Genomic DNA, 70,678 nt, shown 5'->3' with positions numbered 1-70,678 from the left:
AGTATGGGATAGATGAGTGGACAGTGAAGTGGGTCGTGAACTGTCTGACTGGCAGAGTGCAGAGGGTTGTCGTTGGCGGTGCTGAGAGGGGATTTGATCCAGGTTTATAAATACCTGAGGTGTGGGGGCCATAGTGGCACGACTGGTCTCTTTTCAGTAGTGCGTGGGGACAGGACTAGGGGTAATGGGCTGAAACTTCTGCATAGGAAGTTCCGCACAAATGTGTGCAAGAACCTCTTTACGGTGAGGCTGACGGAGCACTGGAACAGGCTGCCCAGGGAGGTGGTGGAGTCTCCTTCTCTGGAGATATTCAAGACCCGCCTGAACACCTACCTGTGCAACGTGGTGTAGGGAACCTGCCATGGCAGGGGGGTTGGACTCAATGATCACTAGAGGTCCCTTCCAACCCCTACAATTCTGTGATTCTGTTGGAAGGTGGGAATGCAAGAGAGAATATTGCGAGCAAAAGCTGTGGAGCGAGATAAATGGCATGAGAAAGCAAAGCTGAGAACTAAGGAAAGCTCCAGAAGAGAAAACAAAGTCCAGTAGGGCATATTTAGAGACAGGTGAAGCATCCATGAGTGCACTGAGGAGTACTAGGGTGCTCTGGAATGTCTCTTGGGCTCCCTACAGCACACATACTTGCTCTGGGGCATGTCTGGATGTCTGTAGAGCTAATTGTGGGGCCCTGAGAAACGTCTGGGGCACATTAGGGGGCACTGGCTTCCATGTGAGTGTTCCCAGGTTCCCAGAAGTCAACAGGGAAGCCTTTGGAGACCCCTTGGGAAGACTCAGTGGGGCCCTAGAGTGATGTAGCAGCTTGTGTTGGTTGCATCTGCTTGGCAGGGAAGCGATTTCCCTGGTGAGAGCTGAGTGACTGGAAGGTGATTTCCTTGGTTTAATTAATTTAATTACCTGGATTATAATTAAATAACACTGTTCAGCGTTCATTAAAGATTTCTTTTTTTTCCAAAGTACTTCAGTTGTGCAGCTGTAGCAGCTTTGCTAAGATATATCGAGTTTATTCAAAATTCCAGTGATGCTCCTAAAGCACTTGAAGTGCATTTGAGGGGGGGAGTGACAAAACAGCTCTGAGAGACACATCATCAGATCAGAACATTGGAACGGTAACTAATAGCAGAGATTCTGATAAGAATATTGAAGTTTTCAAATTACCTTTTCTTAAAGTTGTATTTCACCAAGTTTCATCAATGTGCACACTGAAGAGCTGACTTGTTATCTTTCTTTTTATAAAAAATCATGTGTTACAATTGAGAGCAGAAGTTATAGGATGGAACATTCTCCAAGTAAAGTGCAAAAGACATTTCTTCATAGTTCCAATTAATGTCTTATGTTTTGTTCAGACTCACTAAATGATGTATTTCAGGGTACATCATGTGGGAATATAAGAAGACTATTCAGAGCAGGAGCTGCAGAGCAAGATGAACGACATGAGAAGGTAAGGCTGGGAACCAAGGACACAGCTTTTGTGTCACTCAGCCACCTGTGGCAGAGGTCAGGATTTCTGCAGGGATGGGAAATCATCCCATCACTTAGTGCCTTACAAGGAGCTGAGAAGCTTTTCTTGCTCAAGTCCTGCTTCCAAGCTTAACCACCTACAATGAAGTAGATGTCACTTTGCTGGTGTCCTTCAATTCCGTGTCTGCATTTTCCCAAAATCAGGAGGTAACCAGCTGCAGTGAAGTGAGCGATTTCAGTGCCTGTTTCTGATGGTGGCAATGAGTTCAGAGGTCACAATTAACTGACGATTCCTGTTTCCATTCTGACAAAGTCTGTAGTTGCAGCTGACTTCCTGAGGCTGCCATACGTGGTGGTGATGCAGCCTTGGGCTTCTTGGGGATTTGCATGACTCCCACCTTTCCTTTCTGTGTCTTGCAGGTCAGCTGGTGCTGGAAGCAGCCGGTATCTGAGTAGGAATGAAGGTGAGTGCAGGAGCAGCTGCTGAGGGGAGGAAGGAAGTCCATGCTAATGAGCTCTGGAGCATCTGCGGGTCTGGTACCAGAGGAGGCAGCAGTGATGCTGGAGGGCACGTGGTGAGTGCGTGGACAGGGTGGCACAAACGTGTGCGTGTGCTGAGGAGTTGGGTTGCACACAGGTGTACACAAAGGGGTGTTTGTGGAAGGTGTAGGCACGTACGTGTTCCCAGGGGTGGTTTGCACACGTCTGTGAATACAAAGGAGGGCACACGATGCGGTGTGTGCATGGAGGTGTGCAAAGCAGGCAGGGTGGCACATGGGTGTGCATGTGCACATGGATAGGGGAAGGCTGGGGTTACAGGTTGACCTGTGCTGAGGTGAGTGGGGGCTCACGGTGTTGCTCAGTGGTAGATTTGTTTACACTGAGTGCTAACAGGAAACTCGCACACCCTTTTTGTTTCAGCTGTGCCAGCGCTGTGATCCCTTGCTGCTGGGATGTGCTGTTGGAAGGATGGTGTGCATGCCGAGCTCCCATCACTTCCAAGCCCTACAATTCTGTGATTCTGTGAATCAAGTGTAGAGCAAAAGGGATGTTTGGGCCAGGTGACTGTAAGAAGGCTGGCTGCTTTGGATGGTGGCAGCTGATGGAAACAGGTGCTCTGGGGACCGTTCAGCTTTTAACAGAAGACAGGGGTCCTGCAGGAAGAACGACGAGGTTCTCAAAAGGCTTCAGACGTGCACACAGAGTACATCTGTCCTGCCGTGCCGTCTCTGCTTCTTTTTGATGAAAGCATTTTCATGACCACTTGTTGTGGCTGTTGCTTGTAGAACGAGGAATGTTAGGTGCAGTTCTCACTGAGAACTTCTGCTAGGATTTCTGTGTAATTTGAATCATGAGTGTTAGCACAGTGAGTTGAAGGAGGGCCCCGGAAGCAAATTTGTTGCTGTTGAAGCACTGTGTGATGAGCAGGTGCGTGGTAAGACGTGCTGGCAGATGTTGAAGCCACTTTAAGATTGAGGTGAGAAGGAAAGGCGATGAAGGAGCTGATGGCAAAGAGCTTCTTTAGGAGGCTTGGTGCTTGCATGGGATTGTATCCGATCAACTTCTTGTGTGCTGGTGTCCATCTGTGGTTTGTGGAGCAGTTTTCATTCCAGGGTCTGTCTGGTAGGACTGTGGCTTGGGCCAGGCCAGGGCGAATCCAGTGTGCTTTACTCTCGTTCTTAGTGCTTGTTTTTGCTCAGGTGTCAATCCTCACAGAGCAAGGCCTGAGGGTGGGGTTTGTGGAGAAAGAGGACATGCAGGCCTTGTGTGACACCCACGGAGCTGCAGCGAGGCTGCATTGGTGTAAAACAAGGGAAATGCACAGAGATCTGAAGGTGGGTTTTGGGCTCGACTTATGCCAGAGGGGATGTGCGTGCTCCTTTACAATGTGCGTTTTCTGCCTACTGTATGGCAGGTGGGCTTGGAAAGTTGTTTCCGTGTTTCTGTTGTTGGGAGAAGCAGATATCAACTCTTCTCTCTATTGAAAGATTTAACAAAAGAGCCTCTCCTTGCTTCTTAGTGTATGAATCACAGAATCATAGAATCACCAGGGTTGGGAAAGACCTAAAAGAACAGTCCAACCGTTCTCTTATTACCAATAGCTCCCAATAAACCACGTCCTTCAACACAACATCCAGTCATTCCTTGAACACCCCCAGGTGGGATGGCTCCACCACCTCCCTGGGCAGTCCATTCCAGTGCCTGGCCACCCTTTCTGAGAAGTAATATTTCCTAATGTCCAGCCTGAACCTCTCCTGCCGCAGCTTGAAACCATTCCCTCTAGTTCTATCAGTAATGACACGAGAGAAGAGGCCGACCCCCAGCTCACTGCAACCTCCCTTCAGGAAGTTTTAGAGAGAAATGAGGTCTCCCCTGAGCCACCTCTTCTCCAGGCTGGACATTCCCAGCTCCCGCAGCCTCTTCTCATATGGCTCCATTGTGCTCCAGACCCCTCACCAGCTTTGTTGCCCTTCTTTGAACACGTTCCAATGCCTCAGTGTCTTTTTTGCAGTGAGGGGCCACAAACTGGAAACAGAATTCGAGTTGTGGCATCACCAGTGCTGAGTACAGGGGGACAATCGCCTCTCTGCTCCTGCTGGCATCAGTGTTTCTGATACATACATTCTCATGTATGTAAGTGTCACATGTGTGACATCCTTTTTGATGGAGTTCCGTGACGGGAGTTCAGTGGATTTGAGAGCTGACTTGAAGCCTGTGGGCATCACCCAGGAGTTGGGGTGAGAGGATGAGGCGTAGAAACAGGAACCTCTTTGGTCGTTATTAACTCCCAACTTTTTGGTCAGGAATCTCTGTGTGTTTTTTTATCATGTAAAGAACAGAGTCATTGTGCAGCTTGTGAATGAATTGATTCACGCCTGCTGATTGGTGCTGTTCTCTACAGGGAGCTGCAGTGGAAATGGACACTTGTGGTCCACTGTCTGCCCCCCTCCCGCATGCCCAGATCAGCCAAGTTGTCAAGGCCTGGCTCTTGGTTGGTGAATTGTGCCAAGGTCAGAGAGTTGGATTTTCTGGGCTTTGAGACACGTCTTCCAGATGCACGTTGTGTTATTTCTGATGTGTTGACCTGTTGAGGTCCAGCCCCAAATGAGGATTCAAGTACTACCACCGCAGGAATGGTTTAGATTGGAATTGGAATGCAGAAGGCTGAAGCCAGCAGGAGCAGGGAATCCATCATCCAAGGGCTTGGTGCAGCTCTTCTTTGCTCAGTTGTGGAAGCATCGTAAAGTTGCTGGGCGGACAGGCATCACGTAGCCTGAGACTCAGCATGACTTGCAGCAAGTGGATGGGACGGTTGTGCTGTGTGTGTTATTCCATGACTGTCTTAGCCCTGCTCACTGACCTGCTCTTTCTCTCTCCTCTCCTCGCCCTCCACCCACTGCCTCGGTGCAGCTTTTGCTCTCATTTCATCCGAGCAAAGCGACAAGGAACTGCTGCAGATAGCTTGAGGTGATCTCACTGCCAGGTACGTGCCATGTTTTGTCCCCCCCGCATGGTTTTGCAGGCCGTGTGGCACTGTGTTTAGTAACACAGCCTCATGCAGCTTTGATGTGACCCTGGTCACGGGTGGGTTTCTCCACTGCCCTGCAGCTCAGCCCTCAGAAGGGCTGTCTCTCAGAATGGCCGCCCTAGACCCCTTCCCCATCTCTGCTGCCCTCCCCGTCCCTTCAGCTGTTCCCGGTTCGGGCCGGGCGACACCGGGCAGGTGGGTGAGCGGAGCGGGGCAAGATGGCGGCAGGGAGTGGGGTGTGAGGGGCAGGGCGGGGCCTAACGGGGGCGGGGGGCGGGGCTAAGGGGAGGGGAGAGCGGGGATTGGTGGGAGAGGGAGCCAATAGGAGGTAGAGAGGAGTTGGGCACAGGGTGATGTTAACACCCCTTTGTGACGTCATAATGCCCCTTTGTGACATCATAATGCTTCTTTGTTACATCATAATGCCCCTTTGTGACATCATAATGCCCCCTTTGTGACGTCATAATGTCCCTTTGTGACGTCATAATGTCCTTTTCTGATGTCATAATGCCGCTTTGTGATGTCATAATGCCGCTTTGTGATGTCATAATGCTCCATTGTGACGTCATAAAGCTCCTTTGTGACGTCGTAATGCCCCTTTGTGACATCATATAGCTCCTTTGTGATGTCATAAAGCTCCTTTGTGACGTCATAATGCCCCTTTGTGACATCATAATGTCCTTTTGTGATGTCATGAAGCTCCTTTGTGATGTCATAATGCTTCTTTGTGATGTCATAATGCTTCTCTGTGACGTCATACTGTCCCTTTGTGACGTCATAATGCCCTCTGTGACGTCATAATGCGCCTTTTGACGTCATGATGCCCTTTGTGACATCATGAAGCTCATTTATGACATCATAATGCCCCTTTGTGACGTCATAATGTCAGTTTCGGATGTCATAATGCCCCTTTGTGATGTCATAATACCCCTTTGTGACGTCATAAAGCTCCTTTGTGACGTCGTAAAGCCCCTTTGTGACGTCATAAAGCTCTTTTGTAATGTCATAAAGCTCCTTTGTGACATCATAATGCCCCTTTGTGACATCATAATGCCTTTTGTGACATCATAAAGCTCCTTTGTGACGTCATAATGCCCCTTTGTGACATCATAATGTCCTTTTCTGATATCATAATGCTCTTTGTGACGTCATAAAGCTCCTTTGTGACGTCATAATGCTCTTTGTGACGTCATAAAGCTCCTTTGTGATGTCATAAAGCTCCTTTGTGATGTCATAATGCCCCTTTGTGACATCATAATGTTCTTTTGTGATGTTATAATGCCCCTTTGTGATGTCATAATGCTTCTTTGTTACATCATAATGCCCCTTTGTGACGTCATAATGTCCTTTTCTGATATCATAATGCCCCCTTGTGACGTCATAATGCCCCTTTTTAAAGTCATAATGCCCCTTTGTGACGTCATAATGCTTATTTGTGACGTCATAATGCCCCTTTGTGACATCATATCACCCCTTTGTGATGTCATACTGCCCCATATGAAGTCCAGACAGAGTCAAAACTTATGGACCTGCACGAGGATCACTTTCAAGACAGTGGCTCTGTTGCTTCAAGCTTATTTGCTTCGTCCTGCCGCCACTCTATTACCAAGTATCAGCAACCTCTTGCATGATTCAACTTGCAAACGTTTGACACTAACCCTTGTGTTTCTGTGCCTTCCTAGATAATTCGAGCCCTTGTCAACCCCAATGATCCAAACCAAGTAGTGATGTGCAGTGTCTTTCCATCAATGGAGAGTTCTTATTAAGCACAAATCGCTGCAATTCGGATGACAGCCTTCCACATGGTAACAGTGATGGACACAAGGGGCTCATCCACGTTCATGCTCTCATATCTCCTGGCTCTGCTGAAGCTCCTGACCTGAGCCTGCCAGACACCACAGTCACCTGCCTGGATTGTGACCCAGCGCCTTTGCAGTGCTGCCCATCCCAAGCACAGCCCGAGTGCCCCAACAGCAGCACCACCATGCAGGAGCAGGGCAGCATCAGTGAGGTGAAGCTGAGCATCTTAGATGGGGACTTAGAGTCAGGCTGCCAGTCCCAGGCACCAGGAAGCAGCACCAGCTCTGAGCCACTCTCATCTTGACAAGAGGAGTCCCATCTTCACCCTTGACCTCTCAAGCCCTCCTGTCTTTTATTGAATAAAGTCACTCTCATGCTCAATCATCGCCTTGGCTGCATTCCGAGTCTTCAATCACAGGGATTGGGATGAATGCAACAAACAGCAAGGCAGCTCAGCTTGCAATGCTATGGCTGTGGGGTTCGTGCAGGCAGAGCTCTGGGTTCCCATTTTGCATGGCTTTGGGATGTCAGCAGCAAGATCTCTACCATTTTGTATGGCAGCAAATAATCTCTAGCATCCAGGTTGCTGCTCATGATAATCCCAGTCTTCCTGGCTGTCGCTTTGTGATACTTGTCAAAGCCTTTTGATACTCTTTGATGCCTTGGCTGCTCCCTAACACCTCTGTCCTCCTGCCATGTTGACTCATGTCTCCCACTTTTAAGCTGGCTTTGCAGATCGTCTCCAGCCCTGTCATCATCACGCTGCAGCAGGAGGTGCTCACCTGGCCAAGTGTCTGGCAGTACTGCTTGTTCTGCAGATGAGCAGCTGCCTCCTCATCTCTTCAGCTACAGTAGTTTTTCTCAGGGCAGTTAGATGCAGTCACGCTCCTCTGGATTTGGTGTGTTAAATCCATGCTGCATGGCAGCAGTCAGTGCAATACAAAGGTGTTCTGTGTGCCACAGCATTTCTCCAGGGGCTGCCAAAGGTAGAAGCACAACACAGCACCATCCTTCTGACAGTAATGTCTGTGAGTGTTAGACATGTGAGCACTGCATCATCCCCAGCGTGTCAGTGCTTTTCCACACCAACCTGACTCTCACACTCTGCACTGAATGTAACTCTGCTCTTGTGGAGACAAATGCTTTCTGTCACATCCTCCATCCCTGCAACCATTTGCCGGTAGGCAGCTCTTGCAGAAGAATCAAGCAGCAGAACCTTTTGCTCACCCTACAGCATGCAAATGCTATGAAAGCAGAAATAACCTGGCGTGCTCTGGGTCTGCAAGGCTGCACAGATGGGAGAGGTAGATTGTGTTTTTGCAGTGGAAGTTTCCAGTATTTTCAGTACATAGTGTAGGCCCTAACTGAATGTATAACCCTCTTGTAAAACAGCTGTATAAGTAGTTTTTCCACCAAGAAAGTTGCTGAACAGAGTTAAGTTCAGACTGGGGGCATTCTGACATGGGTAGAATTGAGACAAGCACAAGATAAATACAGGGTGGGTAGAGCCCAGCACAGCACAGAATGAATGTACTGACTGTTGGAAACATTGCCCTTCTCTGTCCGCAGAAAAGTACAAGGCAGACCTAAAAACAAGAGGTTGGTAATTGACCTTCTATGGAAATGAATCCTAGGAACAGTCTGGAGGAGTCTGTGAGCCTGAGATGCTCAACCAATGAGAGCCATGAGAGCATCACCTGCATTGGGTTTAGGGCACAGAACAGAACTGATTTCACTGACTGGTGTGCAGTTTCTCCCTTGCCAATAGGGGATGTGCGCGCAGTATTGCAGTAATGAATAAGCACTGCTGCTATCGCTGCCATCTTTGCCTAACTAGAAATCTTTGTCTTTGAGAGTTTCTCACACAAGGGGAGAGGGTAAGAAAGTAAAGAGGCACAGAAAACTAAGGGAAACTGCTCTTCTTTATCTTATCTATAAAAATTGATACAATTGATGCTGTCGTGCATTTTTTAATTATTTTTAATTTTTTGCCAGTGTCAGTTAGATTGTTTTAAAATATCCACACACCAAAATCTGACTACCAAGCAAATTTAATGAAAATGAAATGAAGGTGAGTTAGCGGAAAGCACAAGGCCATATTATATCAGGCTCTAGCAAATTTACAGGCAGTCACTGCACGAAGAGGTAGATTTGAGTTGCACATTATATGATTCCCACAAAGATTAATGAAATCTGAAGCTTTCAATATATTTCCCCTATAATCAAAAGAGAATGGATCCCCAGGGTCTGTCCCGCAGACGTTCTTTCCGTGGTCTCTGCTGCCACCTGCTGGCCAATGCACGGAACTGCCACTGTTGGGCGTTTGGTGCCGCAGGAAGCACAACGCAGATCTGAGTTCTGACCGGTCTACGCAGCAAATCCGCCAATCTTTATTGTGATAAGCCCTCCACATGGCATTGCACACGCACTCGAACACGCAACAGGCATAGATTTCTCCTAACTCCTCGAGGAGCAGGCAAGCAGAACAACTGAGCGCAGCACTGCTTGTGATTGGGCCACCCCCATCATAGAGATGTGTGTTAGATCTTTTACCCACCCCTGGCTTTTTTGGCTACAAGGGCACACTGCTGGCTCATGGTCAATCTGTCGTCCACCAGGACGCCCAGGTCCCTCTCAGCAGAGCTCCTCTCCAGCAGCTCTTCTTTCTGCTTACACAAGGAAGATAGTCTTGTCAATGCAGAGAAATGAATCACAGAATCACAGAATGACCCGGGTTGGAAGGGACCCCAAGGATCATGAAGCTCCAGCCCCCCTGCCTGGAAGGGCCACCAAACTTCCATGTTTACTAATGAAATAAATGAAATAAATGACAAAATTTCCTTTCAGAGAGTTGCATTCACACCTTGACTTAGGTTTGTACAGCTTGGGCATTTGGTCAGACGTGTACTGAAGTCAGGTTTTTCTTTGATTGAGAAAGCATTGAACTAGTTCCTCATTGATGTACAGTTCCTTAGAAATGGAGTAGTCCCCACTTCAGACCAGCTCCTACTGGATCCCATTTCCTGAGAGTCCCACAAGAAATTCTGGAGGAATCAGTTTGCTTTCTAATCTACCTACTGTCTGATACTTTCAACACCTTGAATAAATTGCCAGTTGCTGACTTGTTTCTTTTTGTAAATCTGTTGATGCACGCACAAAAAATGGATCAGAGCACGGGGTCTTATCTGGAGATGGGAAAACAATTGGATAAACAGAAAATTGTTATTTGCAAGTTTTGCAGATCTGTAAGTGGCTTTTCAAGAGATTGTACCACTTCTGCACATTGATTGTCTGACAGTTTCCCTATGATTTTACTTAAAAATGAAGAAGCAATGAAAAGCTCTGTGCTCTGTGGGTGTGCATGGCTGGCTCTGCCCTTCTCATAGAGGAGAAAATCAACATTTTCACCCCTGGTTCCTACACTTAGATAAAATCCCCTCCACTTACCTGCAATTTTCCTATGTGTGGAAACAGCCTGACCTCAGATGGGGTGAAGCAGCTTCTATTTGTCCTTTCCCATTATTGAGGGAATAATCTGTATTCTTTTATCGTAAGAAGAAAGGAAATTTTGGATGAGGGAAGTACCTACAACATGTAGAGACTCTTAGGAAACAGAAAAATAAAAATAATAAAAAAATAAAAACAGTATCACAAAGAAAATCTTGAAAAGAGCCAAATAATAAGGGAAAATAGCTGACTGCTGCAGGTGCACTTTGAAGACCCACAACAGAGGAAGCTGAGGTCTCTCCTTCTTGTCCCTTCACTGTTTCTCAGTGTGCCTCATTGTGCCCAGGCGATGGCTTTTTTTATTATTTTACTTCTGTTATTACAGCAATTCACCTGCCAAAGAATTTAATTTGCTATGGAACTATATAGAATATCAGAGGAAAGACAGTGACAGTGCATGGACCCCCTTCTCTCTCCTCCTGGTATCTACATGTGCTGGAGAACTTCGCTTTTACCATAATATGCCTTGAAAGTGTTTGCAGCCTCATGATCTTTCTGGCTCTGCACAAACCTGCCTTCTCCAAGAGATTTTACTTTGAGATGTTGATGGCAGCTTGTAGTTTCCCCTTTTGGGGACCCTACTTGTCCTGGGCATCCTGATGTCTGAGTGGAGTCAGTCCTTGCTCTACAGCATCTTTCAACACCAAATATGCTGACCCCACTGCCAAGAGAACATTTCCTTGTAAAAAGCAACACAAAGAATTGAAGTCAGGGGTCATATTTGATACGATCAATAAATCCATCCCTGGCTGACTTTCTTTATTAAGTTTCAGACATTTTTAATGAAAGAGCTATAATCCCTGTAATAAATTTTCTCTTGGTTTTCTATGTATTCAGATCTTAGTCTATGAAGAAGTAAAAGTGAATACAACTGAATTTACCATTGAATTGTAATATTTATTTCTTCTTCTGGTAGTATGTAGCAAATCATCTGTGCCTTACTGACTTCCCTTACTGACTGTGTTGCTAAATATCCTAATGGAAATCTCTTTTATTTGTATTTCTTTCTACTTTCCCCTGTTAAGGATTTCATGGCTGCTCTCAGGTCACCGTGGAGCCTTTTGTACTCCAGGCTGAACAGCCCCAGCTCTTTCAGCCTGTCCTCATAGGAGAGGTGTTCCAGCCCTTGAATCAGTTCTATGGCATGTATCAGTGACCTGTACATGCTCCAACAGGTCCATGTCTCTCCTGTACTGAGGACTCTGCATCTGGATGCAGTACTCCAGATGAGGCCTCATCAGCACAGAGTAGAGGGGCAGGATCACCTCCTTTGCCCTGCTGGCCGTGCTTCTTTTGATGCAGCCCAGGATATGGTTAACTTTCTGTGCTGTGAGAGCACACTGCTGGCTCATGTTCAGCTTCCCACCAACGGGAACCCCAGGTATTTTTCGCCAGGACTTTGCTCAATCCTTTCAGGCATTTCCCTTCCACTGAAAGCTTGATCCAGGATCTTGCCTTGTTCATGTGCACGGTGCTTTCTCACTTCATTGTGTGCACGGTGATTTCCCAAATAAGTCCAGATTTGCAGCATTTCCTTTCCAAAAAGAATTGAAGGTGGGGAATAAAGTGGGGAGGAGAGAGATAGATTCCAGCTGTATCTGCTGATCCATCTTTGCCTCATAGCAGGAAATAATCAAACACCTGTCTTAGTTCCTGGTGCTGTTCAAAGAGGAGCTCCTCATGAAAGATGAATTTCTTCCTCAAGTTCTATTGATCACAATACCGGTCTGTTTATCAGTGTTCTGTTTTGGACCCCTCACTATAAGAAAGATATTGAGGCCCTAAATCTTGTCCAGTGAAAGGCAACAAAGCAGTGAAGGATCTGGAGCAAAATTAAGCTGGGCAGTTTTTTTTTTTTTTTTGAGAACCAAAGCAATAATATTTTTATTTTATTTCTTTATTTATTGCTTACATCCCACTGAATGCAGCAAGAATATTCAGAAATATAAGTGTGAGGTGCCACTTCTCTCTTGCTGGTGCAAAAGCAGATCAAACCTCTGCACATCAGGAGCAAAAAGAGACAGATTTTGCAGAGCACTCCATAGCTGGGACTGCAGGAGGGCTCAGCCTGCTGTGCATAGCAAAGTTTCTCTTGTGTCCCTTGTCTCACTGCAGCTTTAAGGAATTCCCGAGGGGAGCTGCCTTAATAGCAAGTTGTACCACTTTTAAAGCTACATTTGTATCGCTCACACAGCAAGAGCTCTTGTCACATGGAAGCCATGGAATGAAAACACTGAGGTGGCAAGAGAATAAGGCGAGATAATGAGAAATTAAGAGCATGAAAAGTAAATACTCTAGAAAAGCTGACACTTCATAACACTTCAAGTGAACACTTGCCTGAATTTCAAAGTCGACCGATAAAAAATTATTTGCTTTTCTTATGTAACAGAAATAGATAAAGAATTCTGTTTGGATAGGAAAAGATTCCACTAGGCTGCAATTTACGTATGGATGCTCAATGTTTAAGGAAATTGATTCTTTTACTTTGTAAAAGTGCTGTGCGTCACAGGGCAACCATGGGTCCTGTGATCCATCCTGCCCAGCCCCACAGCACGGGGCTCAGCTGTGACCCAGGAGCAGCCACCATCCTGTCCATGGCAGGGTGACCCTGCGCATGCCATCGTGCCCTCCACCAGGCCATGGAAACTGCATTTTCTTCTTCCCCCCCCCATCCCCAGAATGATAAAAGACAGACTCCATCAAGTCAATAGAGATGCTCCTGTTTCAAGGTGTGCAGAAATTCCCACCCTGCAGTGGTTTGAACAAGGACTGGTGACACGAAACAAACGGGGCTGCAGAAAGCAGAAAGAAATTGGTCTGTGCTTTATGGGGCACATCCTGGAGCTCCTCTGAGATCCGAGTTCAGCACCAATGGGATCATGCAGAGAAATCCTTAAGTCCGAGTTCAAAAGTCGTTTCTTCAGTGACCAAAGGGAAGTGAGAGCGCATAAGGAGAGAATACCACTCCCAGGGCTCAACGCAGCCATTCCCCTGCAGCATTTGAAGCACGGACTCAGATGTGAATGATCCAAATCCTTTATTACAAGTTCTCACATCCATTATAAACCTTCACAAGTTTTTTTTTTTCTAACATATCCAATCAGAGCCGTGAGTCCCTTCTTCTCCTTCCAGAGGTGTCCTTGGTTCTCAGGCTGTTGATCTGGCTCCACAGCTGCTGCTCTGAACAGCTTTTCTTGTATTCCCACATTCCCCCACGAGCCCAGCGCGGGGCAGGGCAGGATGGAGCAGGGGATGCTCCAAGGGACCACAGGAGAGGTAGAAGAAAGCTCCAGTGTGAGACCAGGGCCTCGTCGGCCCCCTGAGCAGAGAAACATGAGCAGGGCAGCTGGAGAGGCTGCGTCCTCATTGACACTCCTGGGCTGAGCCTTCAGCCTTCTGAAGGGCTCCAGCCATGCACCATCGTTCTCTGTAGGATTGTCCTTCAGGTGTGCAGCCGTGGGGGAGTCGTGCAGGATCAGGGTCCAACCCGTCCACACTCCGCTCCTGGCACAACCATCTCCATCCTCACCCATCTGCAGCCCTTCCCCACCCCACTGCAGAGCAAAGTGGGTACCCAGGGAAGAGCAGAGGGTCAGCAGACGTTGCAGTTGGGATTCAGAGATCTCTGCAGGGAAGCTCAGGGTGAGCCAGGTCAGATGCGCAGCTCCGGCTGCTGCACAAACAAAAGAGAGTGGATTTCAGAGTCTTGCTGCCAAAATGCTCCCCAAGAACAGCAGGGGATGCCCAGCGCCAGGGAAGAGGGGACCCTGCATGGGGATATCCCAGAGAGCGGGCAGGGGACAGACTAAGACAGCAAGGTGAGAGGAAGGCACTGAGGGACCAGAAAGCTGCAAGATCCCCTCTGCCCTCTTCGCCCTCCAGGCTCCTGGCCCCACTCAGTGCAAACCCACCCAGGCCCAGGGATGACAAGTCAACACAGGGCACTCTCACCTCCTGCAGGATCTGGGGAGCACCAAGCCCGAGGCTCACCTGGAGGCAGTGAAGATGTGCTTGGAGTTGGTGCAGATGGCGTTGATGGGGCTGCCCTTTGATCTCCCCAACTGGGCCGAAGTTATCCATGTTCCAGACTTTGATCACGCCTCCTTGGTACGCACTCAACAACATGGGGCAGCCAGGGATGAAGGCCAGGGTACAGACCCAATCTTTGTGTGCTCTTGGGATTTGCTGTAGGTACATGGCAGAGCAGAGATCACAATCAGCCTCATGCACTCAGCTGCAGGGCTGCAGATCATCCACTGCTGCCCCAGAGTCAATCCAAATCACCAAGCTGGACGCAAGACTTGGGGCCTGAATCCTCTTCTCAGAGAGTAACATAGCAACTGATGCTCCAAGCCTATGTCCCAAGGGGAAGTGGCAGTTCTGGGTGCCCTTCAGTACACACCCATAGGCACACAGAGCCACTTGGCACACACACTGCCAGATCCCCAGGCTGCCTTTCCAGGATAGCAGGACCTAGACCAGGTCCCTCAGCCTTCCTCCTTCCACACTTCCACATACCCTCGATCACAATTCCACATACCCTCTATTACACTTCCACATACCCTCAGTTACACTTTCTTATACCATCAGAACAGTTTGTCCCATTCAAACACCTTTAATACCATATAACGTTCCCTTAGCAATCCGTATTGTTCAGTTATAAACAAAAAGTTACTTTCTCTTTAACCCTTTTTCCTTTGTACATGATTCCACTATTTATACCCTCAATTAATGATTCATACTGCATGTGATGTTATGATGTGGAATATGGACAGCAACAGCACAAAACCATGACACAGTGTTACCGACCCAACAGGCTCCGACCTTAGAGCCGCTCAGGGCTTTGCTAGCAGATCTCAGCAAGGAGGCTCCCACCTCCGTCTTCGGCACTCCATGGGAAGATTGTCGGGGTCACTGAGCTGCAGCAATACAACAGGGCTGGCAAAAATGTTCTTGGTTGGTGTGAGAGAACCTGAGCTGGGGCTCATCCAAGGAGATTCAGTGATCACAGCTTCTAGTCCTGCACTTCACACATAGCTCCAGGCAACAGCAAATTAACTGTCCCTAAACACTGCAAAAAGAGGATGGATCCAATTGGATGGCCCCTGAGATAGACAAAACTCAACACCCAACACAAAACACAGTCCTCTCACCTGCTGGTCAGCAAACAACAGAGCACAACACACACCAGCATCCAGGACTCGTGCAAAAAAAGAAAAAGAAATTGCTAGATGGTGTTTCTCAGAAACACAGAAGCACAAGCCAACTGGAAGATAGCTGCAATTATTCTTGAAAACAATGTCCTTTGTTATCTTGATGTGGCCAGTGTTGAGCGAAGCAAACAAAGTCAACCCGATTTTCTTACATTCAGATTAATCTGCAAGGCACAAAGTAATAAAGGTATGATTTTTATTAATAAACTGAGTGTTAGCAGCTGTCAGAAGAATGAATGTGTCACACACAGAGGTAAACTCCCACAGCAAAACTAGATGTAACATTTCCTATCTGTGTTTCATCCTCACAGGAAAAGCCTTTCTTCGCAAGATCTCCTGGAAGAGAGATGGTAAGAGACATGAAAACTGAAGGATCCGAGCACAGCTCTCCAGTAGCTCCCTCTGTACGTAGATGGTCGCAGAGACAAAAGGTCAAGTCCACTTTTGGAGGGAGCTTGGTGATGTTTACCACTAACGTTACACCACCTTCAGGTAAGTCTGCTCGCTTTCACATCCTTACAAAAGTGCATGAAATGGATCAGCATCCGCTTCTTTGGTTGACTGTTGCTTTTACTCTGAGGTCAAGTGATACAGGCTTTGCTGGTGATCTTCTCTACTCTATTGCTGTGGGTTTTTAAAATTACTATTTTTCTGCTTCAAAACATGCAACTTTGGCACTGTTTTCCCATTTCCAACAATGCAGTGAAATCCCGGTCTCATTTGGATGACAATAAGATGAACCACACTGCATTCTGAAGAGTACAAAACATGCTTGCTCTCTCCTTGGTTCTTGTGCACGGGGACACTAACACCAATTCAGTTCAAAGGAGAAATTTCCTCCAGTGACTCTTGTCCCCATGTCTTCCTTCATCTTCCATTATTTTGTTGTTGTGTTGCTGTTATTAGTAGTATTAGAAACAGTATTGTTGTTAATGAAGAGTCTAATGTCATCAAAGAAAGTTTGCAGAATCCTTTCTAATCCGGTTTTGAATTGCAAACTCAAAAGCAAAGATCTTGAATTCTGGATTCCTGGCTCTCCAAGACATAGGCAAAGAAAATGTGTTTCTTTGTCTTTTTCCACATGACACTTATGTCCAGGCACACAGCACTATAAGCAAGCAGGAGCTTTGCTGCCCAGCATTCCGGCTTTGCAAAAGCTAGAATAAACCACAACTTTTCTGCTTGCTTGTTTAAGTTCCAAGAACTCATATGAGGAGTTACAATTTAGTCAGTGTAATTATGATCAGTTCTGCATCTGTGTGCATACGTGCTGCTCTCTAGTGGTCATATTCTCCAGATCTTCCTTCCAAAGGCTTTCAATTGTGCTTTTCAATTTAATTAATCGCTAACTACAGACCCAGTTCTAACCAGCTTGGTTCCTGTTCTTTCTTCCAAGATGTCTGCCTCCAAGGCTCCCGCTGTTGTTCAGGGGGTCTGTCTTGCGTGACAGGAACACATGTCCCAGCAACGTTGCTGTACAGGTGTCCTAGCAACGTTAATGAACAAGAATTATCCCTCAGAAGGCTATGCAGGACCAGCGGAAAAGTGCTGGGAGCCTTCTCCGTGCTGGTGCCGCCTTCTGCCTTTGGTGTCTCAGCTTCTGGATGGTCTCAGATGCCATAGAACAGACTGTCAGATGGGGGTCATCTTCCAAAGGCTGAAGGGCTGCAACAGAAGGAAACAGAGCAGAGATGGGACCCCCAGTCTACAGAGAGCCACCAGCTTCCACTCTGGGCCTTGACAGCCCCACTCCTTGCTTTTCCTGGCCAGGAGGAGCACGGGAGACTGACGGGTCAGTGGAAGACACTGCTCAGGACTGCCATGAATGCTCCTCTGCCCCTGCAGCATTTCCTTGCAGCAGGGCAAAGCACAGCTGCATGCTGCCCAGCTCTGCCCCCAGCCCCAACACACACAGCACTGCCCTCACTCACCACTGCAGAGTTCATTCAGCATCTCCTCACTCTGCTCCCTGGCGTGCTTCCCAATCAGCCCTAGGGAAAGAGCTCTGTCAGACACCCACTCCCCAACATGCTGCCAGAAGCTCAGACCCCAACCCCGCCAGCCCAGCTGCTTCCCCTTCCATGCTGCAGGCAGGGACGGCACCTGAGGGGGGACCTGAGCAAGGCACCCACTGTGGCTACCGGCACGGGCAGGCTGTACCTGGGGGCTTCAGGGCTGTGCCTTCCTGCCAGGGCAGGGCCCAAAGAGGGACGCAGGGGTTGGGCTCACCAATGAATCTGACAGCCTCGCATCGCAAGGAGGCCTGAGAATCCTCCAGGTATGGCAGGCTCTGCTGCAGGTACCCTTCCACTCCCTTTCTGTCCTGCTGCAGCTGAAGAAGAGAACAAGAGCATGGGGCTTGCAGAGCAGCCACAGCTGCTGCTGCAACCCCTCCTCCAGCATCCCCTTTCCCCCAGCAAAAAGGTGGGGGCTGTGAGATTGTCCTCACCAAACACTTCATGATCCCCACTGCGTTCTTCTGCTGGGTCTGCTGCTTGAGCTCCTTCCACTTCAGGAACTTTGCACAGGACACAAGGGCTTCCCCAGATGCCTGCAGAACAACAGATGCAGGGACATGGCACCACACACACAGACACACATCCCAGTGTCTGAATGCTTGCTGAACTTGCTCTCAATTGCACATCACAGCTGAACTGTCAGCACACCACTGCCTGCACACTGCTCAGCTCTGAAATTCGTACCTGTGCTACGCTCAGGGTCTCGTCACTCATGTGAAAGAGCAGAGGGTGCAGGGCCCTGCGCACGATCTTCTTCATGCTTCCCTTCTGAGACCACAGCACAGCATCCATCACATCCATGAAGAGGCGGATGGAACCTTCTCGCACTTCAGATGATGCCTGAGGGAGAACAGGAGGACCTCAGACCTCAGCAGCACACTCTCACTGCCCATGGTGAGCATGAGTGTAGGCTGAGCCCCAGCACAGGGGCCTGACATCACCAAGAACAACCAAGCTGCACTAGCAGGGACACGGCCAGCAGTGCTACAGAGCCCACAGGACATGTCATTCCTGAGAGCCCAGAGAAGGAAAGAAAGGAGAAGACGCTCCTGTCAAGCACCCACCCGCAGAGCTCAGCCTCCCACAACAGACTTACGTGATTAAAAAGAGGCAGGATCTTCTCAGCCAGCTCCAGAGCAAACGGACTGGCATGCCTCTTCCCCAGATGGTGCATTGCATTCCTGAAGATATTCAGCACCTTCACAGTAATGGCTGTGTTGGCAAACAGCAGGTTCTCCATGACGCCTGGAAGCAGGGCCCGGATTTCAATTGCCTGTACAAAACACACAATTTCCTTTCCATCAGGAGGACAGATGCCAAGGCACAGTGTTGCCCATTGCCCCAGCGCCAGGCTGTCAACATGAGGCCTTCGTTTGACAAGGTCCTGCTCACCGTCTCAGGTCTATCAGACAGCAGCACGAGACGTCTGAGCACCAGCCAGAGCACTGGCAGGCTTTCCACATTCAGAAGCTTCTGGAGCAGTGCTGGCTTACACAGCTCCTTCACCAGCTCTTCAGTGGGAGGCATCGCCTGAAACCAACACAGCAGTGAGAGGCAGGCAGAGGCAGCAGGACATCCTGCACCCTGCAGCTCCTGGCTGCTCTGGCAGCTCAAGGCAGGGCACTAGGGAGACACAGCCCAGCCTGAGCTACCAGTGCTCTGTAGGAGAGCACGGTGCATTGTCCAGTAACTCACAGTCAAGCGAAGGAGGCCCAACTCCTCTGTGCTGATGCTCAATATCTCACACAGCTGTTGGTCCTGTAGAACACTGCTGAGCTCATCCCAGATCCGCTTGGATGCTTCCAGCAGGGTCAGCACACTCTTCAGTATGTCCAGGGTAGTGCTATAAACAGAGAGCAATGCTGCGTCAGCAGGGCTGCCTTAGCCACAGCACCATGGCTCAGGCAGGAGCCTGATGGGGGGCTCTGGGCTGCCATGGTTGGTATTGGCTGCTGCAGCCCTGAGCTGCCCACCAGCACTGGAAAGCACAGTGGGATGGAGGGCCTGCTCCTTGGGATGTCCTGCAGCTTTCCTTGGCTCTGGCAGCCAGACCATTTCTGAGCCCTGCTCTTCACATGGAACAAATGTGTGGGGCTGTCTGGGCTGATACCTGTCATTCTGTGGGAGGTCGGTCAACACACTCCTCAGCACATCCCTGGGAAACTGGACGGTCAGCATATCCAGCACTGAGAGCAGGATCTGCTGAACTGATGTGCTCTGGATCTTCAGGTTGGCATGGATGAATCCCAGAATCTCTGGCACCTGTTGTGAGAACACAGGGAGACTGCTGCTGCCACTGGACTGCAGCCATTTGCCTCCCAGGCTGTGTTATTACTGCCCTTCCCACAGCTCATTGCTGCCTTCAAATGGCTTCAGTTCCCAAGAGCTGTGGCGGGCAGGGTTGCCTCACTCTGCTTACATCCATCAGCCAGGTGCCAGGGTTTCTCCGAAGCACATCCAGCATAGTCTCAGCCCACTTCTTCTCATCAAAACCATAGTCCCCAATGATCTTCTCCAGGGTTACAAGGGCAATGTCTGTCCTCTGAGAAGGGGCAAGGTTTTTTCCAAGGGGCTGCAGTAAGAAGGAAAAAAGGAGGGAAGGCATGTTAAACAGAATGAGAGAATAGCATCTGGAGCAGGATGAGCACAGGCAAAAGGAAGGATAAAGACCCTCCCTTCATGTCAAAAGCATTCTGAGGGTTCACACCTGAGCCGCAGCTTTTCTCACAGGTACACAATTTTCATGTCTCCTTACCTGCTGCCAGAAACTGCTGGTCATGAAGCCACTAAGCTTCCAGATGCGCCCCAAAGCCCTCTCACACACAGCCTGTGTCTTGGAGATGCTGAAAGGCAGCAGCACCTGTGAGGAGAGGAGCTGCTGGTTAGCCTGGGAGCTGCTGATGCCCACTGCAGGTCTGCTGAGCTCCTAGCTGGAATCACAGCATCCATCCAGGCTTCCCCTGAGCTTAAGCCAAGCCCATCATGGGGCTACCGCCGCCAGGGTCCCTTGCTGGCTCCAACTACTGCCAGTGCCGTTTCCATGGAGTGGGATAAACTACTAGAAGGGAGCTGTGGGGGCAGAACTTCACAATAGACAGACCTCCAAGATTCCCTGCAGCCGACTCTTGACACTGGCAATGGGACAGACATCTAGCACAATCTGCAGCATGTCGTCCATAGCTTCCAGGGTCTGTAAAGAGAACAGTGGGTTGTGGAAGTCTTTCAGGGTTCCCTTTCATACCCAGTAGACTGCTGTGAACCCCTCTGGCTGCCAAGGAAGGATACCCACAGATCTGTGCACAGGGGCACCCTGCAAGGCTGCTGCACTCAGAGCAGGCTACAACACAGGGTGTTTGCCAAGCCCAAGGCAAGAGTGAGAGGGGTGAGGGCAAGCAAGGCTGCTACCTTGTCCCACAAACATCTTGATAGATCTCTGGACACAAGTAATGCAAGCGGCAGCCCAGAGGCATGGGGTCAACAGTAGACTGCCCAGTACATACCTGGTTGTAGAGGGAAATGTTCAAGGCCCTGGCTGGAGGAAGATAGAAGACGATGCTGCAGCACACCTTGAAGAGATGGAGTATTTCTTCCTCTGTAACTGCATTAACTGTGCTGCAATTAGAGAGACACTGACGCTAGGAGCGGTGCCTGGGTGCTGAGGCAGGGCTGGAACAGGTCCTCCCCTGGGCAAGGCTCCCTGAGAGGGATGGGGAGCCCTGCCAGGAGGTGCCTCCTCCCCTACGGGGCTGCTCTGTGTCAGAGGACAGTCCTGATGTCACCAGCTTTGGGGCGAGGGCCAAGACTTAGTGGGGAGCTGCATCAGGGCCACCAGGATGGTGCCTGGGGGATGTGCTGGCAAAAGCAGGGGCTGGGCAGGTACCTCAAGGCAGCAATGGTGTTCATGCAGCAGTATCTCAGGCCGGTGCTCAGCTGCTCCATGGGCTCCTCACGCAACAGAACCTGCAAAGCACAATCAGGATGGCACCTGGCAGCTGCCAGCACCCAGCAACAGCAAACCTGCCACCGGCCGCTAGGGCCTGAGTCGCCCCAGTGGCCCTTGACAAACACTGGCACACTGGTGCTGCTGTCCACCTCCACTGCTGAGCTCTCAGCAGCACCTGGAGTCCCATCTGGGGCACTTGGGTGTCTGTGCATCATTTCCCTGCCTCCCTCTCCCCCTGTCCTGTCCTTCTCACAGGGTGCAGCTACCTGGGTGCCATGTCCCCTCACCTCAATCTTCTTGCACTGATTTTTCAGCAAGCAGAAGATATCATGGCTCAGTGTGAGGCTCGTCTGTCCAGCCATGCTGCACAGTATACAAATGGAATTGAGGAACTGCAGCTTCTGCACCAGATCCTGGCAAGCACACAGAGACCGAGGAGTGTGAGTGGGGACAGCCATGGCCAGGGGGACCAGGCGTTGCGGGGTGTGGAGCAGCACAGGACAGCTGCAGGACAGCAGCAGCTCTGCCCGGCCATCAGCCCTCCTGCAGCCTGAAGGCAGAGCCAGAGGGACCGTCTGGAGATGCAGGTATAGCCACGATGGAGATGGCTGCTCTTACCATTTCCATGCTGATGGTGTTGGCTTGGATGAAGTCCACTGCCTCCTGTTCCACATCAGACAGAGGCAGCAATTCAGCATCTGAGCAAGGAGAGAGAGCAGTGCTATAGAGGGGCCAAAGGCAGGCGGGAGCAGAAGGAGCTCTGCCCTCTCCGGCCCTGGGCTCGCTCCCCTGGCACAGTCTGCCCGTGACAAGGGTTCCTGGTGTGGAGCAGGGGGCACTCGCTGCCCCAGCCCTGCCCACCCCGCTTTAGAACCTCACTCACCAGCATGCAGAGGCATCACCTCCGTAACATGGTAGGGCTCCGCTGGAGTTCTTCTGTCCTGGGGAGCCCCACTCTCCTCCCCGGCCATGCACGCGACGCCCATCACAGCAGCTGTGACGTGCTGGAACAGAACGGAAACACATTTCTGTTTTCTGTATTCACACAGCACAGTATGGGTACAATTCGTCAGAACTACCCTCGCATACCCTGCGGCAAAACCATGTGCGGGGACAAAACGTGGCACGTACCTGGCAATGAGATCACTTCAAGCTATCTGCAGCAGTTCCTTGTCGCTTTGCTCAGATGGAATGAGAGCAAAAGCTGCACTGAGGCAGTGGGCGGAGGGTGAGGAGAGGAGAGAGAAAGAGCAGGTCAGTGAGCAGGGCTAAGACATCCATGGAATAACACACACAGCACAACCGTCCCATCCACTTGCTGCAAGACATGCTGAGTCTCAGGCTACGTGATGCCTGTCCACCCAGCAACTTTACGATGCTTCCAAAATTGAGCAAAGAAGACAATGGAAGAAGCACGGGACAGGTGCCACCTTTACTGATACCCCCTTTGGAACGTGTGTACTGAGGGAAAATTACGTCTGATGGTCAAGAGTAAGCAATACGGTGCTGTGAGCTCCGACAGCCAGCAGTTCTCAACACCTCACTGCCCACCCATCCATCCCATGCTGGTTCAGCTTACCTACAAGCTGCTGCGCACGACGTTGTGAAGAAAAAGGCACAAAAGTCACTAACTAAAGTCACTAACTAACTAAAGTCACTAACTAACTAAAGTCACTAACTAACTAAAGTCACTAACTAACTAACGACTCTAAGTAATGACACTAACTAACGGCACTAACTAAAAGCACTAACTAACAGCACTAAAGGCACAAGAACAAGAAGACAACCAACCACTCCGACCACTAGCTCACCCACAAAGGAACACAGAACGCACCACTCCTCCCCTCATTCCAGACGCTTATGACATCACCAACGGCCAACAGCCTGGTCCACCATGACCCCCCACAAGGCGGGGAGCCAAGACCACGTGGTCACATCTGATTCCAACACGGCACCACAACATTCCAGGACTCAGTGTGGGCTTGGAATTCTATCCTGGTGTGGCAGCGCAATGGGAGGTGTTAGGGCACAGCTGAAGAGCTGACAGACAACGGACGTTTCCAAAGGAGGGTGCCAGATTAACTCTCAGCATTCTCTTGCGGGGCTCTTAGGAATGCTTCAAACCCATTTTCACTGCCTAGCTCATTTCTAGAAAGTCCAGTTGAGAAATGCTCACTTTGTCTGGGGAACGCCTCTATGCATCATGAATGAAAAATAAAATAAAATGGGCACGTGACCCTATGAAACTTACCTCTCTGCTCTTGCTGTCAGCCAGACACCTCAGATGAGCATGACGTGTCCCTGCTCATGAATGAAGATCCACCCAAGTCTGTGTTCCTCTCTGCTCCATCTCTGGGTCTAAAAGAAACACAGACAGAGATGATTGCAAGATCCTTTGTGCAGACGAAAGACACGGGTGCACACGAATTCTGATTAGCAAGAAATACTACAGTCCCAATGGACTGCTGTGGTAGTACTTGAATCCTCCTTTGGGGCTGGAGCTCAACAGGTCACACATCAGAAATAACACAAAGTGCATCTGGAAGATGTGTCTCAAAGCCCAGAAAATCCAACACGGGAGGGGGCTGGACAGTGGACCACAAGTGTCCATTTCCATTGCAGCTCCCTGTAGAGAACAGCACCAATCAGCAGGTGTGAGTCAATTCATTCACAAGCTGCACAATGATTCTGTTCTTTAAATGATAAAAATAACACACAAATCCTGACCAAAAAGTTGGGAGTTAATAACGACCAAAGAGGTTCCTGTTCCTACGCCTCATCCTCTCACCCCAACTCCTGGGTGATGCCCACAGGCTTCAAGACAGCTCTCAAATCCATTGAACTCCAGTCACAGAACTCCATCAAAAAGGATGTCACACATGTGACACTTACATACATTTTGCATCAGAAACAGTGACGCCAGCAGGGGCAGAGAGGTGACTGTCCCCCTGTACTCAGCACTGGTGAGGCCACAACTCGAATTCTCTGTCCAGTTTGTGGCCCCTCACTGCAAAAAAGACACTGAGGCATTGGAACGTGTTCAAAGAAGGGCAACAAAGCTGGTGAGGGGTCTGGAGCACAATGTGGCCATATGAGGAGAGGCTGCAGGAGATGGGAATGTCCAGCCTGGAGAAGAGATGGCTCAGGGGAGACCTCATTGCTCTCTATAACTTCCTGAAGGGAGGTTGCAGTGAGCTGGGGGTCGACCTCTTCTCTCGTGTCATTACTGATAGAACTAGAGGGAATGGTTTCAAGCTGCGGCAGGGGAGGTTCAGGCTGGACATTAGGAAATATTACTTCTCAGAAAGGGTGGCCAGGCACTGGAATGGACTGCCCAGGGAGGTGTTGGAGTCACCCACCCTGGGGGTGTTCAAGGAACGTCTGCAGAAATCCCTGCTGAAATCCTGACCTCTGCCACAGGTGGCTGAGTGACACAAAAGCTGTGTCCTTGGTTCCCAGCCTTACCTTCTCATGCCGTTCATCTTGCTCTGCAGCTCCTGTTCTGAATAGTCTTCTTATATTCCCATGTGATGTACCCTGAAATACATCATTTAGTGAGTCTGAACAAAACATAAGACATTAATTGGAACTGTGAAGAAATGTTTTTTGCACTTTACTTGGAGGATGTTACATGCTATACCTTCTTTTCTCAATTGTAACACATGATTTTTTATAAAAAGAAACATAGCAAGTCCGCTTTTCAGTGTTTTCACCAAGTGTTGATGAAACTTGGTGAAATACAACTTTAGAAAAAGGTAATTTGAAAATTTAAATATTCTTATCAGAATCTCTGCTGTTAGTTACCGTTCCAATGTTCTGATTTGATGATGATTCTCTCAGAGCTGTTTTGTCACTCCCACCCTCAAATGCACTTCAAGTGCTTTAGGAGCATCACTGGAATTTTGAATGAACTCGATATATTTTAGCAAAGCTGCTACAGATGCATGACTGAAGTACTTTGGAAAAATATAATCTTGATTGAATGCTGAACAGTGTTATTTAATTATAATCCAGGTAATTAAATTAATTAAACCAAGGAAATCACCTCCCAGTCAGTCAGCTCCCACCAGGGAAATCGCTTCCCTGCCAAGCAGATGCAACCAACACAAGCTGCTACATCACTCTAGGGCCCCACTGAGTCTTCCCAAGGGGTCTCCAAAGGCTTCCCTGTTGACTTCTGGGAACCTGAGAACACTCACATGGAAGCCAGTGCCCCCTAATGTGCCCCAGAGGTTTCTCAGGGCCCCGCAATTAGCTCTACAGACATCCAGACATGCCCCAGAGCAAGTATGTGTGCTGTAGGGAGCCCAAGAGACATTCCAGAGTATCCTAGTACTCCTCAGTGAGCTCAAGGGTTCTTCACCTGTCTCTAAATATGCCATACTTGACTTTGTTTTCTCTTCTGGAGCTTAGTTCTCAGCTTTGCTTTCTCATGCCATTTATCATTCAGTTTAGAGATTATTTTAACTAAAATATTTTAATCCACCATATTTTCTGAAAACTAAGAATTGATCCCGCTCAAGGAAACAGAAGAGAAAAACATCACCCACAGGCTGCAGATATTTACCTCGACTTCTCTACATGCCATCCCCAGTGTGCTTTTCAACTCACCTTGCACAGTGACCCTGGCTTTTGTTTCAGAGTCCTCTGTCTCACAGGTGTACTCCCCGCTGTCCTTGGCGGTAGAGTCATGGATGATCAGAATGGCCCCAGTTCCCTCCTGCTGCAAGTCGTACTTCTGGCTTTTTCTGATTGCTTTGCCATCCTTGTACCACCTGATGCTCACATCAGGTTTCGACAGCTCACAGCTCAGCCCTACTGCTGCTGTCTTATCCTCCAGCTGTTTTGTTACCTCAGTAGGTTTTTCTGAAAGAAAACATGCTTTTTGAGTAACATACACTTAGGGTAGGATGCCTCTCTCAAAATACACGCATCTACATGCTGGACATAAGTTAGAGAGGCACTTGCAACAGACGCCATCCTACAGCCAGCAGTAATCTGTAAAGTACAGACAATAGAATTCCAGGCACCATTAATTCTCTCTTAAATCTACCCCATTGAGGATGATGAACCATGTCTGAAAACTGCCTCTTCCTTCTCTCCACTGATCACACTGGGAGCCTCAGATGATGCTCTCAGATGCACATGTTCTAGATAGGAATTTGTTGTACAGCTAGATGATGTGAAGGCCATCCCTTCAGCTTATACTTAGAGGATATTTGCTCCCACAGTTGCCTCAACAGATCATTCCTGATTTACTGGTAATGGAACAAGCTGTAGTGAGATGCTCATTGCCAACACTACCCCAGTGCTTTGGGTAGTTCCCACATTTGTGTAAAATGGTTCCTCCTTTTACTTATTTTTAAGAGAAATTCTCAGTGCTTCAAGGTTCAAGTAGAAGGTTGCTATTCACTTTAACCATATTATCAGTTAGCTCTCACGACAGTCTTATCAGGAGACAGTTGAAGGACTCAGACCCCAGAATCTCTCCCATCTCATTACCTTTCACAGACATAAGACATTAATTGGAACTGTGAAGAAATGTTTTTTGCACTTTACTTGGAGGATGTTACATGCTATACCTTCTTTTCTCAATTGTAACACATGATTTTTTATAAAAAGAAACATAGCAAGTCAGCTTTTCAGTGTGCACATTTATGAAACTTGGTGAAATACAACTTCAGAAAAAGGTAATTTGAAAATTTGAATATTCTTTTCAGAATCTCTGCTATTAGTTACCGTTCCCATGTTCTGATTTGATGATGATTCTCTCAGAGCTGTTTTGTCACTCCCCACCTCAAATGCACTTCAAGTGCTTTAGGAGCATCACTGGAATTTTGAATAAACTCGATATATTTTAGCAAAGCTGCTACAGATGCATGACTGAAGTACTTTGGAAAAATATAATCTTGATTGAACGCTGAACAGTGTTATTTAATTATAATCCAGGTAATTAAATTAATTAAACCAAGGAAATCACCTCCCAGTCAGTCAGCTCCCACCAGGGAAATCGCTTCCCTGCCAAGCAGATGCAACCAACACAAGCTGCTACATCACTCTAGGGCCCCACTGAGTCTTCCCAAGGGGTCTCCAAAGGCTTCCCTGTTGACTTCTGGGAACCTGAGAACACTCACATGGAAGCCAGTTCCCCCTAATGTGCCCCAGAGGTTTCTCAGGGCCCGCAATTAGCTCTACAGACATCCAGACATGCCCCAGAGCAAGTATGTGTGCTGTAGGGAGCCCAAGAGACATTCCAGAGCACCCTAGTACTCCTCAGTGCGCTCAAGGGTTCTTCACCTGTCTCTAAATATGCCCTACTGGACTTCATTGGTTATCAGCCCTCCTTGGTTATCAGCTTTGCTTTCTCATGCCATTTATCTCACTCCACAGCTTTTGCTCAGAATATTCTTTCTTGCATTCCCACATTCCAACAGAATCACAGAATTGTAGGGGTTGGAAGGGACCTCTAGAGATCATCGAGTCCAACCCCCCTGCCAATGCAGGTTCCCTACACCACGTTGCACAGGTAGGTGTTCAGGCGGGTCTTGAATATCTCCAGAGAAGGAGACTCCACCACCTCCCTGGGCAGCCTGTTCCAGTGCTCCGTCACCCTCACCATAAAGAAGTTATAGTGCACATTCATGTGGAACTTCCTATGCACAAGTTTCAGCCCATTACCCCTAGTCCTGTCCCCACGCACTACTGAAAAGAGACCAGCCGTGCCACTATGGCCCCCACACCTCAGGTATTTATAAACCTGGATCAAATCCCCTCTCAGCACCGCCAATGACAACCCTCTGCACTCTGCCAGTCAGACAGTTCACGACCCACTTCACTGTCCACTCATCTATCCCATACTTCCTCAGCTTTGTTATAAGGATGTCATGGGGGACAGTATCAAAAACCTTTCTGAAATCAAGGTAGACTACATCTACCACTCTAGCCCCGTCCACCCAGCCAGTGACATCTTCATAAAAGGCCACCAGGTTGGTCAAGCACGACCTCCCCTTGGTGAACCCATGCTGAGTACTCCTGATAACCTCCTTATCACCCAGTTCTCTGGAGATGGCATCCAGCACAAGCTGTTCCATCACCTTCCCTGGGACAGAGGTGAGGCTGACTGGCCTATAATTACCAGGCTCTTCCTTCTTGCCCTTTTTGAAGACTGCAGTGACATTGGCCATCCTTCAGTCTTCAGGCACCTCCCCAGTTCTCCAAGACCTCTGAAAGATTACAGAGAGGGGCTCAGCAATGACCTCCACCAGTTCTCTCAGCACCCGTGGATGCACCCCATGCACCCATCCCATGTATTTATGGACATTAATGTTTCCTAGGCAATCACAGACCACCTCTTCCCTGACTAAAGAGAAATCTCCTATTGTCCAGACTCTCTCATTAACCTCCAGGGTCTGGGATTTCTGAGGGAGAGCCTTTTCACTAAAGACAGAAGCAAAGAAGGCATTCAGTGTTTCTGCCTTCTCAGCATCCTCTGTTATCAGAACGCCTTCCTCCCCCCCTTGTTTTTTGTTTATTAGCAAACTATTAATATACTACAAAATAATAGCACTAATTACCAAGTAACATCACCATGCCAGCATACCGACCACCTGCTTTAGAGATTTATCCTTCATTTTGTGTAACACTTCAAACACTGCAAAGAAACAAAGCAAGTGCAGAACCAGGACGCCACTTCCCTCAGGATTTTACAGCCTCATTCATGTCTGACAGATGGAGGCCCTGACAACAAGAGCTGTGTCTGTCCATAACAAGGACTCACCTCTGCAGGTGCAGGGGCAGCTCTCAGAGAAGCCTTCTTCATTTCTGCTTTCTTCTCTTTTTGTCTTTTGACTGGGAGCTGGTGTCAACCTGCCTGAGGGTAGGGAGGCCCCTTCAGAGGGATCTAGATAAGCCGGATCAACCTCACTGGCTGAGGTGAATGGGATGTGGTACACCCAGGCCAAGTGCCAGGTCCTGCACTTTGGCCACAATAACCCCATGCAGCGCTATAGGCTTGGGGCTGAGTGGCTGCAGGGCTGTGCAGAGGAAATAGACACCTGCAGTACATTGATGACATTGTTGTGTGGGGTGATACAGCAGAAGAGGTTTTCACAAAAGGAGAGCAGATCATCCAAATTCTTCTACAAGCCGGCTTTGCTATTAAGCGAAGCAAAGTAAAAGGACCTGCCCAGGAAATTCAGTTCTTAGGTATAAAGTGGCAGGATGGACGTCGTCACATCCCAACAGATGTGATCGACAAAATCACTGCCATGTCTCCACCAACTAGCAAGAAAGAGACACAATCTTTCCTGGGTGCAGTGGGCTTTTGGAGGATGCACATTCCAAACTACAGCCTCATTGTAAGCCCCCTTTATCAGGTGACGCGGAAGAAGAACGATTTTGCATGGGGCCCTGAGCAGCAGCAGGCTTTTGAACAGATTAAACAAGAGATAGCCCGAGCTGTAGCTCTGGGGCCAGTACGGACTGGACAGGATGTAAAGAACATCCTCTATACTGCTGCTGGAGAGAAAGGCCCCACTTGGAGTTTGTGGCAAAGAGCCTCAGGAGAGACCCGAGGCCGACCCCTGGGATTCTGGAGTCGATCATATAAGGGGTCTGAAGAGTGCTACACTCCAACTGAGAAGGAGATCTTAGCCGCGTATGAGGGGGTTCGGGCTGCTTCCGAAGTAGTCGGGACTGAAACACAGCTCCTTTTGGCACCTCGACTGCCAGTGCTGAACTGGATGTTCAAAGGACAGGTTCCCTCCACTCATCATGCTACCGATGTCACCTGGAGCAAGTGGATTACGCTGATTACACAGCGAGCGCGAATGGGAAACCTCAATCGTCCAGGAATCCTAGAGGTAATCATGGACTGGCCTGAAGATAAAAGGTTTGGAACATCACCAGCAGAAGAGGTATCACGTGCTAAAGAGGCCCCACCATACAACGAATTACCAGAAAATGAAAAGAAATATGCCCTATTCACAGACGGATCATGTCGCATTGTAGGGAAGCATCGCAAATGGAAAGCTGCTGTGTGGAGCCCCACACGACAGGTTGCAGAGGCCACCGAAGGTAAGGGAGAATCAAGTCAGTTTGCAGAGGTAAAAGCTGTCCAGCTGGCCTTAGATGCTGCTGAACGGGAGAGGTGGCCAATGCTGTATCTTTATACTGACTCATGGATGGTGGCAAATGCCTTATGGGGGTGGTTACAGAGGTGGGAACAAAACAACTGGCAACGGAAGGGTAAATCTGTTTGGGCCGCTGAATTATGGAAGGACATTGCTGCTCGAACAAAGAATATGGTTGTAAAGGTGCGTCATGTGGATGCACATGTGCCCAAAAGTCGGGCTACTGAAGAACAACAAAACAACCATCAGGTAGATAAAGCTGCCAAAATCGAGGTGGCTCAAATTGACTTGGACTGGCAGAATAAGGGTGAATTATTTCTAGCTCGATGGGCTCATGAGACCTCAGGTCATCAAGGAAGAGACGCGACATATAAGTGGGCCAGAGACCGAGGGGTGGACTTAACCATGGACGCTATTGCGCAGATTATTCATGATTGTGAAACATGTGCCATAATTAAACAAGCCAAAAGGATGAAACCTCTCTGGGAGGAAGGGCGGTGGCAAAAGTATAAATATGGGGAGGCGTGGCAGGTTGATTATATCACCTTGCCACGATCTCGCAGTGGTAAGTGTTATGTACTCACCATGGTAGAGGCAACCACTGGGTGGCTTGAAACATACGCAGTACCCCATGCTACTGCTCGAAACACCATATTAGGTCTTGAGAAACAAGTCCTGTGGCGACATGGCACCCCAGAAAGAATTGAATCTGATAATGGGACACATTTTAAAAATTCCCTTATAAATACTTGGGCCAAAGATCATGGCATTGAGTGGATTTATCATATTCCCTACCATGCACCAGCTTCTGGTAAAATTGAACGATATAATGGGTTGTTGAAAACTATGTTGAAAGCAATGGGTGGCGGAACATTTAAGCACTGGGAGAAGAATCTGGCAGAAGCCACTTGGTTGGTGAATACTAGAGGATCTGTCAATCGTGATGGTCCTAGTCAATCTAGCCCCCTACACACTGTAGAAGGAGATAAGGTCCCTGTTGTACATGTAAAGAACATGTTGGGAAAAGCTGTTTGGGTCCTTCCAGCTTCTGGAAAGGGCAAACCTATCCGTGGAACTGTCTTTGCCCAGGGACCTGGGTGCACTTGGTGGGTAATGCAGAAGGATGGGAATGTTCAATGTGTGCCACAAGGGAATTTGATGCTGGGGGAGTGCAGTCAATAATTTTATGTATTTATATGTATATATGTTTGCATGTGTAGTGTATTTTAGTTATTATAGTTGTACATTTAGTTATGTTACATGTAATTCTACTGTTTAGCTATCATAATTTTACATACGTGTATATATATGTATATATATATATTTACCATGATGTAATAATGTAGAATAAGGGGTGGAATGTCATGGTTTTGTAATTTTGCTATCAGTATCAGTATTCCACATCATAACATCATGTAAAGTATGGATACTTCTATTGAATGTGCAGTCCACAGAAGAAGACTACATATCCCAGAGAACAACAGGGTTAATGATAAGTCACGGGACCAGGACGCTGTATAATCTCGTTCCCAGGCTGGAGTGCCCTCCTTCTTCTCTCGAACTTCTCGGAGAGTGGGAAGCGTTCCAGCCGTGTCGCCTAAAGTTCACAGTAGGCCTCTCGGTTTTCGGGGACTCTCTCTCTCTGTTTCGTTCAATTTGTTAGCCTCAATTATATTATATTGTGTTATCTTGTATTTCGGTATCATATTTAGTAAAATAAGTTTTTCCTCCTTAGATTGTCGCTGTTTTATCCCACTCCCTTTTTCCCCCTCCTTTCCGGGCCCCGGGAGGGGGGCCCACGGGGTGGCTTCCCCTGTCACGGGCATAGGTAAATCTAAGTAACCCGTGACAGGGTGTTAGTCGATGCTCAGCTGAACATGAGCCAACAGTGTGCCCAGGTGGCCAAGAAGGCCAACGGCATCCTGGCCTGTCTAAGAAATAGTGTGGCCAGCAGGAGCAGAGAGGTAATCATCCCCTTGGACTCAACACTGGGGAGGCTGCGCCTCAAGTCTTATGTTCAGTTTGGGGTTCCTCGCTACAAGAAAGTCATTGAGGCACTGGAACTTGTACATGGAAGTCTGTCCCTCGAGCAGCTCCCATTCATCATCAGCTCCCATTATGAACCCCACTATGCAAAACAGCAAAACTTCTACTGCAGATGGCTGCAGTCACCAAAGCTCAGCCCACGATCCAGGTATCAGCCTTCTCCCTTCTGTTTTCCATCTTAGCCCATAGTTTTGCTTCCAGAAATGGAACTCCTCTTTAACAGCCAAAACACAAACTAATACATCACTTTCACTGCTCCTTCCCGCACCCCCATAGGAATGGTTACCTGACATCCCCTACAGCACAGCACCTGCTCACAACTATCATTCAAACTCTATTCTTTCATACTTCTTGAGAGAGGACGGTAAAAACTCCCTTCTGCATGGCGGTAAGGACAGTCTGTCCCCATCACATCACTCTGTGTGCTGAAAGCTGCCATTGGATCTCTTGCAGCCTGCTGGCTGCTGCTCACAAACACTGGGAACTGCACCACACTGATTCTAAAGAGAGAAAGGAAGAAACGCTGGTGGGAATGAGCACCCAATGTTTGCAGAGATGCTCCAGATTGTGCCAGAGATGGAATATCAGAGTGCTGGGACATGATTGATCACTAAGGAAAACACTTGGAAGCACATTCAATCTGCAGAAGCTGTAATTACTGGGCACAGTCAGCTTTCCTATGGCTCAGCTGGAGGAGGCGGGTGCTCTCAGACATCTGCTCAGGGGCTTCAGCTGAGACACTTGCACAATGCTGGGATCATTCTGATGGAAACTATGTCTTCAGATACCATGGTTAAATCCATCCAAAATGATCAAGCGGAGCCTTAGCTCTTGAGCAGCACTTCTTCCCCACCCTTCACTACTCCAAGCAGCTCCAACAAACTTCTCAGAAGAAATCCAGGCCAGCACAGACCTGGCAGACCAGAACCAAGTGCAGCCTGTGGGACGGCAGTGCCCACTCCTTGCTTCCACCCTGCTCCAGCAGGTTAAGGAGTCTGAGCCTCACTGGCCTTTGACAGCTCAAGACTTTCAGCACCTCATGCCTACATTTCTCACTAAGATACACCTCAGGCATTGAATTCTCTTCTCACTACCTCCTCCCAGTCCTCCCCTAGGAACAGAAACCATTCAGATTCTACAGCAAACTACAGCATCTGCACTGCAAGAGCACACTGAACCACCTGCAACAGTGAAACATGGTTTTGGAGAGTGGGTTTGAAAACACACCTTTAGACAGCTGTCTCCCTGTAGCCAAAAGGAAACCAAGCAGCAAAAGAAGAGTCCAGCCTGAAACATGCCCATCCTACTAGCCCAGGTTTTTCACAGTGAATGCAGAATCCATCCTGTTCTTGAGGTAACAAATGACCAGTGGGTCTCCCCTTGCTCCACCCCTTCTCCTTCAAAGCCAGAAAAAGAAAGAAAAAACAAGCAGAAGAAACCCAGACGTACCTTTCCACGCACAGAGCAGAAAGTGGAACAGCAGTTGTCTCCTTCCTGAGACATGGTGGGGAGCATGCCAGAGGAAGCCCAAGTTCTTTGCTTCTCTCCACAGGGACTTCAAGCACTCTTGGCAAGAGCTGCTTTGGTTCTTTCTTCAACTGCTTCCATCACCAGAATCTCCTTTGGAAAAGGAACCCGAAAGAAAGAATCAGCAAATGAAAAAGAATGAGCAATAACCACTTTCCCAGCTTTCTTCTGACATGCAATGTAGACTCTCGACTCGGGCAAGGTCTTAAAATCAGCTGGTTACAAGAACTGTCCCCAAATATATCCAGCTTCTGTACAGCTGCCGTTATTTCTGACAGCGAGTGTAATCATAGAATCATAGAATGGCCCGGGTTGGAAAGGACCTCAAGGATCATGAAGATCAATCACCTCCCTGTCCCTGCTGGCCATCCCCTCTTCTGATGGAGCCCAGGGGACCATTTGCTCTCTGAGCTGCAAGAGCACGCTGATGGCTCACGTTCTGTTTTTCATCCACCAGGACCCCCAGGTCCTTCTCTGGGGGTCTTCTCTTAAGGACTGCTCCTCCCAGGCTGTAGAAATGCCTGGGATTCCTCCAGCCCAAGTGCAAAATTTGCACTTTGCTGTGTTGAACCTCATTAGATTCACCTAGGCCAACCTCTCGGTTCAGCTCCCTCTGAATGGCATCCCTTCCTTCCACTGCATCAGCCGCACCACTCAGCAAACAGCAGAGGGTGCACTCCATTGCATCATTGGTGTCACTGATAACCATGTAAAAAAGCACTGGTCCCAAGAACTGGTCCTGAACACCTCCAGGGATCCCACCACCTCCCCGGGCAGCCTGTGCCAGTTAATTCTGTGGGCAGAACTGCCAGTATGAAATATTATGCTATCGTGACAAAGAAAGAGAAGAAAAGCAAAATTAAGACTAGCTGACAAGCCTTGGCAGGGTGTTTTGCTCTCCTTAAATTTATACCCATTATTCAATTCTCTTTGGAGCTGTCTCCATGCCTCTCTGGAGTTTGTACTTTGAGAAGAAGCAATTAAGTAAGCTCTCCAATGCCAAAGTGCATACACTACTCTAGGGCTTTCTCGTCTCTCCATGGATCAACAAGGGTGACAAGCCAGCAGAATATGATGAAGAGCCTCATGCATACTCAGTGTAAAAAAAAAAAGGCAATTATTGCTGGGAAGAAGGTGCATTTGCATTTGTGTCATCTGCAGAGGGTACTGCAGAAATGGAAAGTCTTCCACTGGAGCAAACAAAGGGTTCTCATTTATTGCAATCAAGGCCCAGCGTGTGGATCTCAGAGATCAGACCTACACCCTGCAGCAAAGCAGAGATCTTTTCTACATCTTTGCTCTTATTGGTAAATCTCACTGCAGCACCTGTCAGGAGCAAAGGCCTCGTTATTTCAATTTAGATCAGGCTAACGTGGTCAATGTTTCCTGCAACATCTCTGAAAAAGTATCACCTTATGTTCCTGCACTCATCATTGTGTCAGTGCTGAGCAATTCAAGATATTTCATTTGGTCTTCTTGCCGGATTTACTAAGTAAAAAACAACCAAACATCTCCTGCTACTGATTAAGAATGCTCTAAACATGCTTCTGCAGAGGTTTCCACCCAGTGACAAACAGCTCCTCCCATAATGAATGTTTATTTGTTCTATTTGGTCATGCAAAGCTGATTGATAGAGATACTATTGGAATGATTGCTCCCCTACTTCTAAACTATTCCAGTGCAATCAGAAAGGCTGTCTGAACCTGGAGCTGAAAGTTCTGCTCTATGGTGATGCAGTGGTAAACCTGCTGACTGAATGCACTGGCCAATAGCTGTGAACTGCAGACATTCATCAGCTGGCATGAAGCAATCTGGTTCAGATACCAAGCAGCTGGGTAGACTGGCTTACCCTACACTCTGTGCTATCATGTTTAGGGCAAAACCAGGACTCACGTCAGTCCATGGGATGCAATTTCATGTATTTGGTACAGTCAGTGAATGCCTGCAGCCCCAGTTCTAATCATCAGATCACAGCAACTATGCCTTGACTGGAAGAGGAAAGGAGAAGGATCAAAGCAAATACCTCTCACTCTCATCTTGGTGCTGACATCAACATTTTAGGCAACAAATTTCACTTCTGCTCCATCATCGTTCTTGGTGACGTTCTTTGTCATTAGGCTGTGAGTAGTTTGGGTTCTCTTGATGATGCAGGTCTCGCTTTCCTGTAAGACTTTACCACTGAGGTACCAAGTGCTGCAACACATTGTTGTAAGATCAGTAGTAAACATGGCATCCCCTCCAGGTACAGCTTCACCAGTTGTTAGGGGGGATTTCACAGCCAGGACTGGTTCTGAGGAAGAACAACATGGATGTCTTCATGCTCTTTAGATGCAAGTCTGGTATCTCATTTATGGATGGAAGATTTAATCATAGGCACATTTCTACTTCTCCTTTTGCATGAGTGCTGGAAGAAGCACTTCTATGCTTCAGATCTGTTACAGAAAGTTCTGCTTCTTGCACATGTGAGATATCAAAAGATAAGGATATTCATGTCTCTGTCACAGAAACAGAACTTTTATCACTTTAGTGGTAGGTGGACGTTGATAGGAGATAGGAGAACTAGGAATAAAGGAAAGCCTTTGGTGTGTTAATGCACTACTATCCTTAAAGTCAAAGGAAACATCTTTAGGGAACCAACACAGCTGCTCAGCACACACTGACCCATTTCCATTGGGGTTTTTGTGCTTACCAAGGTGCACGCTCCCTGGGAATTCCAGAGACGGGCTCTGTCCATGCGCATTGACTGCAGACACTCGGATCTGATCATCAGCCTCTTCAGACAGATTGCTCACCGTGAACTCTGGGATGGGGACATGAGACTTGTGGCACCTCACCCAGGTGAAGCCAGTTAGTTTATTGGGTTCCACAATGTAGCCATCGATTGGAATGGGGCGTTGCATCTTCGGAGGGGACCATGCCAGCATCACTGAGGTTTCTGTTTTATTTTTCACCACGGGGTCAGCTGGGGGCTGGGTGGGAGGTTTTCTGGGAGCTGAACAGAAATAAATACAGAAATATTAGCATAAGGTCATTTAAGCTGGAAAAGACCTTCAAGATCAGCAGACTCAACTTTCAGCATGACCTACTGAGTCCCACCATTAACTACTGTGGTACCTGAGGACATACATGACAAGCTTATTCCTGCAGGTATTTGCATAGGGAATATATTCACCCTCTGGTTGCTTCGGAACATTTTAGAGGTTAAAATCCCATCAGACCTTTTCACTGTTTGCAGCCACTGATACAAGCAGGAGGCTGGGAATTACCTGATGGGCTCTAGTTACAGACTACTGACACAGTAAAGGATTGATTTCATTTCATTTTGGCCATCAGAAAGTTTGGTGTCTGGTTTAAGTCACCCAATTATAATTTAAGACTCCAATTACAATCATATAGAGAACAGCGCATTTAGGAGAACTCATCTCATCTTAATAAACCTGAATGAAATCACAGAATCATAGGATCACGGGAGGGCTTGGGTTGGAAGAAACCATCAAGGTCATTAAGTTCTAAACACCCTGCCATGGGCTGGCTGCACACTAACAAGCTCAGGCTGCCCATCACCCATCCAACCTCGCCTTCAACACCAAGGACAGGCATCCACAGCTTCTCTGGGCAGCCTGAAATGGAAGCAATGAGCCACATGTTGAAGATACTCAAACATTCATGACTGTAGGGAGCCAAATACTCCATACATATTGCCTGCCTGGTCAATGGTATTAAAATGCCAACAACAGACTCATCCAGCTAATTGAAAATGGTGTGAACATGGCGTACAGGATTCTTCCAGCAGCTAGTTAGATCTGAAAAGAGTAAAAATAGGAATTCTCAATGCGATACAGTTTTCCCTCATAACATAAATAGACGCATAACTGTTTTGGGGTGCACTGTTACCAGCCTGTCAGTTGCTGTTGGTCAGTGCTAGATGCCAAAGGTCCCACTAACACAGCATGAAGCCGAAAGCTAGACGCTGGAATCAGATCTCCTGACCTTACCATCAGAAATTGAGATGTCATATTTTGCTCAGAGGTGCCTGCTTGTAGGAGGGACAGTTTCCGAGCTTTTTCTACTCCAGGATCCAGCTCAAGATTCAGGATTTAAACAGCAGTCAGAAATTATACTGAGCTTTGTCACCTCCATCAAATAGAAGGAGTGGTTGGGTTCTACAGCTTTCCAAATCACTTAGAAACTGGCACAACAATCAGATGCCTACCTTTTCTTTTTTAACTTGTTAATACATAGAGCTTAATAGCATCAGAATGCCCCAAGCACTTCAGATAACACGACAGCTGTAAACCCTTCTTTAAGGATTCCTTTGTTTAACCACTGAGTAACTGTAATTCAGTGGTGCTGCTGGGAGAAGGGAAGTCCTAATCTTCCCAGATGGTGAACAGAGTTGATGTTCACATGCAGACTGGTGCTGCAGCACAGCCAGAAACCACTCATTTGGGAAACACAGCACCAAGAAAATAATGGGAATAGCTTCATAAAATCAGGCAGCTTCACACAAATTTCCGTCTGATCATCACAGTGGCCCTCCTTTGGACCCACCCCAACAGCTCCACATCCTTCCCAGGCCTGGACACAGTGCTGCAAATAGGGCCTCACAAGAGCTGAGCAGGAGGGGACAATCACCTCCCTCTCCTGCTGGCCACCCCTTTTTCAGTGCAGCCCAGAATACACATGTATCTATCTTTTTCATACAGATATTCCCATAGATGTACATATATATACCACACCTACACCCCCACAATCTGCTACAACTCCATTCTCCTGCTCCTGGGATAATGCAGAAGGGCTGAGACCTTCCAGCTGCTTCCACCCAGGGTCACACAGCAAAGCCGACCCTGCAGGAGTCTGCATCATTCTTTGCATGGCATTGCTAAGAGGAAGATCCCCCCCCTACCCTTGGCTCTACACTCCAGCTGCTGTCTGCCATCTGTAAAGCCACCACAGCTCTCCTACTGGAGTTCCCATCTGCACAGTGACAGCTTGGTTTCTTCTTACTGTCAAAGCAGCCACAGCCTCAGTGCTTCTAAAATCTCCCCTTTTCAGCTGATTTCCTCTTTCTAGTGGCTGGGCAATTCCTCCCTCTCACAGTCATCCCTCTGCCCCACTCTGTGCCCACAGACCCACAGAGGGCACACAGAGCCAGCCCTTTCCCAGCAGCTGCTGCTTCACATCTGACAGTCTCAGGAGCTGAGATCCAGGCCGAGACAGCACTGCCCAGACATGGTTTGTAGGACGTTTGTGAGAGGAAATAGAGACTCCCTAGAGACCCCCACAGCCCCTGCACAGCTCTATAGAACAGTCTTACAGAACTACCTCTAGTAGAAGCAATCTCCACACAGAGATCCTTTCCCAGTGGCACTCAGCCCTTCAGTGGGGTCTAAGAGAGCTGCAGCCAGACTCAAACACAACTGCTCACACAGCTCAGCTGCCTTCACCTGTGCTCCTGACGCTGACACATTGCAGCCCCACATCCCCCTCTGCCCCCCCACACCCCCCTGTCCTCCCCGCACTCCCCATCAGCCCATCCCACCTCAGTGCTGCCTCTGTCTCTTCTCTCCTCTCCCCGTCCCAGCGCCGGCCTCCCCCGGCCTCCCATTGGGCAGCGGCAGCTCCGCCGGCTCCGATTGGCTGAGCCGCAGTGCGCGGGAGTGGCCGTTGTGGGGGGGGCAGAGGGGGATGTGGGGCTGCAATGTGTCAGCGTCAGGAGCACAGGTGAAGGCAGCTGAGCTGTGTGAGCAGTTGTGTTTGAGTCTGGCTGCAGCTCTCTTAGACCCCACTGAAGGGCTGAGTGCCACTGGGAAAGGATCTCTGTGTGGAGATTGCTTCTACTAGAGGTAGTTCTATCAGACTGTTCTATAGAGCTGTGCAGGGGCTGTAAAAGGAGCTGAGGGGGACTGTAGGGGGGATATGGGGCTGTGGTGGGCCATAGGAGGACTAGGGGCTCTAGGGGGCTGTGAGGGTGTGTAGGGGTTGTGGGGAGCTATTGGAGGATATGGGCAGGTATGGGGCTTTAAGGGGTGGTGTATGGAGAGATAGAGGGTTGTGGGGGCCTTAGGGTGATATGGGGCTACTGGGGGCTGTCGGGGGCAAATATGGGGAGGAATATGGAGTTGTAGCAGATTGTGGGGGTGTAGGTGTGGTATATATATGTACATCTATGGGAATATACATATGAAAAAGATAGATCCATGTGTGTTCTGGGCTGCACTGAAAAAGGGGTGGCCAGCAGGAGAGGGAGGTGATTGTCCCCTCCTGCTCAGCTCTTGTGAGGCCCTATTTGCAGCACTGTGTCCAGGCCTGGGAAGGATGTGGAGCTGTTGGGGTGGGTCCAAAGGAGGGCCACTGTGATGATCAGACGGAAATTTGTGTGAAGCTGCCTGATTTTATGAAGCTCTTCCTGTTATTTTCTTGGTGCTGTGTTTCCCAAATGAGTGGTTTCTGGCTGTGCTGCAGCACCAGTCTGCATGTGAAAATCAACTCTATTCACCATCTGGGAAGATCACGACTTCCCTTCTCCCACCAGCACCACTGAATTACAGTTACTCTAAGGAATCCTTAAAGAAGGGTTTATAGCTGTCATGTTATCTGAAGTGCTTGGGGCATTCTGATGCTATTAAGCTCTATGTATTAACAAGTTAAAAAAGAAAAGGTAGGCATCTGATTGTTGTGACAGTTTCTAAGTGATTTGGAAAGCTGTAGAACCCAACCACTCCTTCTATTTGATGGAGGTGACAAAGCTCAGTTTAATTTCTGACTGCTGTTTAAATTCTGGAGCTCAAGCTGGTTCCTGGAGCAGAAAAAGCTCGGTAGCTGTCCCTCCTAAAAGCAGGCACCTCTGAGCAAAATATGACATCTCAATTTCTGATGGTAAGGTCAGGAGATCTGATTCCAGCGTCTAGCTTTTGGCTTCATGCTATGTTAGTGGGACCTTTGGCATCCAGCACTGACTAACAGCAACTGACAGGCAGGTAACAGTGCACATCAAAGCAGTTATGTGTCAGGATGGGTCAGGAAAATTGTATGGCATTGAGATTTCCTGTCTTTGCTCTTTGCAGATCTAACTAGCTGCTGGAAGAATCCTGTACGCCATGTTCACACCATTTTCAATGAGCTGGATGAGTCTGTTGTTGGCATTTTAATGCAATTGACCAGGCAGGCAATATGTATGGAGTATTTGGCTCTCTCTACAGTAATGAATATTTCAGTGTCTTCAACGTGTGGCTCATTGCTTCCATTTCAGGCTGCCCAGAGAAGCTGTGGATGCCTGTCCTTGGTGTTGAAGGCAAGGTTGGATGGGTGATGGGCAGCCTGAGCTGGTTAGTGGGCAGCCAGCCCATGGCAGGGTGTTTAGAACTGGATGATCTTGAAGGTTTCTTCCAACCCAAGCCCTCCCGTGATCCTATGATTCTGTGATTTCATTCAGGTTTATTGAGATGAGATGAGTTCTCCTAAATGCGCTGTTCTCTATATGATTATAATTGGAGTCTTAAATTATAATTGGGTGACTTAAACCGGACACCATACCTTCTGATGGCCAAAATGAAATGAAATCAATCCTTTACTGTGTCAGTAGTCTGTAACTAGAGCCCATCAGGTAATTCCCAGCCTCCTGCCTGTATCAGTGGCTGCACACAGTGAAAACGTCTGATGGGAATTTAACCTCTAAAATGTTCAGAAGCAACCAGAGGGTGAATATATTCACTATGCAAATACCTGCAGGAATAAGCTTGTCATGTATGTCGTCAGGTACCACAGTAGTTAATGGTGGGACTCAGTAGGTCATGCTGAAAGTTGAGTCTGCTGATCTTGAAGGTCTTTTCCAGCCTACATGACCTTATGCTAATATTTCTGTATTTATTTCTGTTCAGCTCCCCGAAAACCTCCCACCCAGCCCCCAGCTGACCCCGTGGTGAAAAATAAAACAGAAACCTCAGTGACGCTGGCATGGTCCCCTCCGAAGATGCAACCCCCATTCCAATCGATGGCTACATTGTGGAACCCAATAAACTAACTGGCTTCACCTGGGTGAGGTGCCACGAGTCTCATGTCCCCGTCCCAGAGTTCATGGTGAGCAATCTGTCTGAAGAGGCTGATGATCAGTTCCGAGTGTCTGCAGTCAATGCGCATGGACAGAGCCCGTCTCTGGAATTCCCAGGGAGCGTGCACCTTGGTAAGCACAAAAGCCCCAATGGAAATGGGTCAGTGTGTGCTGAGCAGCTGTGTTGGTTCCCTAAAGTTGTTTTCTTTGACTTGAAGGATAGTAGTGCATTAACACACCAAAGGCTTTCCTTTATTCCTAGTTCTCCTATCTCCTATCAACCTCCAGCTACCACTAAAGTGATACAAGTTCTGTTTCTGTGACAGAGACATGAATATCCTTATCTTTTGATATCTCACATGTGCAAGAGGCAGAACTTTCTGTAACAGATCTGAAGCATAGAAGTGCTTCTTCCAGCACTCATGCAAAGGGTGAAGTAGAAATGTACCTATGATTTAATCTTCCATCTCTAAATGAGATACCAGACTTGCATCTAAAGAGCATTAAGACATCCATGTTGTTCTTCCTCAGAACCAGTCCTGGCTGTGAAATCCCCACTAACAACTGGTGAAGCTGTACCTGGAAGGAATGCCATGTTTACTATTGACATTACAACAACGTGTTGCGGCACTTGGTACATCAATGGTAAAGTCTTACAGGAAAGCGAGACCTGCATCATCAAGAGAACCCAAACTACTCACAGCCTAATGATAAAGAACGTCACCAAGAACGATGATGGAGCAGAAGTGAAATTTGTTGCCAAAAATGTTGATGTCAGCACCAAGATGAGACTGAGAGGTATTTGCTTTGATCCTTCTCCTTTCCTCTTCCAGTCAAGGCATAGTTGCTGTGATCTGATGATTAGAACTGGGGCTGCAGGCATTCACTGACTGTACCAAATACATGAAATTGCATCCCATGGACTGACGTGAGTCCTGTTTTGCCCTAAACATGATAGCACTGAGTGTAGGGTAAGCCAGTCTACCCAGCTGCTTGGTATCTGAACCAGATTGCTTCATGCCAGCTGATGAATGTCTGCAGTTCACAGCTATTGGCCAGTGCATTCAGTCAGCAGGTTTACCACTGCATCACCATAGAGCAGTACTTTCAGCTCCAGGTTCAGACAGCCTTTTTGATTGCACTGGAATAGTTTAGAAGTAGGGGAGCAATCATTCCAATAATATCTCTATCAATCAGCTTTGCATGACCAAATATAACAAATAAACATTCGTGATGGGAGGAGCTGTTTGTCACTGGGTGGAAACCTCTGCAGAAGCATGTTTAGAGCATTCTTAATCAGTAGAAGGAGATGTTTGGTTGATTTTTACTTAGTAAATCTGGCAAGAAGACCAAATTAAATATCTTGAATTGCTCAGCACTGACATGTAGAAGAGACCTGTGACGAGTCACAGGGATGTTTACTTAGCTGTCATTCCATGGTGGGCTTTTTCTTACACAGATGTAGGGAGAAACTGAACTTTCCCACGCAGGTCTCTGTTTTGCTGCAGGGTTTAGGTCTGATCTCTGAGATCCACACGCTGGGCCTTGATTGCAATAAATGAGAGCCCTTTGTTTGCTCCAGTGGAAGACTTTCCATTTCTGCAGTACCCTCTGCAGAAGACACAAATGCAAATGCACCTTCTTCCCAGCAACAATTGCCTTTTTCTTTTTTACACTGAGTATGCATGAGGCTCTTCATCATATTCTTCTGGCTTGTCACCCTTGTTGATCCATGGAGAAACAACAAAGCCCTAGAGTAGTGTATGCACTTTGGCATTGGAGAGCTTACTTAATTGCTTCTTCTCAATGAACAAACTCCAGAGAGGCATGGAGACAGCTCCAAACAGAATTGAATAACGGGACTAAACTTATGGAGAGCAGAACTTCCTGCCAAGGCTTGTCAGCTAGTCTTAATTTTGCTTTTCTTCTCTTTCTTTGTCACGTTAGCATAATATTTCATACTGGCAGGTCTGCCCTCAGAATTAACTGGCACAGGCTACCCAGGGAGGTGGTGGGATCCCTGGAGGTGTTCAGGAACTGTGGAGATGTGGCCCTGATGGATGTTATCAGGGGGCATGGTGGGGTGGGTTGGGGTTGGAATCAAAGGAGGACCCCCATGTATTTCAGCAGGAAGCACTACTGGTAATAAGACTTTTGGAGCAAATCCTGGTAGGGCCACGCTCAGCTGGTCCAGTCCGGAGGCTGTTCCTCCTTCCTGCAGTATCTGCAGTGAAAACCAGCAGCTGCTTTTGTGTGGCTGGGCTCACATCCAGCAGTGGTGAGGTGACTACAATTATTCCACTGTGTGTTAATAGAGGCCAGTTTCATCATCTAACTTTTGCACTCCAATTAACTTCCATAAAGGAATTCTGTTTTTCTTTTCAGTCCTAAGTGTTGTCTCCATCTTTTAGGCTCGATTTGTTTTCCAGGGGGTTACAATGCAGTAATAGAACACCCTCCATTTATTTCCTTCTAGTTTGCTTGTTCCAATTCTTTCCTCAGTTTTCCGAGTTTAGACATTTTCTTTAAGCCCTGGGCTTCTTCCTTTGGCTCTGTCCCCTGTACAGTGTATGTCTTTCAACTTGTGGAGATAAGGTAATCTGGTACGTGGTTTATAAAAGCTGCCAATTTGCCAGCTTCTGAATTAGAATCTAGCAATTAGAACTAGGATTAAACGTGTATGTTTGGCCTTATGATAAATGAATGCCTCATGGTCAGCAATGTCCCTGCAGTTCTTTACCATCGTACATATTTTTTGTGCCCATATTTTGTTTCAGCACTGGCAAACTTCATAAACAGACAACTGGAGTCACGACTTGAGCCCTGACATCTGGGCTTCATTCTTCTAGTTCATGAATTGCCTCAGCACTTACATCATCTTTAAACCTATGACTGAAACGGTCCTAAGTTCTTAGCATGGGAATCCAGTCTCCTCTTTTGACAAATTAAACTCCACATTTGGAGAGTTGAGTGTCTCCTGCTGTACCCGAAGGACGTTGTGATCTCTGAGGTGTCTCCCTGAGGTGCTGTAAGCACAGCCATTAGCTCATAGTGCAAGTAAAGCACTGTCAGGTCAAGCCTGGAGGAGTAATGCTTGTCACTGACATGTTCCTGTTCAGGGTGGAGCTGGAGGGTAAAATAACACAAGAAATTGTCATTGAAAGTCAATATCTGTGAAATTCAACTGGCTGCATTCACAGAACCTGGCGTTAAGATCTGGTTTCTGGTTTCTATCTTGAACCTCTTTTCCATAACCCAGTCCTCATTTATGAACTGAAGCTCTACTGAAAGCCTTTTGCTGTGTATGCTCATGCTGCAGTGCAGCGCTTGTGACCTTTAACAGCACATTCACATTCCTCTGATCACAGGCTCCTTAAGGTTGATTAATACCCTCTAGTCCAACTGCTCACCCATCACCACCATTATGCTCACCATCAGCAGGCTAAAAACTCAGCAGAGATGATAGATCAAGCACAACACTGGATTTGGGATGGCTAGAGATTCCTAAGATATTGAAGGATTGCTTGCAGGTGGTGTTGGCTCAGGTATTCACCCTGCATCCCACCTCCCGTTCTGTTTGGTTGAGAATCATGCATTCTGCAATTTCACTTTGTAATTCAAAGCCCCTTTCTTTATCTGTTGAAAAACTGATCTAAAACTAGCCAAGAAGACTCCGTTGGAACTGGTGGATGCAGAACAAAGGCATCCCCAAAGGACAAGTTGCACTGTTTGATGAACATTATTGGATGAGAGTTAAGCTAAGATTTAAAAAGTTCTGGGGCTGTCTCTGAGCATCAAATCCAGAGGAAGCCTGCATGATTCCCTGAGAATGGATACCTCCTACTTTGGTGTAGGGTGAAGGGAACACTAGCAGTAACTCCTATCACAAAATGTCACATGGCTCAGACAAAAATGCCATCAAGAGGGCTTAATTAGGAGCAACAAATGGTCACAAGATGGTCTTAGGGCAGGGAAGTAATCTACCTATGTGATACTGATTGATGCTATTAGTTCTTAACAGCTTGACTCTAGAGGGGCTGTTCTTCTTTGGTGACCTAGTTTTAAAAGAATAGATGGCTCCTGTCTATTACAATTTTTAATGCATTATTTGTTCACTGATGCCATAAATGTGCCTGGCATAGCAATTGGCCTTGGTATATCCAGTGACTGAAAGCAACAGTTGTTGCTGTAAGAAATGCAATACTAAGCTTGGTCTGCCTGTAGCTGACAGCCATCAGCTTGCTCCTCAGGCAGGTTCTGTCTGGATGGAATGAAGGGCATGAAATACTGATGTGCTCATCAAACGCTGCTTGTTAGCTTAGAGACAAGGTGTTGAATAGGTTTGTTCATGCATTGAAAACACGTTACTTAGCTGCCTTCATTTTAGCTTCAGAAGAACACGTGCAGAATACAGAATTGATTAAAAGAAATAAGAACTGTCTGCATAGAACTTACTCTTTCCTTACACAGGAGAATCAAGCACACGTTTGTATGTGAGTATCTCCAGAGGTGAAACTCGATCACCCAAATGTAATGAGCAGAGACATTACAATCAGTTCTAACTGTATCTTCATGCTGTGCTGAATAAGCCTGAGTCAGGATGTAAACCACTTTCTCTTTTTTTCTTCAGATGAAGCCATTAATGTTGTCAACAAGCCCAAAATGACTCCAGAAATATCAGTCAGTCCTTCTGAAGACCTGGAGCTGGTGTGTGAGGTGTCAGCTGCAAGCGGAGCTGTCGTATGGAAGAAAGATCAAACAGAGGTGAAGCAGGACCAGAAGACAACCATCATCTCCCAGGGGACGCACCGCAAGCTCATGGTCAAAAATGTGACCCTGAAAGACCAAGGGAGCTACAGCTGTGAAACAAAAGATGACAAAGCAACATTCCAAGTGAAAGTCAGAGGTGAGAAAATGCTTGGAATCCCAGAGATAAAGGAACGCTTCATTTGGTGTGTCTTGCATTTGGAGGATCAACTGACAGCCTCTCTGGTGCAAAACATTTTGGCTCTAGGACTTTCTTTGTCATCTAGTCTCATAGCAACACTTTTCTACATGTGCTTTTCCATCCAGGAATGAATTACTGCAACAAACCATAGGCAAGGAGGGTAACTTGTGCAGCTCTTGTAGTCAGCTGGTGTCTGCAGGGTTACAGTGCAAGAGCACACCAGGCATGCAAGGAGTGAGAAAAGGGGAGGTGTTTGAAGAGATCTGGTTACAAAATTTGAGTGACACAATTAGGTGGAAAATGCCACTAATCAGACTCATAAATGGCCTGGGTTGCAAAGGCCCACAGTGCTCATCCAGTTCCAACCCCCTTCTTTCTATGTGCAGGGTTGCCAACCAGCAGCCCAGGCTACCCAGAACCACATCCAGCCTGGCCTTGAATGCCTGCAGGGATGGAGCATCCACAGTCTCCTTGGGCAACCTGTTCTAGAGGGCCGTTCCCTTCTGATTTACTGGAAATGTAGAGAGACATCAGAAGAAAAAAAGATAAGATAGGAGGTTCAGCAGTGCATGCAGGTGTTCTAAATCTCATGTCCAAATCTGCTATCAGACTGCAAAATGTTTAGCTTTGTGATATGATGTGATATGATATGATATGATATGTAATATGATATGATATGACATGAAATGATATGTCTATCATTTCCGAAGGCAAAATAGAGGGGAAAGTATTTTCCTGTCTTAGTGAGGCATCACGATGCTCCCTGTGAAGTGCAAGTATAATGAAAACGGGCAACTGGAGTAAGCTCTGCAGCAGACTACAGCAAAACTGTGTGACTCTTGTGATGTCCCTGCAGAGAAAGAAGACGTGTTTACAGAGAAGGACAAGATACAAAAGGAGATGAAGGCTGCACTAACAGAAAATGCCACGCTGAGCTGCGAGGTGGCCCAGGAGAAGATGGAGGTGAAGTGGTACAAGGAGGGGAAACTGATCACCTGGAGCAAGAAGTTCAAGGTGGAGTCAGAGGGCAAACAGCGTCGGCTGGTGGTGAGCCAGGTGGAGAAGAAAGATGCAGGGGAGTACAGCTGCGAGGCTGCTGGCCAGAAACTCACCTTCAAGATTCATGTCACAGGTGAGACAGGTGTTGTCTGAAATACAGCAGAGAACAGTAAAGTAAAATCTAGTTTCTATTATACAGTGATCCAGTTGCAGTAGTCTGTGCTGAGGTTTTTTCCCTAGACTTGATTGCCTGGGTTTGTAGAAAGTATTTGGTTTTAGTATGGCACAAAGACCTGTTTCAGTCTGTCTGTAGAATAATAATTACTGATATATGTACAATGGAAGCAATATTCAAGATATTATTCAAATCTCTCCTGTGCCTGAGATCCCAAACTGTAATTCTTGTTCACCGAAACATTTGACTAAGATAAGTATGTGCAGAGAGGCTGGAGTGCATGTTGTACGTGCAGGCTTTCATGGTAGGAGAAGCAGGAACTTCTCCTAGTAGTACACTGCCTTTTTCCTATGCCTTTATGTTGGAGGCTGCATCTGGATAGGTGAGTCTGCTACTCACAGTAAGAGACCTGGTAGAGCTGACTATTCCCAGAGCTCAAAGTAAAATAGATATCTGCAAATCACACACAAAGAACAAAGGACTGCATTGGTGAGCATATTTCCTTTGTGTCTTTGACAGTCACAGTTGTGGCAATGGTAGATGCCATGAGGAGTCTGTTCAGGAAGCCAGGAGTACTGTTCTGGGTCATGAAAAGGCAGCCAGTGGTTTGACTATCACACGTTTATGTGTTTTGATGTTTCACAGTGGGTCTGAAGTAAAAGGAACTCAGGTTTTGGTTGCCTGCAGGACAGATGTTCTTTTGGGTTCAATATGTTTGCATAGTGACTTGCAACCATGGGACTGGTGTTCAAGGACCCTCTTGGTTCCTTCAGTTCCTAGGTTCTTTCTTGCCTAGATTTGACACTTAGTTTCAACAGAAGAGCTGATATTCTCTAGTGAAGGCTATTAGTTTGGGCACAAGTGGTAACCTAAACCTGTTCCAAGCTGTACATACAAACCTGCAAGATGGTCTCATTTCAGTCCCTCAGTCAATACTTTTTCTTTTCTTCCCTCAGAGCCAAAACCTGTGTTTATAAACCAGGAGAAGGTGCAGAAAGAGCTGAGTGCTGCCCTGGCAGCATGTGCCTCCCTCAGCTGTGAAGTAGCACAGGATCCAATCTAAGTAAAATGATCCAAGGATGGAAGACTGCTTGCCTCCTCCAGAAAGTTCAGAATGGAATCTGTGGGCAAAACACGGCGTCTGGTTGTGGAGCAGCTGGAGAAGAAAGATGCTGGAGAATACATCTGCGAGGCTGCTGGCCAGAAGATGACCTTCAAGTTGGAAACAACTGGTGAGCATTTGCTTTGGGAACACTAAGCAGCTTTGGTGGGATGTGGATGTGGGGGAATGGCTGGTTTCATTGACATGAGAGAACAGGCAGTGATGCTGTGAAACCAGATGGATGATGCTCAGCCTGGCCATGTGCCTCAGAGCTGTTTGCTCAAGGAAGCCAAGTGTAGTTGTGGGTTTGCTCTCAAGAGCACAGTTTGGTAGGGATGAGTTGGCGGTTGGACTAGATGACCTTAGTGGTCTTTTCCAGCCTTAGTGACTCTGTGGTTCTCTGCTTCAGGAAAGACCTACTCGCTGACTTACACACGTGTCCAAGTCAAGGATGCCGCAGAAATAAAATCTGTAGCAGAAAAGGCAGAATCTCGTGCCCATCTTACAGTGAAAGGTAGTTATGCTTCTGATGATGATTTTGCTTAAATTATCTTATGTTATAAACCAGCTAACATCCTTTGCTTTAATGTCAAGGAAGTTAAACACCACCATGACCTTTCACAGAAATAAAAGCTCCAACCTACCTGCCTTTCTGCCCACAAAATATCCAGCTTGTCTTTTGGGATTTACTTTGCTAAGTAAAACAGGCGATTTTCTTAGGAAGTTGATTTTCTACCTTTAGACTTCAGATTTGTGTTTGAACGTTGAGGGATAAAAACATAGCTTGAATTTTTCTTCTTCTTCTCTGTATGTTTGAAATGAGCACAGGTTGTGTTTTTTTTTTAATATATACAATGTTAGGGTATATATATGATGTTAAGTGTGGTAAAGAAAAGGGAGACATTTGAGTTAGCACAGTACTCAAGAGTTCAGTCCCCAGCTTTGCCACTGTTACAATTATAAGGGCAAGAACATCCTGGAAAATGAATTTCTCCTAAGTAGAGTCATTACATTTGAGCTACAGAGACCTTTACTAGGAGAAAACTTGTTGTTCAGAGCTACGTTGCTGTATTTAACCAAAGTAATTATCAATGTCTGTGTTTCACTGATCCTCTATTCCATTTCGTAATGCGAGGAGTTTGATATCGAGATGGGAAGGTCATGATTTGATTTGGATGTTGGACTGGGAATCAGAAGATCTGGGCTCTCTTCAGGTTGTCAGTCTTATTGTCTGACTTCTTAACAACTTTCCTTTCTTTCTACTACTTTTTTAATGATGTTTTAAGGCATTTTGAGCTGATAGGTGTAGTGTTCATGTGCAGTAATGCTGACATGAGTAAGTAGGGTGATAATGTATGGGTTTTTTATATTCCTTCTAAATCTCTGCTTTCTCTTGTTCCATCCTTCTTAAAGAGCAATCCATTAATCTAGTAAAGGAGCTGTGTGATGAGGATGTGACTGAGCCTGAAGAAGCCAAATTTGAATGCGAGATATCCATTCCTTCTATGAAACCTCCCAAGTGGTATCTGCGTGAAGAAATCTTACAGGCTGGCAGAAACTTGATTATGCAGCAAGAAGGCACCATCCACCGGCTGACCATACCGAAAACCACCACTGATATGACAGGCACCATTCAGTTCTCAAGTGGCAAATCCAAATCCACAGCCAATCTGCTCATCAGAGGTAACGTATCCTGGCTTGATTTACATCATGAAGATGAAGAATTAATTAACGTACAGTCTTCCTTCACTAGAGTCTTTGAAATATTGTGTGTTTTCTGGAGGGTCTGCTCCATTTCCTTTTAAAAGTCGTTGGACACTAAATAAGACAGCTGCATCTCAGTAAAAGATCTCTTTGAATAGTTGTGATGTGCTTACTATTCAGACCTACAGAGCTGAGATTTTGTCCTTGGCTATACCAAAGAAGTCATATCAGGTGGAATTAATTGTATTTCTGAACTAGACAAGTTTAAGTTTGGTAGCACCTAAATTTGATGCAGTTTGTCATTGATTTCATCTGAAGGAAACTTCCAGGCTTCTTATCTGCTGTTGTCCCCAGCGTAAGAGTCTCCATTCACATCCTAAAGTACTTGTTATATTTTCAACTCACTCTTATTTGAAAAAAAGCCTCAACTGGGAGCAATTTAATAAGCACAGAACAAGAGCTGGACCTTGCATTTAGTAGATAATATACAGTATTACTTTATAGAAATGTAGTCAATGGCATTCCCTATAGGCAATCGTTTGTTTTATCTTTAGAGTGGTTCAAAGAACAATTGTGAACATGGAATTAATTGGAATGGAATACACGCAAGAGACTTTCCTCTTCTTCCAATTGTCCTCATCCTTTCTTCTCTTCCACCCCTGTTTTGCAGATTACCATTTACAAATCACCAGGAAGTTGGAGGACAAGACAGCTTTGGAACGTCATTCTGTCATCCTGTCCTGTGACTTCAGGCCTTCTCCAAAGGTTGTGAAATGGTTCAAGGGCCACCCACCCATCGAGCCCTCTGAGAAGTACAAGATCAAGAGGGATAAGCATTCAGCAGAGCTCAAGATTCTGAAGCTGAAGCCCGATGATGCTGGTGTGTACAAGTGCAAGGCAGAAATTGCAGAGACTTAGGCCACGCTGACAGCTGAAGGTATGAGCATGGAGGGTGGCCTCTTCCATGTCCTATTTCACCTCAGATTTCTCTTCTTAAGGTTCTTATTTTTGTAACAGTTCACCTTGTTTCCCCACAGCTCGCAATGTAGAAGTGACGAAGCACCTGCATGATGTGGAAACTGAAGAAGAGAGCTCTGCTGTCTTCTCCTGCGAGCTGTCCCATGATGATGAGGACGTGGAATGGTTCCTGAATGGCAACCTCCTTTACACCAACAATTACAATGACATCAAGAACGTTGGCAGTTGCTGCACACTGACAATGAGTCAGGTTAAGCCTGAAGATGCTGGCACAGTGACAGTGAAGTCAGACAAGGTGTCAGAAAGCGCGCGCCTGAAGGTGATAGGTGGGTCTGGTCACAACCCTCCTGGATGTAAGAGATGCTAAGGAGCTCCAGTTCATTCTATTGTGAAGCAATCCTGCTTCTAAAGCTCACCTCTCTGGGGTGACAAGTTATCAGGGGCTTTCTTCCAGTGGAAGGTTCCATTGCAGCAGATATCAACGAAGGAGGATGGTTTTGGTGTCCTGCCAAAGCATTCCATTGCTTTTTATCATCATTTTACTTAACACAAGAAGAGTTACAGGAGCTATTTTTTTACTGCTTCAGTGCCATGCAGTGTCAATGCTGTTGTCTCCAAGGATTTATGACTGCAGGGAGAGATCAGCTTATCCTCTTAATCCTGTGGCCTGCTGTATGAGCTCTGCTCCATGTGAGGGCAATGCCAGCTCTCCAGCTTTAGAAGAGCTGCATCCCAATAACTTCATATGATATCAGTCCCACCCACAGCAATGCAGGCTGTCCCTCCTGTTCCCTGTATTCTCCTACTGATTAGTTCAGAATTCCTTAAAGCGCATTCTGTCAAGAGACATGAAACCGCTTTAGGTTCTATATTGGTGTTGTCAGTACTGGTAAAGATTTATTGATCTCTCCTTAAAAAGCTGAAAGCAACTGGAAATGTCTCAACTTCTGTATCACGTTGTTCTGTTTTGCCTGTTTAATTGCAGAGAAGCCTGCTGTCTTCATGAAGTCCTTGGATGATGTTTTTGGTGAGGAGCGGGGTGTGATTAAATTGGAATGTGAAGTCTCTAAAGAGAAGGTCAAACCAGTGAGGAAAAAGGACGGTGATGTGCTCACTTCTGGCAACAAGTATGAGCTGGTACAGTCTGGGAAGACCCTATGTCTCCTTCTCCATGACCTCGAGAAGCCAGATGCAGGTTTCTATACCTGTGATATTGGCACTGATGTTGCCAAGTCAAATGTCGGCGTTCAGGGTAAGTACTGTGGAAAGTGAAGGAGTGCTAAAAGCACATTCAGTGTTGTCACTATGTCTTACACCTATTCCCCCACGAGCCTTAATAGTTTCTACAATAGAACTGTATTTCTGCAATTTAGCGCAGTGATGTCTGGAAAATTCCCATTGCTTTTGAAGTAAATGTATCTCCTTTTGCCATGAAAATCACAAAAAACGTCAAGAATGTCCTGGAAATGTTTCCTTTCTAAACATCCCTAAAATGGAGAAATGGTTTGAACACCAGTAGGGGTAGGATGGTAACAAATTAGCTAATAGAAACATTTAATGTCTTGTCGTAGGCAAAACCCTTTTTCTCACGCAGCATCCTAGAGTTGTCCTCTCTGTTAGGTTTTTCCCTCTGTAGCTCATTGAATCTTCATTGTGCTCCATGGACTGAGCTGCTCTCCTTGTAGTTCTTCCAGAGCAAAGCCAAGAGATTCACGTCTCTTTTTTTTTATAGCTTTCTGGTAATTCTGAGAGGAGAATGTCTTAGAGAATACATCAGTGAGGAACGCAGCCATGATCTGCAAATCCTGAGTTCAAACACCAGTACTGCTACTCACATTGGTCACGAATGCCTTTTCTCCATCTAAACCTCATACTAACCTATCTCTTATCTTCCAGAGCTGAATATTGGCATTAGCAAACGGCTGAAAAACACTGAAATCCAGGAGGGAGAAGATTGTACTTTTGAATGCATTCTGTCCCATGAAAGCATTGATGAGTTCAAGTGGACACTGAATGGAAGCAGAGTGGAAAGTGGTGGGCGATTTAAAGCTTCTAACGTGGGTTGGTAAGAGACTCTCCTTATCAAAAGTGTGACTCCTACTGACTCTGGGGAAGTCGTTTTTATTGCCCGTGGTCTAACCTCCAAAGCCTCTCTGTCTGTGAAAGGTAATGAGATGGGAGAGATTCTGGGGTCTGATTCCTTCAACTGTCTTCTGATAAGATTGTCATGAGAGCTAACTCATAATATGGTTAAAGTGAATAGCAACCTTCTACTTGAACCTTGAAGCACTGAGAATTTCTCTTAAAAATATGTAAAAGGAGGAACCATTTTACACAAATGTGAGAACTACCCAAAGCACTGGGGTAGTGTTGGCAATGAGCATCTCACTACAGCTTGTTCCATTACCAGTAAATCAGGAATGATCTGTTGAGGGAACTGTGGGAGCAAATATCCTCTAAGTATAAGCTGAAGGGATGGCCTTCACATCATCTAGCTGTACAACAAATTCCTATCTAGAACATGTGCATCTGAGAGCATCATCTGAGGCTCCCAGTGTGATCAGTGGAGAGAAGGAAGAGGCAGTTTTCAGACATGGTTCATCATCCTCAATGGGGTAGATTTAAGAGAGAATTAATGGTGCCTGGAATTCTATTGTCTGTACTTTACAGATTACTGCTGGCTGTAGGATGGCATCTGTTGCAAGTGCCTCTCTAACTTATGTCCAGCATGTAGATGCGTGTATTTTGAGAGAGGCATCCTACCCTAAGTGTATGTTACTCAAAAAGCATGTTTTCTTTCAGAAAAACCTACGGAGGTAACAAAACAGCTGGAGGATAAGACAGCAGCAGCAGGGCAGGACATCAGCCTGAGCCGTGAGCTGTCGAAACCAGATGTGAACATCAGGTGGTACAAGGATGGCAAAGCAATCAGAAAAAGCCAGAAGTACGACTTGCAGCAGGAGGGAACTGGGGCCATTCTGATCATCCATGACTCTACCGCCAAGGACAGCGGGGAGTACACCTGTGAGACAGAGGACTCTGAAACAAAAGCCAGGGTCACTGTGCAAGGTGAGTTGAAAAGCACACTGGGGATGGCAAGTAGAGAAGTCGAGGTAAATATCTGCAGCCTGTGGGTGATGTTTTTCTCTTCTGTTTCCTTGAGCGGGATCAATTCTTAGTTTTCAGAAAATATGGTGGATTAAAATATTTTAGTTAAAATAATCTCTAAACTGAATGATAAATGGCATGAGAAAGCAAAGCTGAGAACTAAGCTCCAGAAGAGAAAACAAAGTCCAGTATGGCATATTTAGAGACAGGTGAAGAACCCTTGAGCGCACTGAGGAGTACTAGCATACTCTGGAATGTCTCTTGGGCTCCCTACAGCACACATACTTGCTCTGGGGCATGTCTGGATGTCTGTAGAGCTAATTGCAGGGCCCTGAGAAACCTCTGGGGCACATTAGGGGGCACTGGCTTCCATGTGAGTGTTCCCAGGTTCCCAGAAGTCAACAGGGAAGCCTTTGGAGACCCCTTGGGAAGACTCAGTGGGGCCCTAGAGTGATGTAGCAGCTTGTGTTGGTTGCATCTGCTTGGCAGGGAAGCGAGTTCCCTGGTGGGAGCTGACTGACTGGGAGGTGATTCCCTTGGTTTAATTAATTTAATTACCTGGATTATAATTAAATAACACTGTTCAGCGTTCAATCAAGATTATATTTTTCCAAAGTACTGCAGTCGTGCATCTGTAGCAGCTTTCCTAAAATATATCGAGTTTATTCAAAATTCCAGTGATGCTCCTAAAGCACTTGAAGTGCATTTGAGGTGGCGAGTGACAAAACAGCTCTGAGAGAATCATCATCAAATCAGAACATTGGAACGGTAACTAATAGCAGAGATTCTGATAAGAATATTTAAATTTTCAAATTGCCTTTTTCTATAGTTGTATTTCACCAAGTTTCATCAATATGCACACTGAAGAGCTGACTTGCTATGTTTCTTTTTATAAAAAATCATGTGTTACAATTGAGAAAAGAAGGTATAGCATGTAACATCCTCCAAGTAAAGTGCAAAAAACATTTCTTCACAGTTCCAATTAATGTCTTAAGTTTTGTTCAGACTCACTAAATGATGTATTTCAGGGTACATCACATGGGAATATAAGAAGATTATTCAGAACAGGAGCTGCAGAGCAAGATGAACAGCATGTGAAGGTAAGGCCAGGAACCAAGGACACAGCTTTTGTGTCACTCAGCCACCTGTGGCAGAGGTCAGGATTTCAGCAGGGATTTCTGCAGACGTTCCTTGAACACCCCCAGGGTGGGTGACTCCACCACCTCCCTGGGCAGTCCATTCCAGTGCCTGGCCACCCTTTCTGAGAAGTAATATTTCCTAATGTCCAGCATGAACCTCTCCTGCCGCAGCTTGAAAACATTCCCTCTAGTTCTATCAGTAATGACACGAGAGAAGAGGCCGACCCCCAGCTCACTGCAACCTCCCTTCAGGAAGTTATAGAGAGCAATGAGGTTTCCCCTGAGCCACCTCTTCTCCAGGCTGGACATTCCCATCTCCTGCAGCCTCTCCTCATATGGCCCCATTGTGCTTCAGACCCCTCACCAGCTTTGTTGCCCTTCTTTGAACACGTTCCAATGCCTCAGTGTCTTTTTCTCAGTGAGGGGCCACAAACTGGACACAGAATTCGAGTTGTGGCCTCACCAGTGCTGAGTACAGGGGGACAGTCACCTCTCTGCTCCTGCTGGCGTCACTGTTTCTGATGCAAAATGTATGTAAGTGTCACATGTGTGACATCCTTCTTGATGGAGGTCTGTGACTGGAGTTCAATGGATTTGAGAGCTGACTTGAAGCCTGTGGGCATCACCCAGGAGTTGGGGTGAGAGGATGAGGCGTAGGAACAGGAACCTCTTTGGTCGTTATTAACTCCCAACTTTTTGGTCAGGAATCTCTGTGTGTTTCTTTATCATGTAAAGAACAGAGTCATTGTGCAGCTTGTGAATGAATTGATTCATGCCTGCTGATTGGTGCTGTTCTCTACAGGGAGCTGTAATGGAAATGGACACTTGTGGTCCACTGTCCAGCCCCCTCCCGTGTTGGATTTTCTGGGCTTTGAGACACGTCTTCCAGATGCACTTTGTGTTATTTCTGATGTGTTGACCTGTTGAGCTCCAGCCCCAAATGAGGATTCAAGTACTACCATTGGGAATGTAGTATTTCTTGCTAAACAGAATTCGTGTGCACCCTTGTCTTTCGTCTGCACAAAGGATCTTGTAATCATCTCTGTCTGTGTTTCTTTTAGACCCAGAGATGGAGCAGAGAGGAACACAGACTTGGGTGAATCTTCATTCAGGAGCAGGGACACGTCATGCTCATCTGAGGTGTCTGGCTGACAGCAAGAGCAGAGAGGTAAGTTTCATAGGGTCGTGTGCCCATTTTATTTTATTTTTCATTCATGATGCATAGAGGCGTTCCCCAGACAAAGTGAGCATTTCTCAACTGGACTTTCTAGAAATGAGCTAGGCAGTGAAAATGGGTTTGAAGCATTCCTAAGAGCCCCGCAAGAGAATGCTGAGAGTTAATCTGGCACCCTCCTTTGGAAACGTCCGTTGTCTGTCAGCTCTTCAGCTGTGCCCTAACACCTCCCATTGCGCTGCCACACCAGGATAGAATTCCAAGCCCACACTGAGTCCTGGAATGTTGTGGTGCCGTGTTGGAATCAGATGTGACCACGTGGTCTTGGCTCCCCGCCTTGTGGGGGGTCATGGTGGACCAGGCTGTTGGCCGTTGGTGATGTCATAAGCGGCTGGAATGAGGGGAGGAGCGGTGCGTTCTGTGTTCCTTTGTGGGTGAGCTAGTGGTCGGAGTGGTTGGTTGTCTTGTTGTTCTTGTGCCTTTTGTGCCGTTAGTTAGTTAGTTTTGTTAGTTAGTTAGTGTTGTTAGTTAGCGTTGTTAGTTAGTTAGCGTTGTTAGTTAGTTACTGTTGTTAGTTAGTGCCGTTAGTTAGTTAGTTCCGTTAGTTAGTTAGTGCCTTTAGTTAGTTAGTGCCGTTAGTTAGTTAGTGCCTTTAGTTAGTGGCTTTAGTTAGTATCTTTAGTGTTTTTTCTTCTCACCGTCGTGTGCAGCAGCTTGTAGGTAAGCTGAGCTGACGTGGGATGGATGGGTGGGCAGTGAGGTGTTGAGAACTGCTGGCTGTTTGAGCTCACAGCACCGTATTGCTTACTCTTGACCATCAGACGTAATTTTCCCAGGTACACACGTTCCAAAGGGGGTATCAGTAAAGTTGGCACCTGTCCCGTGCTTCTTCCATTGTCTTTGCTCAGTAGTGGAAGCATTGTAAAGTTGCTGGGCGGACAGGCATCACGTAGCCTGAGACTCAGCATGTCTTGCAGCAAGTGGGTGGGACAGTTGTGCTGTGTGTGTTATTCCATGACTGTCTTAGCCCTGCTCACTGACCTGCTCTTTCTCTCTCCTCTCCTCACCCTCCGCCCACTGCCTCGGTGCAGCTTTTGCTCTCATTTCATCCGAGCAAAGCGACAAGGAACTGCTGCAGATAGCTTGAGGTGATCTCACTGCCAGGTACGTGCCATGTTTTGTCCCCCCGCATGGTTTTGCCGCAGTGTATGCGCGGGTAGCTCTGAAGAAGTCTGTCCATACTGTGCTGTGTGAATAGAGAAAACAGAAGTGTGTTTCTGCTCTGTTCCAGCTGTTCACACTTGCTGTGATGGGTGCTGCGTGCAGTGGGATCAGCCGTGAGCCTGAGTTGGCGGCGACGGAGGTACAGTATGAAGCTCTGGCCGGTCTTTTTTCCCTGTGATGAGCCATTAGAAGGAGCTGCAGGTGTACTCTCCTGCAGGAAAGAATGGGCCAAAAAGGGCCTGGCCACTTGTCTGTGCCAGTGCCATTGCTGATTAGTCTGGGTAGAGAGAGATGCATCTTTGCATGGCCTGGCAATGCACGCCAGAAAGGGAAATAACTGTGATGAGACGTGCAGCTCCTTCTGAAGTGCTCCTGATAAGGACGGAGCGCATTTGCTGCAGCTTTCTTTGCAGATGTGCTCCTCACCTTGAAATCCTCCTGGTTTGTCCTCATCTCCTGACCACGGCCTGTGCTCTGTTTTGCAGGCTGATAACATGCGGGAGCCGCAGCTGGTGCGTGCTATGTCATCTTTAAACGTACCAGCAATTGCGGCAGCCCATGTTATTAGGAGCCACGTCACCCAGGGGCCGAATGAGCTCTCTCTGGAGGTAAGCAGTTCCAGGCGTTCCTTGTTGTTGTGCACAGAATTAGTATAGAGTGTGAACGCCTCGGGAATACTCTCATATTTTGTGTCATAGAAGAAGGCTTTTGTTTTAGCTGTGCTGAAGCTGGGATTGATGTTTCAATCTTTTGCAGGTTGGAGACATCGTGTGCATTGTTGATATGCCACCAAAGGAGATGAGCCCCTTTTGGAGAGGCAAGCGTGGCTTTGAGGTAGGCACACATTTTTGACTAGAGAGCACAGCTTCAGTAGAGTCGGGAATCTCCGGTTGGAGCTGCTCTGCCTGCACAGGATGGCTTCTGGATGCAAACAGTTGCCCTGTGTCGGTGTCAGAGGACCTTCCCTTTGGCTCTGGGCTTGGGCTAATGCCCACCTGTCTTTTTGTTCTTATTACAGGTTGGTTTTTTCCCTGGTGAGTGCGTGGAACTCATCAGGGGAAAACTGCCCGAGTCCATCCTACATTCATTGCCAAAGCCAGGTGCGTATTTTACATTTGACAATGCGGGTTAGTAAAATGGGGTCTGAAGGTAGCTTTCAGGGGGTTCATTAATGCCCGAGTTGAGCAAGCTTAGAAAGAGAACTGCATTAAGCTCCTTGGGCACCTCCAGGGATGGGGAAAATCCGTTCTTGCGTGTCTTTGTTGGGAACATGCTTTCTGTTGTTACGTGTTCTGTTGAATGTGTTGCACTCGGCCTCGTCCAACCGAGCCAGGGCTGAAATGAACTTGTTTTTTTGTTTTGTTGCGCAGAGCCAAAGAAACGGGGCAAGTTCATCTCCTGCCTTCGTTCCCTGTTGAAGGCCTGCCCCAGGAGAGCGAAGCAGCCTGAGCCTCCAACATTCTCGGGATCCATGTCCCTGCTTGACATCGTTGAGAGGTATTTAGCCAGCAGGACTTGAGGGCTGAGCTGTAGGAATGGAAGCATCCTCTGCTGTTTGAAACAGAGCGCTTTTCTAAGCTGTGTTTCAGCAGAAACCAGGCATTGCCAGGGACAGGCAACTATTGGCAAGGGTTCGGTGCAGCTCTTCCCTCACCCTGCACCACGACTGACAGCATGCTCTGTTTTCTCTGCAGAATGAGTTCTCCCAGTAAGAGGGCAGAGTCAGCAGCTTGCAGTTGGCGTTCCTGCTTCTGCCTGGGCAAACCTTCCCCTGTGGCCAAACGCCAACTGCAGAGCAGTGCCAGGGAGCCCTCTGAAGCTGAAGTCTTGGTCCTGGCAGGTAAGCATGCAAATCCAGCTTTCAAAACACTGCTTGTCAGCAACACAGGTAGAATTCATGCTTTCAGTGGGCTTGTACATCCTTCTGGCATTCAAGCCTGTGCCTGACATCTTCAGTTGACCCCTGTCTTTCCCAAATGAGTCTCTTGTCAACACAAGAGCTGGACCTGCACGAGGATCACTTTCAAGACAGTGACACTGTTGCTAGAAGCCTATTTGCTTCTGCCCACCATCACTGCATAGCCAAATGTCAAGAACCTGTTTCATGATTCATCTTGTGAAACTTTGACACTAACTGCTGTGCGTCTACTCCTTCCTAGGTGACCCGAGCCCTTGTATATCTCCAAGACGCCAGGCATGTTACGATGCAGCATCCTGTGATTCCATCAATGAACTGTTACTAAGCACAGGATGCTGCAGTTCAGATGAAAGCCTTCCGTATAACATCAGTTATAAAGAGAAGAATGCCATCATCGTTGAAGCTCTCGTTCATCCCATACCTGTTGAAGCTGCTGACCTGAGCCTGCCAGACTCCTCAGGCACCAGCCTGAACCGAGTGCCTTTCGAGGACAGCCCAGCCCAAGCACAGCACGAGTGCCCCGACAGCAGCACAACCATGCAGGCTCAGGTCAGCATTACAGAGGAGAAGCCAAACATCTTGGAGGGGGAGGTAGAATCAGGCCAAGAGTCCCAGGCTCCGGGCAACAGCACGACTTCTGAGACACTCTCGTCAGACAACAGAGAATGAGTCCCATCTTTCCTCCAGACCTCACACCCCCTCCTTTTTCCTATTGAATAAAGGCACGCTCGTGCTCAATCAATGCCTTGACTGAATTCTGAGTTTTCATTCGCAGAGATTGGGATGAGTACAAGAAACAGCAAGACAGCTCAGCTTGCAACGCTCTGGCTGTGGGGTGCATGCAGGGACACTGTAACCATACAGGGAAAGGCTTCCACTGCTTCCTCAAGCTGTAGTCCAGCCCTGCTACTGCTCTGTGGCACAAAGCCCTGAGGGATGTTCCATATTGTTAACCTAAGTGAAGCCAGCTTCATGCACTGTGTTTTGTTGTTGCTGGGTGAGAGGGGGATGCACGTTGGTGAGAAGATGAGCATTGCTGGATCTGCCACGAGTGTCCCTTCTGCCTCTAAGAATATGTCCTAAGTAGGATGTGAACACTGCTGGCACTTCCTCATTGCACGTGCTTGGAGGATCTTCAGTTCTTGCACATTTCAGGATGTCTGTCAGTGACTACGAGGAAATTCTCAAGTACTAGGAATTCCATGAAACAGTTGGAACGGGTAAGTGTCATCTTTGTACAGAAACAGCACGCCTAACAGTCTGTCTCACCACTCTAGAATTAATCTGAGAATAGATTAACAGCTCTTGTCAGTTCTCTAAGTCAGGTTTCATTTGTATAAATTTGAAATTCGTTTTTTAAACCAGTTGGAAATTGTAATATTATATTAGAGAAGAATTCACACTCAACTTTAAGCATCTGTGTTTTGATTTGTAGGTGGTTTTGCCAAGGTAAAACTCGGGCGGCATCTTCTGTCTGGTGAAAAAGTTGCACTAAAAATCATGGAGAAAGTTACTGTAGGGGTAAGCCAAAAGGCATTTAAATATGAGAATATCTTCTGTTGGAGTTGTGGAGTTCTCAAGAACACGGGGGCAGGTGGGATGGTACATACGAATGCAGCCTACTGGGCCCATTGCCTTTTGAAAGATGCTGTAGAGCTGGAAAAAGTTTAACAGAGCACCACAAATCTTGTTGCTGGTTGTTCAGAGGGCAGAATTCTCTGGCTTTAAAATGGAGGAAGTTATTACATCATTACATTACATTACATTATTGTTACATTATTACAGCAACTTTACCAAAATGCCAATGAAAATGCTGAATGTTTTACTTTTCATTTTTCACAGCTCTGTTTCAGAATTTCTATGGGAGTGATGTCAGTCATTGCTGAGTTGATGTTGAATTGTGTACTGTCCCATATGTGCTTGTTCTGTTCCACAGCAGTCAGATGTGGTACCTGGTATGTCACAGTAGTTAGCGATTTCATCGCTTGCTTTTATGGTCTCTTAAGGATGACTTGCCTCATGCTAAAACAGAAATTGATGCCATGAAGAACTGAAGTCATCAACATGTTTGCCCATTGGATCACGTAAGAGAGACATCAAAGAAATATTTATAGTCATAGAGGTAAGAAATAGTTTCTGCTTTCTGTGCTGTCTTTCTTACTTATCTTTCTCTGATACTCTCTAAATGCATTTTCAGATAACCTTATCTTACAGGGAAGCTGTTTGATTGCATTGTTTCTAAGGACCGCCTTTTGGAAGAGGAAGCTCCAGTCTTTTTTTGACAGACTGTTTCAGCAATTGCTTCTGTTCACAGTCAGGGTTATGCCCAGAGACCTGAAACCAGTGAGCCTGAACTGCAGTCAGTCTTCCATAAATAATAATGAATGTGTTTTTATTTTTCTGTTGGCAGAGAGAGTTACAGTACTCCACTCCATTCCAGTGGATTGCAGGAGAGAACTGAAGGGGGGAGAAGTAACACAAAGTAGAACTCATGGGTTGAGATAGAATTATGTACTGAGATAGAGAAAAGGATAATAGTTATGATGAATGCAAAAGCAATTGCTCACCACCTACCAATCAGTGTCCAGTTAGCCTCCTAGTAGTGGAAGAGATTTACATGAAGTTATACCCCCTTCAAAACTCCTTCCACAATATGTCATATAGTATGGAATATCCTTTGGCCAGTTTAAGTCAGCTGTCCTAGTTCTGTTCCTTCTCACTTCCTTGGGCTCTCAGCTGAGATTGACTGTGGCTCTGTACAACGCTGCCTGGCAGCAACTGTAAGCATCACTGCGCTACCTCCATTGTTTCTCTAGAATGAAAACGTAGTATTATATCAGACACTGAAGAAGATAATTCAGTCCCAGCTGAAACTCAGACAATAACTTGTGCTTAGGATTCTTTCCCTACAGGAAATGTTAGATATTTATTGCTATGTGGTACTGTGTTCTGTAGCTGAGCTGGATTTTGTTATCCTTGAAGAAGTATCTTCCTCTGAAAGGGGAGTAAAACATGATGCTCCTAATGAGCGGAGCAGAGACACAGATCTGATCTGAGTGTTGGTTTCACATTTTTGTGATGCTCTTTGCTGCAGTTTGTATCTAGAGAGAAGCCCTTGTGGTGTCAGTCTGTTGTGTAACCTGCTCTAGTTTTGTGCCTCAAGGAAGAGTGATCCTTTAAACAAATGGTGGCTGTACAGAGGGTATGGGGTGAGATGCATTCCTCTGGCCCCATGCAATGGATTTTCTGTCACAAAGATCATTCTCCCCAGCTTCTCTTCTCTGAGTGGGAGCTTCAGCCCCCTGCACAGGCTGGAGGTCATCCATAGAACTTGCTTCAGAGTTTGTTTCAGGTTGTTATCCTTCCTGGCCAAAAACCAGATACAGTATTGTAGATGTGGTGCAATGAGTGTTGAAGCAGGAATGACTTGTCCTGGTCTGGTTGTGCTGCTTTTTAATGCAGCTGATGATCTTGTTGTACTTCTTTTCTGTCAGAGCACACTGCTGGCTTGCATTCAGCCTGTGGTCTCTCACCACTTGTCCTCCTAGTCCCCAGGTCCTTTCCAACAGATACAAGCTAGTATTTCCCACCTGGGATATTGGAAGATGGGAACTTGCCAGCAGTCAGTGAAGACCTCTGAGACAGCGAGAGCGAGCGAGTTTTGAGTAGACTGGGAACCACTGTCCACAGCAGGAAAGAAGAGAAGAGAAAAGATGTTTCCTTGGGCATTTGGGTGGAAATCATTCCTGACTGCTTTCTCATCCACCGGGAAAATCTGCTGATTGACAATTTGAAGCTGATAGACTTTGGACTCTGTGCAAAGCCAAAGGTAAGAGGATGTGTTAAATCAAATACAATGTGCCCCCAAGTAATGCATGTTTGACCACCGTATGCAACAGGGGCTTGTCCAAACAAACTCCTTAAAATCAAGCTGTTTCTGTGGCTGACATGTCATTGCATCTTGTTTGGATTGGCCTGAACTGTATGAGAGTGGTTAACAGATTGCTCAGAAGCACAGGTAGATTATTTTCTCTAGCTAGACTCCCTGTTTTCATAGTCTAAGCTGTAGATAATCTTGTAGGTATATCACCTGTCTTATGCAAGGGTCTGTAATAGGAGCATGGGGTTGGTGTGCCTAAGGAACCCTCTAAGGAACTGCATGTAGGATGAGATTGTGGATAGAATAAAATGACTTTTGCAGGTGACGTACAAATCCTGTGATTGCATATGCTTGAACTGAATTGTTTCTTGATCTTCAAACTGATTTCCAGAATCCTTTATTAACATGTAAGATGGGTGCTGGTAAGAAAGAATGGGAAGACTGCCTTACTGATTCCAAGAGAATTACTTGTCCTCAAATGATTTTTCCTGGCCAAAGTTAGAGCCTCTCACAGGTAATCGAGACCAACAGGCTGTTGTTGCACAATCAACAGGCACAATCTAGATGATCAGCTGAGGAAAATAAAGCATCATGCCAAGGGTACTAGATAAGTGAGCAGCTTGAGATCTGCACATTTATGTGATACTCATGGTCTTAGACAATATTTGTTTAGTGAGGTCACATTGAATGAAAACAAAATCTACGATTAATGAAAATATACAAAGGATAAGAAGCCTCTGAGGCTTCTGAAGTGTTATGACCAGAAGACATAAACTCTGTTTTTGAAAGAGCAATTTGCTCTGTTAATTATCCATCATTTTTGTGCAGTCTATTTTGTCAGACTTGTCTTTAGCTTCCCAGTTGTATGTGAAGACTTGTTTGCACTGTAATGCACAATGTACGAAAAATTGAGAGATGAAAATGTGAAGAGTTTTTCTATCTTTGATTTCATGTCTGGAATTTTGGAACCCACTACTTGCAGTTGTTAATCTGTCCAAACTGGTCTGGTTTGCAATGCCCTCATACTTCTTGAAAAGCTCTGCTGTTAAAGGCAGAACAATTCCTACAAGTGCCATGGCCCCACTGTTGTTCTAATTCTTGTTTCTTTGTTTTCCACACGCTGCTTTTCAAGCCTCCTTTTTCTTTACAGTCCAAGTGAGAATTGCACTGTGAGGTGTCTGAACCTTGTTGTGCCTCTACATAAAGAGAACAGCAGCAAAGCCTGACAGGTGACTGTGCTGACAGCTCTCGTAGCCAGTAACACGTAACTGTGCTAAATCCCTTGTGATGGCTTTGATTTAATTTTTGCCAGTGAAATCCTTGTAAAAGGAACTGCAGCAGTGTGATGAGCTAAGGTGAAGATGCTGGTTTTAGTAGTGCTCTAAGCTGAGTGGAAGGGCAATTGAATGAGGGTTATATGCTTTCTGTGGACAATAAGGTTGTGGTGCTGTTGGGGTGGGTCCAGAGGAGGGGCCACTGTGATGATCAGAGGGTTGGAGCAGCTCTCCTATGAGGAAAGGCTGGATTGTGGCTCTGGGCAGCCTGGTCTGGTGGTTGGTGACCCTGCACATAGCAGGGGGTTGGAACTGGATGATCTTTGAGATCCTTTTCAACCCAGGCCATTCTATGGCTGTACAGTTCCATACTGGAACAAATATAAAATGCTAACGATGTAAAACATGGAGTCAAACCTGTGTGATTTGTCCACACCAGGAGGTGATTAGAAAACAATTTTTTAAGCTACAAAGCTGCTTGCATGAAAGGAAGAGAAAATAAAACTACAAGAAAAAGGGAAAACCTTTCTTCCTGAAAATAGGAAGAATAATGGACCTGACATGAAATTTGGGTGAAGCTGCTTGATTTTATGAAGCTATTCCCATTATTTTCTTGGTGCTGTGTTTCCCAAATGAGTGGTTTCTGGCTGTGCTGCAGCACCAGTCTACATGTGAACATCAGCTCTATTCACCATCTGGGAAGATTAGGACTTCCCTTCTCCCACCAGCACCACTGAATTACAGTTACTCAGTGGTTAAACAAAGGAATCCTTAAGGAAGGGTTTACAGCTGTCGTGTTATCTGAAGTGCTTGGGGCATTCTGATGCTATTAAGCTCTATGTATTAACAAGTTCAAAAAGAAAAGGTAGGCATCTGATTGTTGTGACAGTTTCTAAGTGATTTGGAAAGCTGTAGAACCCAACCACTCCTTCTGTTTGATGGAGGTGACAAAGCTCAGATTAATTTCTGACTGCTGTTTAAATTCTGAAGCTCGAGCTGGTTCCTGGAGCAGAAAAAGCTCGGAAACTGTCCCTCCTACAAGCAGGCACCTCTGAGCAAAATATGACATCTCGTTTTCTGATGGTAAGGTCAGGAGATCTGATTCCAGCGTCTAGCTTTCGGCTTCATGCTGTGTTAGTGGGACCTTTGGCATCTAGCACTGACCAACAGCAACTGACAGGCTGGTAACAGTGCACCCCAAAACAGTTATGCGTCTATTTATGTTATGAGGGAAAATTGCATTGCATTGAGATTTCCTATTTTTACACTTTGCAGATCTAACTAGCTGCTGGATGAATCCTGTACGCCTTGTTCACACCATTTTCAATGAGCTGGATGAGTCTGTTGTTGGCATTTTAATACCATTGACCAGGCAGGCAATATGTATGGAGTATTTGGCTCTCTCTACAGTCATGAATGTTTGAGTATCTTCAACATGTGGCTCATTGCTTCCATTTCAGGCTGCCCAGAGAAGCTGTGGGTGCCTGTCCTTGGTGTTGAAGGCGAGGTTGGATGGGTGATGGGCAGCCTGAGCTGGTTAGTGGGCAGCAAGCCCATGGCAGGGTGTTTAGAACTTAATGATCTTGAAGGTTTCTTCCAACCCAAGCCCTCCCGTGATCCTATGATTCTGTGATTTCATTCAGGTTTATTAAGATGAGATGAGTTCTCCTAAATGCGCTGTTCTCCATATGATTATAATTGGAGTCTAGATGGGTGACTGAAACCAGACACCAAACTTTCTGATGGCCAAAATGAAATGAAATCAATCCTTTACTGTGTCAGTAGTCTGTAACTAGAGCCCATCAGGTAATTCCCAGCCTCCTGCCTGTATCAGTGGCTGCACATAGTGAAAAAGTCTGATGGGATTTTAACCTCTAAAATGCTCTAAAGCAACCAGAGGGTGAATATATTCACTATGCAAATACCTGCAGGAATAAGCTTGTCATGTATGTCCTCAGGTAGCACAGTAGTTAATGGTGGGACTCAGTAGGTCATGCTGAAAGTTGAGTCTGCTGATCTTGAAGGTCTTTTCCAGCCTACATGACCTTATGCTAATATTTCTGTATTTATTTCTGTTCAGCTCCCAGAAAACCTCCCACCCAGCCCCCAGCTGACCCCGTGGTGAAAAATAAAACAGAAACCTCAGTGACACTGGCATGGTCCCCTCCGAAGATGTAACGCCCCATTCCAATCGATGGCTACATTGTGGAAGGCAATAAACTAACTGGCTTCACATGGGTGAGGTGCCACGAGTCTCATGTCCCCATCCCAGAGTTCACGGTGAGCAATCTGTCTGAAGAGGCTGATGATCAGTTCCGAGTGTCTGCAGTCAATGCGCATGGACAGAGCCCGTCTCTGGAATTCCCAGGGAGCGTGCACCTTGGTAAGCACAAAAACCCCAATGGAAATGGGTCAGTGTGAGCTGAGCAGCTGTGTTGGTTCCCTAAAGATGTTTCCTTTGACTTGAAGGATAGTAGTGCATTAACACACCAAAGGCTTTCCTTTATTACTAGTTCTCCTGTCAACCTCCAGCTACCACTAAAGTGATACAAGTTCTGTTTCTGTGACAGAGACATGAATATCCTTATCTTTTGATATCACACATGTGCAAGAGGCAGAACTTTCTGTAACAGATCTGAAGCATAGAAGTGCTTCTTCCAGCACTCATGCAAAGGGAGAAGTAGAAATGTACCTATGATTTAATCTTCCATCTCTAAATGAGATACCAGACTTGCATCTAAAGAGCATTAAGACATCCATGTTGTTCTTCCTCAGAACCAGTCCTGGCTGTGAAATCCCCCCTAACAGCTGGTGAAGCTGTACCTGGAGGGGATGCCATGTTTACTACTGATCTTACAACAATGTGTTGCAGCACTTGGTACCTCAGTGGTAAAGTCTTACAGGAAAGCGAGACCTGCATCATCAAGAGAATCCAACTACTCACAGCCTAATCATAAAGAACATCACCAAGAACGATGATGGAGCAGAAGTGAAATTTGTTGCCGAAAATGTTGATGTCAGCACCAAGATGAGAGTGAGAGGTATTTGCTTTGATCCTTCTCCTTTCCTCTTACAGTCAAGGCATAGTTGCTGTGATCTGATGATTAGAACTGGGGCTGCAGGCATTCACTGACTGTACCAAATACCTGAAATTGCATCCCATGGACTGACGTGAGTCCCGGTAATGACCTAAACATGATAGCACTGAGTGTAGGGTAAGCCAGTCTACCCAGCTGCTTGGTATCTGAACCAGATTGCTTCATGCCAGCTGATGAATGTCTGCAGTTCACAGCTCTTGGCCAGTGCATTCAGTCACCAGGTTTACCACTGCATCACCATAGAGCAGTACTTTCAGCTCCAGGTTCAGACAGCCTTTCTGATTGCACTGGAATAATTTAGAAGTAGGGGAGCAATCATTCCAATAATATCTCTATCAATCAGCTTTGCATGACCAAATAGAACAAATAAACATTCATGATGGGAGGACCTGTTTGTCATTGGGTGGAAACCTCTGCAGAAGCATGTTTAGAGCATTCTTAATCAGTAGAAGGAGATGTTTGGTTGATTTCTACTAAGTAAATCCGGCAAGAAGACCAAATGAAATATCTTGAATTGCTCAGCAGTGACACAATGATGAGTGCAGGAACAGAAGGTGATACTTTTTCAGAGATGTTGCAGGAAACATTGACCACGTTAGCCTGATCTAAATTGAAATAACGAGGCCTTTGCTCCTGACAGGTGCTGCAGTGAGATTTACCAATAAGAGCAAAGATGTAGAAAAGATCTCCGCTCGGCTGCATGAGGAAGCCAAACTGCAGGCTGAGCTTTCAGACACAGGCGCTACTGTGGAGTGGATGAAGGATGGGAAGGAGCTCAAGGCCAGTGAAAAATATGAACTGCACATTGTGGGGAAGAAACACACCCTGAAAATTCACAACGTCTCAATGGATGATGCTGCAAGTTGTCAGTGCATCTGTGAGGGGGATAAAATGCATGAGTTTGCATGATGAGGCTCTTCATCATCTTCTGCTGGCTTGTCACCCTTGTTGATCCATGGAGAAACAAGAAAGGCCTAGAGTAGTGTATGCACTTTGGCATTGGAGAGCTTACTTAATTGCTTCTTCTCAAAGAACAAACTCCAGAGAGTCATGGAGACATCTCCAAACAGAATTGAATAACGGGACTAAATTGATGGAGAGCAGAACTTCCTGCCACGGCTTGTCAGCTAGTCTTAATTTTGCTTTTCTTCTCTCTGTCATGTTAGCATAATATTTCATACTGGCAGGTCTGCCCAAAGAATTAAATGAATTAGCTGATGGACGTTTCCATGTGCTTTGCACTGTAATGTGACTATCAAATGAGTAATCAATGCTGTTATTTTAAAATCTGTGTTGGCAAGCTGTAAGACAAACAGCTGCTGTTGGTAGCTTGGTTACCGCAGAATCAGCTTTTGTGTATCTCATAGATAGGGAAGAGACCCTTAAGGGTCAGCTAGTTGGACTCCCTTGCAATGAACAGGGGCACCGCAGCTCCATCAGGTGCTCTGAGCCCTGTCCATCCTGACTTTGAACATCCTCAGGCTCACAAATCTTATACCTATGCCACACACTCGCAGTATTTCACCATTCAGCATCGCCACTTGTATCTTCTCTTGTTGTAAATCAGAGCTAGCTGGTAAATCATCTGCTGTGCGGGTCAGCTGTGTCTCTCCCATGGGCATCACGTGGCTGCTGGGAGGCTCTGATGAGCTGCAGCCAGAGGTGTGTCACCCGCTGGGCCTCGTGCCCAAAGGAGCCCACAGGAAAGTGTTGT

At 46.8% G+C, this 70,678-nt stretch overlaps 2 protein-coding genes and 1 long non-coding RNA gene across 3 annotated transcripts in view; 2 read left to right on the top strand and 1 right to left on the bottom strand.

Moving 5' to 3' along the window:
• LOC146755567 (uncharacterized) overlaps positions 1-5,126 on the top strand; it is a 5,766-nt gene extending 640 nt beyond the window's left edge. The window contains exons 2-4 of the long non-coding RNA XR_014938038.1: positions 1,388-1,459; positions 1,900-2,054; positions 4,891-5,126. This is a non-coding gene — a long non-coding RNA (uncharacterized LOC146755567). The remainder of the gene's footprint in view (positions 1-1,387; positions 1,460-1,899; positions 2,055-4,890) is intronic.
• Positions 5,127-15,710: 10,584 nt separating this feature from the next.
• Positions 15,711-22,700, bottom strand: LOC146755566 (uncharacterized). The gene is made up of 18 exons (XM_085525423.1): positions 22,621-22,700; positions 22,373-22,493; positions 22,108-22,187; positions 21,777-21,902; positions 21,427-21,506; positions 21,047-21,158; positions 20,647-20,736; positions 20,302-20,406; positions 19,966-20,118; positions 19,657-19,808; positions 19,242-19,389; positions 18,939-19,076; positions 18,643-18,819; positions 18,231-18,386; positions 17,978-18,079; positions 17,758-17,860; positions 17,460-17,519; positions 15,711-17,193 (listed from the first exon to the last, which is right to left on the bottom strand). The coding sequence occupies exons 2-18, from the start codon at positions 22,473-22,475 to the stop codon at positions 17,045-17,047; spliced, it is 2,034 nt and encodes a 677-aa protein (XP_085381549.1). The 5' UTR covers positions 22,476-22,493; positions 22,621-22,700; the 3' UTR covers positions 15,711-17,044.
• An 18,507-nt stretch (positions 22,701-41,207) lies between these two features.
• On the top strand, positions 41,208-53,338 carry LOC146755565 (obscurin-like). Its single transcript, XM_085525537.1, has 8 exons — positions 41,208-41,211; positions 42,775-43,041; positions 46,874-47,149; positions 49,877-49,981; positions 50,881-51,150; positions 51,842-52,108; positions 52,209-52,475; positions 53,135-53,338. The coding sequence occupies exons 1-6, from the start codon at positions 41,208-41,210 to the stop codon at positions 52,087-52,089; spliced, it is 1,170 nt and encodes a 389-aa protein (XP_085381663.1). The 3' UTR covers positions 52,090-52,108; positions 52,209-52,475; positions 53,135-53,338.
• Positions 53,339-70,678: the final 17,340 nt, after the last annotated feature.

Source organism: Coturnix japonica, chromosome 32 (assembly GCF_054131305.1).
Source record: "Coturnix japonica strain WE chromosome 32, WE-NBRP24, whole genome shotgun sequence".
NCBI classification, from domain to species: domain Eukaryota; kingdom Metazoa; phylum Chordata; class Aves; order Galliformes; family Phasianidae; genus Coturnix; species Coturnix japonica.
The sequence above is the reverse complement of the archived record's forward strand: the minus strand, read 5'-3'. Positions and strand labels throughout refer to the sequence as shown.

Bases quoted from the DNA above. Each gene is read 5' to 3' on its own strand.
- LOC146755566 (XM_085525423.1), bottom strand. From the start codon at position 22,475: ATGGGCGTCGCGTGCATGGCCGGGGAGGAGAGTGGGGCTCCCCAGGAC. The intron at 22,188-22,372 runs GTGAGTGAGGTT...CTCCTTGCTCAG, and splicing joins GGTGATGCCTCTGCATGCTG to ATGCTGAATTGCTGCCTCTG. The intron at 20,119-20,301 runs GTAAGGAGACAT...TTCTTACTGCAG, and splicing joins CCAGCAGTTTCTGGCAGCAG to CCCCTTGGAAAAAACCTTGC.
- LOC146755565 (XM_085525537.1), top strand. The intron at 43,042-46,873 runs GTATTTGCTTTG...TTTTTTCTTCAG, and splicing joins CACCAAGATGAGACTGAGAG to ATGAAGCCATTAATGTTGTC. The intron at 47,150-49,876 runs GTGAGAAAATGC...TCTCTGCTTCAG, and splicing joins ATTCCAAGTGAAAGTCAGAG to GAAAGACCTACTCGCTGACT.